The sequence below is a fragment of the Crassostrea angulata genome, chromosome 10 (genome assembly GCF_025612915.1).
Source record: "Crassostrea angulata isolate pt1a10 chromosome 10, ASM2561291v2, whole genome shotgun sequence".
NCBI classification, from domain to species: Eukaryota; Metazoa; Mollusca; class Bivalvia; order Ostreida; family Ostreidae; genus Magallana; species Magallana angulata.
The window spans coordinates 42,418,674-42,477,629 of NC_069120.1; the positions used below are offsets into that span (position 1 = coordinate 42,418,674).

Here is a 58,956-nt window from a genome sequence, read left to right on the forward strand (position 1 = left end):
TGTCTATGAGTTCACGGGCCTAATATCTTGTACTTTATAGAGTGTCGATGAGTTCACGGGCTTCATATCTTGTACAATATAGAGTGTCGATGAGTTCAAGGGCCTCATATCTTGTACTTTATAGAGAGTCGATGAGTTCACGGACTTCATATCTTGTATAATATAGGGTGTCAATGAGTTCACGGGCCTCATATCTTGTACTATATAGGGTGGGGATGAGTTCACGGGCCTCATATCTGGTACAATATAGGGTGTCGATGAGATCACGGGCCTCATATCTTGTACTATATAGAGTGTCGATGAGTTCACGGGCCTCATATCTAGTATAATCTAGAGTGTCGATGAGTTCACGGGCTTCATATCTTGTATAATATAGAGTGTCGATGAGTTCAAGGGCCTCATATCTTGTACTTTATAGAGAGTCGATGAGTTCACGGACTTCATATCTTGTATAATATAGATTGTCAATGAGTTCACGGGCCTCATATCTTGTACTATATAGGGTGGGGATGAGTTCACGGGCCTCATATCTGGTACAATATAGGGTGTCGATGAGATCACGGGCCTCATATCTTGTACTATATAGAGTGTCGATGAGTTCACGGGCCTCATATCTAGTATAATCTAGAGTGTCTATGAGTTCACGGGCCTAATTTCTTGTACTTTATAGAGTGTCGATGAGTTCACGGGCTTCATATCTTGTACAATATAGAGTGTCGATGAGTTCAAGGGCCTCATATCTTGTACTTTATAGAGAGTCGATGAGTTCACGGACTTCATATCTTGTATAATATAGGGTGTCAATGAGTTCACGGGCCTCATATCTTGTACTATATAGGGTGGGGATGAGGTCACGGGCCTCATATCTGGTACAATATAGGGTGTCGATGAGATCACGGGCCTCATATCTTGTACTATATAGAGTGTCGATGAGTTCACGGGCCTCATATCTAGTATAATCTAGAGTGTCGATGAGTTCACGGGCTTCATATCTTGTATAATATAGAGTGTCGATGAGTTCAAGGGCCTCATATCTTGTACTTTATAGAGAGTCGATGAGTTCACGGACTTCATATCTTGTATAATATAAATTGTCAATGAGTTCACGGGCCTCATATCTTGTACTATATAGGGTGGGGATGAGTTCACGGGCCTCATATCTGGTACAATATAGGGTGTCGATGAGATCACGGGCCTCATATCTTGTACTATATAGAGTGTCGATGAGTTCACGGGCCTCATATCTAGTATAATCTAGAGTGTCTATGAGTTCACGGGCCTAATTTCTTGTACTTTATAGAGTGTCGATGAGTTCACGGGCTTCATATCTTGTATAATATAAAGTGTCGATGAGTTCACAGGCTTCATATCTTGTAGAATACAGAGTGTTGATGAGTCACGGGCCTCATATGTAGTATAATATAGAGTGTTACTGAGTTCACCGGCCTCATATCTGGTATAATATAGAGTGTCGATGAGTTCACGTGCCTCATATCTTGTACTTTATGGAGTGTCGATGAGTTCACGGGCCTCATATCTTGTATAATATAGGGTGTCGCTGAGTTCACGGACTTCATATCTTGTGACATATAGAATGTCAATGAGTTCACGGGCCTCATATCTTGTACTATATAGGGTGGGGATGAGTTCACGGGCCTCATATCTGGTACAATATAGGGTGTTGATGAGATCACGGGCCTCATATCTTGTACTATATTGTGCTGTCCTGGAGACAGTAGTATAACCTTTATTGTGTAAGGTAAAAAGCTGAAAGAATACAAAAAACAATTACAGCAATGTGACAATAGAGTAGAAATAAAATGAATTATGACAGGAACAGTGTTCCATACTTTTTTTTTTAGAACAAATAGGGGAGGTTTGTAAATAATACAAATTTCCTAACAAATTTCTCGCTAAATTACTTATAGATATTAGTTAAATCACTTACAAAATATAGAAGACAGAATTATGAGTAAATCTTTCCTAAATTGCAATAATTAAAAGTTGACTGTCAACCACATGTAGTACATGTGTATAAAACATCGAACAGTTATTTTGCAGAAATTAGAAATCATGCATAAAAAAGGTTGCATCAGAAGATAGCCTACATTCATATCTAATCATTTACACAATGCATAAGACAAATAAACATTTAACTTACACTGTGGTAGGCCACAATTGCCTCGAACTACAAACAACGATCAGCAAACATGGCTGACGAGACTTTCCTAACAAGGGCAATAACTCCAACAAATGAAAAGAAAGATAACTCTTAAAAAACAAAGGCAACACACTCCCCGCCTGATGTTACAAACATCACTATGCAATAATTCAAATCAACTGAGTTTCAAATATACAAACAGCACAAAGTTAATGCAAAACAGTTCATTCATTTTGGATCAAAACGACCAGTTCGGTTACAGGTCGGACAAACGTTGTGGAGTGTCCGTCGCGATACACTACACAAATTTCTGCTTTGCGTACTCGTCCATCAGTGCTCGGGAACACTCTGACGACTCTTCCAAGGGGCCACGAGTTACGGGTCACCGAATTGTCTTTTAGCAAGATCACATCTCCAATGACCAAGTTCCGCTTTTCTTGTTTCCATTTCCTGTAATTTTGCAATGTCTGAAGGTACTGGGTTCTCCATCTTTTCCAAAAGGTGTCAGCCAAATGTTGCACTCTCCTCCACTGGGAACGTAAGAGGTCCTTACCATCGGTGGGTATATAATCAACTGTATTGTCTGGTTTATGAGTCAGGATTAACGAAGGACTCAAAGGAAGAGGATCCTCAGGATCGGTCGACACCGGTACCAACGGACGACTGTTCACGATGGCCGATGCTTCTGCAAGAAACGTGGTAAGTATTTCATGCGTCAAACTTCCTGGTGGTATTTCCAACAGCATGGAATCAAGGACGCGCCTGGTCACTCCAATGAGGCGTTCCCATACACCTCCAAAATGAGAGGAGTGAGGTGGATTGAATAGCCATACAACTCCACTTTTGTACAGATACTCTTTCACGGGTCCATCCTCAACATTTACCGCGTTGATGTGAAGATCATCCGTGGCGCCAACGAAATTTGTCCCCCTGTCAGAGCGTATCTGCTTGACTTTACCTCTGATGGCAACAAAGCGTTTGAAGGCATTAATAAATGATGACGAGGACATCTCCTCAACGACCTCAATATGTATTCCTCTGCTAACCATGCATGTAAAGAGAATGGCCCATCTTTTGGCATTAGCAGCCCCACCTCTTGTCTTCCTGGTTACTACTTCCCAGGGGCCAAACGTATCTAGGCCGACATACGTGAATGGTGGACCTGGCTCGAGACGGTCAGGGGGTAAATTTGCCATCTTCTGATATGCAAACTTTACACGCAGTTTTCTACATTTCACGCAATTGTAGATAATGGACGATATCAAGCGTTTGCTGCCTGTAATCCAGTAGCCAGCATTCCTAATGGTTCCAGCGGTAATGTGTCTCCCCTGGTGTTGTGCTAAATCATGGAAATGTCTGGTAAGGAGTGTGGCTATGTGATGCTTTCCTGGGATCACAATAGGATTTATCTCAGCTTGTGGCAATATGTTACTCCTATTCAAACGTCCTCCCACTCTGAGAATGTCATCTGAGTCAAGGAAAACTCCTAAACACAACAAGGAGCTCGTGCAAGGTAAGGCTTTGCCTTGCTTTAGATAGTAAATTTCCTCTCTATAAGCCTCTTGTTGAACGGTCTTGATGATCAGTTTTTCTGATTCTTGATATGCTTCAACGGTTCTCGATTTTGTGCAATAATGCCAACCCTTGCACTCGTTGTGGCCACAAAATGATCTGATGATGTGTTGAAGGAATGCAAATGTCCGTATGAGTATCGTCCAGTTTGAAAACTTGGAGAATCTGTGGGATCCTAGCAATTGCACAGATGAGATGGTTTTCATGCAGATAATGGGTCTGATTTCCTTATCACTCTCAGGATTCACAATGTCAAAGTCTTGCTCTTTGCCTTTGCCTTGTTTAAGCAGGTAAGTGGGACCTTTCAGCCAAGAGCTGTCCTTTAATTGATGAGTCGGCAGCGGCCTAGTGGCTGCATCGGCCGGGTTGTCTTCAGTTGGTACAAAGGCCCATTGCTCTGGCTTTGTAAATTTCCGAATGTACGATATGCGGTTGGCTACATAGGTATAAAACCTACGAGTAGTGTTAAATATGTATCCCAACACTACTTTGCTATCTGAGTAAAATTTGAAGTCTTGGATTGGTAGAGACAAGTGGTCTGCAATAGAGCATGCAATTTCTACTGCTAGCACAGCAGCACACATCTCCAGTCTCGGAATTGAATGTCCATGAGTAGGAGCAAGTTTTGCCTTTCCTAACACAAATCCGAGATGGCTTTCATTATCTGAGGAGGTTATCTTCATATAACCAACTGCCGCAATGGCGAGTTCTGAAGCGTCGCAAAATACATGGATGGATTTGTCCTTACACAGTTGCAGGGACTCAGGTGAGTAGTTCCGTGAGATGTGTAGGTTCTCTAAGTGAGATAAAGAGTCTCTCCACTGTGTCCAAGTATTTAGCTGGTCTAAGGGTAATGGATCATCCCAGTGTATGGTGCCAAGAACCAGGTTCCTCAGAATGCTTTTTCCTTCTATGATGACGGGCGCTGCGAATCCTAGGGGATCGAATATACTGTTTATGCATGACAGTACGCCTCTTCTGGTGAACGGTTTGTCTTGCATCATAACCTCAAAGAAGAAGGCGTCAGTTTCCAAGTTCCAGTTGAGGCCCAAACTGCGTTGACTTGGAAGCAGGTCAATTCCGAATTCTAAGTCCTTCATATCCTTTGCAAGATCTTCTGGGGGGAAGGCGCTTAAGACCTCTGACTGATTTGATGCAATCTTGTGCAATCGCAAGCCGCCTTCTGACATCAAAGCTTTCTGCGTCCTCTTCATGAGATCAATTGCCTCTGATGGGGCAGGTACAGAGACAAGACCATCGTCTACATAGAAATTGTTCACAACAAAGTCTGTCACATCTTTACCGAATGTAGACTCTGCCATCAGTGCAGCTCTACGGAGTCCGTACGTGGCAACTGCCGGGGAGGGTCGGTTGCCAAAAACATGTACCGTCATACGATACTCTGTCAGAGGCTGATCTGGGTCATTATCTCGAAACCAGAAAAATCGCAAAAAGTTGCGATGGTCCTCCCGCACTTTGAAGCAATAAAACATCTGTTGTATGTCGCCCATAATAGCAACAGCTTCTTGACGAAATCTCATCAAAACTCCTAACAGGCTGTTGGTGAGATCAGGGCCAGTAAGAAGGACGTCATTGAGAGATATTCCACCATACTTAGCAGAGGAGTCGAAAACTGCTCTCAGCTGGTTTGGTTTCTTTGGATGATATATACCAAATATAGGCAAGTACCAGCATTCATCCGTCTGTGTCAGAGGTGGCGCAATCTCTGCATGGCGATTCTTTATCAGTCCATCCATGAAGGTAAGGAAGTGTTCCTTCTTCACTGCATCCCTCCGTAGACTAGCTTCTAGTGCTTTGGCTCTTTTTAGAGCACTGTCCCTGTTGTTTGGCAGTTTACTATGTGGCTGTCGAAATGGGAGTGGAGCTGTCCAATGCCCATTCTCGCTCTTTTGAAATTCCTGGTCCATTATCTTGAGAAATGTCAAGTCGTCCACAGACATACCTGGTTTCTCATCATCTTGTGTTCTTTGGAAAACATTCCTACCAAAATCTTCATTGTCATACAATGATGGGGGTTTTCCAGTTTCCATGCCATACGTCACATAGTTCAGGTTTTCTCGTATCTTGAACTCATTCGTACATGGTGGAAGTAAGGATACACGGCCCGATCCCAGTAAATGAGTCTTGTAGGTTGTAACCTGTGTAGGTGCATGAGTCTTGCCAAGGCATGTCTCACCAATTATGGTCCACCCCAGATGTAGTTTCTGTCCATAGGGTTGATTGCCTTGTCCAATACGCTGATCAAGTACATGGTGCGCTTCTATCAAATCTCTTCCAAGTAGTAACAAGATGTCAGCATCCGGATCTAGTGGAGGTATTAGCTTTGCTATGTCGGCCAGATGACTGTAATGTAAAGCCACTTCCGGTGTAGGGATCTCATCCCGTGCACAAGGAACCTGCTGACATTCGATGAGGGCTGGAAGGTTCAGGACACATCCACCGCCATATGCCTCCGCAACAAATCCTTCTGCCTTCCTTCCAAAGGTCTGTATAGTGCCTCCACAAGATGAAAGTGTATAGGTTATTGCTTCACTTCCACATTCGAAATAGGTAAAGAATCTGGGGCTTGCAAGTGAGCGGTTTGATTGATCGTCTATGACCGCATACATATTGACTGCTAACTGAGGTTCTCCTTGAGGATACACACGCACGAGCACAGTTTTGGAGCAAGACTTGCCTCCAAACTGCTTTCTGCAAATCTGCGTACATGCAGAGTTGACATCTAATGAATTCTGCGACTCCCCGCCATAGTGTCTCCTACTCTGAGTCTCCACATGAAGTGCTGTTGGATGGGTTGAACTGTCACAATCCTCACACTTGACTGCTGCTCGACAATCACGCATCTTGTGGGAACGAGAGTCACAGCAATGGAAACATATATTATTCTCTTTTAAGAACTTCCTTCTCTCTTCTAATGACTTCTGCTTGAACCCCTTGCACTTGTTCAATGTATGAAAGGTGTTGTGTAAGGGGCACTTCCGGTCTGAGGAATTTTCTCTTCTGGGTTGTGCAACCTCTGTTTTCCTTGAAGAAACATTCAACACTCTGTCTCGCTGGTTTCTCACTTGTCTGTCTCCTCTCGTGTCAACACCATAGGAAAATGATGGGTTGTTCTTAATCCTTGACTGCTCACGAATAAATTCTGCGAACACCTTAAACGGTGGGAATGGTACATCATTCACTGCCATATGCTTCACGGCTACCGAAGTCCATTTTCCTTGCAAATCGTTAGGTAGTTTCTTGACTATCGGAGTGATACCAGTCGAGCAATCGAAATATGACAGAAGCCAAGAGTATCGCGTGTCCTCCTTTGCAGCCTCAATTTCATCCAAAATGTCGGACAGATCATAAAGACGATTAACATCCTTGTTGGTTAGCATCGGAAAGGAATCTCAGGCTTGTCATTAAAGTTTGTCAAACGAGATAACAATAAGTCTTTCTTTAACAAGTATCTTGTGAAGTCCGATGTAACAGAAGTTGATGGTGTTTCAGTCTCTGGAGACACATGTGGATGTTGGGTCTTCGCCACTCGTGGTTCAAATGGAGGAGCTCGAACATTCAATGAAGGTTCTTGAAATGTAGGCTCCGGCTGATTTGAACCTGAAGCTGGTGAAATGTTTTCCACATAAGCCGTCGTACGGTCTTCTGTAGCTTCCTGTTCTAAGCTTCTAAGGGCTGACTTCATGGAATCACCATCCTCTCCTTCTTCTAATACACTGGCTTCTGTTTCCAGTTCTAACGTTTCTTTTTTCAAGTTCAGCAAAGTCATTTCAGTGTTTATGTAAGCACTTTCCTTTTCTGTGATTGCGTGTTGTAGGGTCAGCTCCGCCTGCTTTCGTTCTAACTTTGCCTGCTCTTCAGCGAACTTAAGTGAGGCTTTGAGAGCCTTTGCTTTCGCTCTCTTTTTGGTTGCGATTGAACTCAAACTGTTTCTGGAGGATGTAGATGTTGTCGAGACGTGAGACACACTGTCTTTGATCTGTTGATCCTGTATAGACAGAGCAAGTTTCCTCATGGCTGAATCTATGGATATCCGATAGCCCCTCAATGTTGCACTGAACCGCTCCATTTCTTTGTTACTTTGATCCGAATGACATCTGTTTAAAAAATCTAAATAACTAGTGCTCAAAGATTCTACTTCTGCCACATGTCTTTTTGTCTCTTCATGCAGATTCAACAGATCTTCCACTCGAGATGATTTACTATCTTCTATTTCCTTAATTGTGTCCTGAATGGCACACCATACCTTCTTTATTTTCTTGAGATGTGTATTACAAGATGCTTCAAATTGTTCTACACCCTTTTTGGTCATGAAAATGCTTCGTTTCAAATCTCCTGAAGCTGCCTGCTCTATCTCCTTCTCCGCAGAATTGGGTTCCGTGGTAGTACTCATGGTTATGACTTATGATGAAGGCGTCTTGGCCAGTTGTAGTCTTTTTACTGTGCTGTCCTGGAGACAGTAGTATAACCTTTATTGTGTAAGGTAAAAAGCTGAAAGAATACAAAAAACAATTACAGCAATGTGACAATAGAGTAGAAATAAAATGAATTATGACAGGAACACTGTTCCATACTTTTTTTTAAGAACAAATAGGGGAGGTTTGTAAATAATACAAATTTCCTAACAAATTTCTCGCTAAATTACTTATAGATATTAGTTAAATCACTTACAAAATATAGAAGACAGAATTATGAGTAAATCTTTCCTAAATTGCAATAATTAAAAGTTGACTGTCAACCACGTGTAGTACATGTGTATAAAACATCGAACAGTTATTTTGCAGAAATTAGAAATCATGCATAAAAAAGGTTGCATCAGAAGATAGCCTACATTCATATCTAATCATTTACACAATGCATAAGACAAATAAACATTTAACTTACACTGTGGTAGGCCACAATTGCCTCGAACTACAAACAACGATCAGCAAACATGGCTGACGAGACTTTCCTAACAAGGGCAATAACTCCAACAAATGAAAAGAAAGATAACTCTTAAAAAACAAAGGCAACACATATATAGAGTGTCGATGAGTTCACGGGCCTCATATCTAGTATAATTTAGAGTGTCTATGAGTTCACGGGCCTAATATCTTGTACTTTATAGAGTGTCGATGAGTTCACGGGCTTCATATCTTGTACAATATAGAGTGTCGATGAGTTCAAGGGCCTCATATCTTGTACTTTATAGAGAGTCGATGAGTTCACGGACTTCATATCTTGTATAATATAGATTGTCAATGAGTTCACGGGCCTCATATCTTGTACTATATAGGGTGGGGATGAGTTCACGGGCCTCATATCTGGTACAATATAGGGTGTCGATGAGATCACGGGCCTCATATCTTGTACTTTATAGAGTGTCGATGAGTTCACGGGCCTCATATCTAGTATAATCTAGAGTGTCGATGAGTTCACGGGCTTCATATCTTGTATAATATAGAGTGTCGATGAGTTCAAGGGCCTCATATCTTGTACTTTATAGAGAGTCGATGAGTTCACGGACTTCATATCTTGTATAATATAGATTGTCAATGAGTTCACGGGCCTCATATCTTGTACTATATAGGGTGGGGATGAGTTCACGGGCCTCATATCTGGTACAATATAGGGTGTCGATGAGATCACGGGCCTCATATCTTGTACTATATAGAGTGTCGATGAGTTCACGGGCCTAATTTCTTGTACTTTATAGAGTGTCGATGAGTTCACGGGCTTCATATCTTGTATAATATAGAGTGTCGATGAGTTCACAGGCTTCATATCTTGTAGAATACAGAGTGTTGATGAGTCACGGGCCTCATATGTAGTATAATATAGAGTGTTACTGAGTTCACCGGCCTCATATCTGGTATAATATAGAGTGTCGATGAGTTCACGTGCCTCATATCTTGTACTTTATGGAGTGTCGATGAGTTCACGGGCCTCATATCTTGTATAATATAGGGTGTCGATGAGTTCACGGGCCTCATATCTTGTACTTTATAGAGTGTCGATGAGTTCACGAGCCTCATATCTGGCATAATATAGAGTGTCGATGAGATCACGAGCCTCATATCTAGTATAATATAGAGTTTCAATAAGTTCCCAGGCCTTATATCTTGTACTATATAGAGTGTTACTAAGTACACGGGCCTCATATCTAGTACAATATAGAGTGTCGATGAGTTCATGGGCCTTATATCTTGTACAATATAGAGTGTTGATGAGTTCACGGACCTCATATGTAGTATAATATAGAGTGTTACTGAGGTCACCGGCCTCATATCTGGCATAATATAGTTTGTCGATGAGTTCACGAGCCTCATATCTAGTATAATATAGCGTGTGGATGAGTTCACGGGCCTCATATCTTGTACTATATAGAGTGTCGATGAGTTCACGGGCCTCATATCTAGTATTATATAGAGTGTTGATGAGTTCACGGGCCTCATATTTTGTACTATATAGGGTGTCAATAAGTTTATGGGCCTAGTATCTAGTTTAATATAGAGTGTAACTGAGTTCAAGGGCCTCATAGTCATATCTTATATAGAGTGTCGATGAGTTCACGGGCCTCATATCTTGTACTATATAGAGTGTCGATGAGTTCACGGGCCTCATATTTCGTATTTTATAGTCACTTGATACAAGTACTTTTTACAGTTTTAAAGTCAGGGGCAAACTTAATTTTATACTTTCATTTATAATATAAACAAGAAGCTACATAAACACATAATTTTTACGGAAAGAATGTTAGTTTAAAACATTCATATAAGAAATACACAAAAACGGCTTACGTATTCAAAACGTGTGTTTACAATCGAGTTCACGGGCTTTCTGCTATTGAGGTCACGGGCTTATAGACTCTCCCGTGTTGAAGTGCAACGAAAGATAACTCTTCCTTCCCAGACCCCGATTTTAGATGAATTTAATTTACATTTTCTTTCAGTTTGTTTATTTCCCGACTTGGCTGAAATACATGACTGGCCTTAATTCAGTTCCGATTTTCCGTACTTGTAATCCACGAATGCATGACAGTTAATAGATTTCTAAGCACGTGCACTTCAAATCACAAGGAGAATTCGCATCAGCTGAGTTCAAACAAATGTTCCCACACCTTCAAATACCCGCTGGCGACCAGAGTTTGACCTGGCCTGTTGATTTCTTAGTCGACGCTATCCGGCCACATTGTTTACAAGCGGCACTGATTTTTATTAATAAACTGGTGAACAAATACTGCCCTCCCAACCAATCGCTAAGCCCCTATCTATTCTAAAGGTTCCTCAGCGTCGGGTATCAATTTTAGATGGACAGAAGAACGCTTCATCTCTTCTTTCTATCATCATCCAAATTCACTACACAACTCAACAAATTTTACCTTCCATCAGATAGCAAGCGAAATAGCGCATTGGCAACACTCTCGCCTAGGAATCTAAGGGTACTCGGATCGATACCACTGTGCGGAACCAATTTTTTTTTTCCTTTTTTTGGCGTAAATTGATTTTTCTCTAATTACTCAATAATTATCAACATTTTCGGGAATTTTTTTTTTAATCATTTTGGAAGGTGGAAAGGCCTCTAATTGTTCCGTGAACAATTAGTCTACTAGTTTATTATTGTTGTATTTACCGAAAAGTATGCTACTTTTATAAAAAACAAAAGAGACATTATATTTTGTTAAGAATAGTTCTTCAATTCTATACCATATATCCTTAACTTCAGGGCATTCTGTGAATAAATGTTCTATTGTTTCAATGTTTAATTTACAGAAGTTACAAAGAGGAGAGTCTTAAAGCTTAATTTTATAGAGATAATTATTTGTAGGAACAATTCTATGCAATATTTGATATTGCATCCGTTGGAGTTTAGATTCAAGAGTAACTTTAAATGGAAGTTCAAAAATATTTCAAAAATATCAAATTCATTCATATCATTTCCTTTTTCTCTCCAATTTATTACAGAGGTAATTTGCTTTTTCTTTTCTCTAGTAAGTAAATTGTACATATCTTTACATCTTTTTTGTAAAACGCTTTTAGGGGCATTGGTATATATGGCTGAATCTTTTGCTTTACTTGCGTCATAATACATGTCCCTATATATTAAAAAATTGCATTCCTCAATCCTACATATTCTACATAATTAGTTTTTACATTTAAGTTAGTAATCGATTCAAAAGTTACGAAATTACAATTTGGATCAAAAAGGTTAATAATACAAATCGTTGTTTTAGAAATACAGATGCCTTGTTTATTTTAATTTTTGGATTATACTATATATGTTCAGATGGAATAAATTCTTTTATAGTTATCTGGCAATCAGTTGTTTCGGTCCAGTTGTGGAGTAATTCTTTCCAGAAACAATTTTGTATCCCTGACTGCAGTCTTGAATGATTGTATTTTTTTTAAATTTTGTGTATATCTGACCCCCAGAGATAACTGAATAAAGCTTTATCAGACTTTTGTATTAATTCATGGTTAGGGTTTGGTAAGGTTAAAATCAAATGATTCATTTTGGGTAAAATTAGAGTTTTTATAACAACACTTCTTCCAATTGGAGTGAATTTTGTTGATTTCCATTGTTTAATTGTTTGTTAATTTCCAAAAATTTACTTTCATAGTTAAGTTCTGGCATTTGAAATAAGTTAACTGAAAATTTAATTCCTAGCAGATCAAAAGTTGTATTATTCCAGATCAGTTTCCATCTCGAATTATAAAAAAAACTTTTGAGAATTTTTTTCTGCCTATCCAGACCATTTTTGTTTTCGTAAAGTTAATTCTTAGACCTGAAATACAATACTCGCAAAAATATCTAATTCTATAAGAATCCCATTTAAAGATTCTGGTTATCTAGTTTTGACAAGAGATGTATCATCTGCATATTGAGAGATTTTATATTTTTCTCCATCTATTGTTATTTCCTTAATACACTGTATCTTTGTTATTTCTTATTACAATTTCAAATATTTCAGCACATAATAAATTTAAATAGGGTGAAATTGTGTCACCCTGCCAACAGCCTCTTTGAGGTTTAAAATATTTTGAAGAGAATCTATTTTGTAAGACACATAAATTTATATCTTTACAAAATGTTTAACCCCAATCTTTGATAGGTTGACCAAAATTGAATATGTCAAGTGTCTGATAAATAAAATCCCATGATATCAAATCAAAAGCTTGTTTAAAATCATCATTAGCAGACCAGGTATGGAATTTCGTTCTGTATAGTTCATAATGACATATATAATCTAATGTTTTCACATATAAATCTCCCTTTTATAAAACCTGTTTAATTTACTTATTAATATGTCTAGAATTTTTTTAAAGCGTTCTGCAATACAACCTGAAGCTATTTCATATATGACATTAAGAGGACTAATAAGGCGCCAATTTTTCAATTTTTTTTTTAGGTTTTCCATTTTGTGGTATGCAAGTTATAATCCCTAATTGCATTAATTCCTTATAATTATTAACTGCTCTTGTAATAAGAGAGCTTATATATGTCCAGAAACTTGTTCAAAAACTTAAAAAATGCACATGTAAATCCATCAGGACCAGGAGTTTTGTCATTTTCATTTAAAAAAAAAAAAAAGAATTTCAGACTTGGATAATAGGCCTTCAATACTTTTAAACTCTGTATCGCTCAACTTTGGAAATTCAATTTTCTTTAATTTTGTAATATTTTCCTTTTTGTATAAGTTTTCATAAAACTTTTGTTTCATCTAAGATTTTAACTGGTCAGATACTTGTTCATCATCCTTAACCACTTGAGATATTTGCATACTTATGTAATTTCTTGCTGCAAGTGAAGTGAAATATTTAGAGGGTTTCTCTCCATCTTTTATCCATTTAATCTTTGCCCTAATACATTGAGCCTGCATCTTTTTCTTTCTAAAAGCCTCAAGCTCTGTTTGTTTATCGGTTAGCTCTTCTGTGGAATAATCTATTAAGTTTTGTTCTATATTTGATAATGTAGGGATTGAAAAAAGTTCAATGTCGTTGTCCGAGCAGTATGAGTTATGTACGCTTTTAAAAAATTCATTATCTTTTAAGTGTTTTTCAGTTTACTTTCTATAATACGATACATGTACTTTATATGCGTTTATTTACAAACACGGACATACTAGCAACTATCGAAAGACTCGCGTAACGCAATTTCAAAGGTCGTTTTATGCATCATTTTTTACATTGCATTTAAATCATTAACATAATATCCATTAGAAAATAAGGAATGTTATATTTTACTTCATTCCCGTATAGAATCAAGATTACGATGATTAAATTCTCACATGCCGTGTCGTCAAAATCGGGTATCTATTTTTATTATATCTCATTCAGTTTAGAACTTAGCGACAAACCAAATCTTCAAAGATCCGTAAGATTATAATTATCCTCGTCACTGTCTTTCGAAAATCAAGCTTCTTATGGAAACCTTGCAATATTCTTTTTCCTAGTGAAATCACTGAGTAAATGTGTGGTTTTCAGGTATTTCAGGTGCCAACCTTTTTAAACTTATCTCCTTTCAGTATTTACAGCTATATCCGTTGTAGGAGGGTACGCACCTGATGCCGGGATGGCAAGGGGACGGAAAACGCAACCCCATTTTTTTCTATTCTCTAAATCTTTCTCCGGCATTTTTGACATACAATTTGGTCAATGCACACGCTCTTTCCGAAGAATGTACTGCACTTACATTGCAAAACGTCCCCTTAAATAGTACCATTTCTCAAAGTTGTTTTTGAAAGGCAAACGCAGCAGTTTGTGCTGGGCATTATTATTTTTGTCGGTTTTTATTTTGCAAAATTCGTCCCCAGGGCTGGGTTCTCCTGAAAGTTTCTATATAAATTTACTCCTTTGAAAAAAACCCCTATCAAATATTTAAAAATATTTAGGAGCAGGTCGGTGATGTTGTCCGGAAAATCCATCTTCCCTGAAGGCCAATTTTTTGTGTTATTTGCAATAGACCCTTTGCAGGCAATGCTTTTGCTGAAGATGCATGTCATGTATCAGTGATAATAAATTTTGATATTTGGTAACTCATTACGGTTTTGCTGATTACCTTATTATTTTTATCTACAGGCCATTTTTCTATGAGGGGTGGGGTATTCTTTTGCATACTACTGGTGGTGCAGATTATGCCACAGCATTTGACATTGCCTCATGGCGCCTTTTAGGCTTACCAGTTGTAAGACTGGACTTGGTTATACTGTACAAGTGCTTATTTTGACGGTATGTTGTTAATTGTGAACATCTTTTCCCATGCAGGGTTCATATATTTGCATTTTTATGGATGCTTGACAAGGCTGTATATTGATTACTCGACTCACTTATTAAGCGGCCATGGTCCGTTCAGCCAATTTAAAGAATACAGTCTGACAGCTTTCTTCTTACTTTAAATACAGGATATATTGGCACTCCCTAATTGTAGCTTTCATCTTTGTTAACATTTTCTACTCAGCCTGGTACTTAATGTGTTAGAGGACTATTGATATCCAAATAAGCAATCAATGATTAAAAGCCGTGGACTTCATGCTACAAGGAATATACATCACATGTTTAAGCCTATTCTTTCTTGCATGTGTGAATCTTTCAACACTAACTACAGCTAACAAGAAGTCATACAGTATCGTCGCCATATTATTTGCGACCTGCTTGTTACAAAAGTGTACACCAAAACTCGAATATAAAAAATACGAATATAGCAAACTTACTAAGGAACTTTTATGTATTTCCCGACAAAATTCTATTATAAACCTATAGAAAATTACTGTATATAACGAACACGGTAATAGCGAATTTACCACTATAACGAAGTAATTTTAAGACCCACGCTGCAAAAATTTTGAGGTATTTTATCATCAAGTAATAAACATTTTCCATTACAAATTCATTGAAAATATATGAACTTTTAAGATGAATAACAATATAAAATACTGAAATTCATTTTTTTCACAGAAAATGAAAAGGGAAATTGAAAAGAAAGCCTATTTTGACATTTTTTGTAGGTTGTGGTGATATGCGTCAGCGGTTTATATATATTTATATATTCATATTCATATATATATGGTCGCTACCTTCATAACCCGCATAAATAATCAAAGAAAGCATTTTATTGCTTATCTTCACATCTTATTATTATTTTTTTTTTACAAATTAATAAAATGTATTCAAAATTGCTATTGATAATTGTACTGTCAGATTTCTGCTGATTTATGAAACTATTTCAAGGTGTAGTGAACCACAATAAGCTTAAACTTGCTAAATATTTCCAAAGTATATATATCAAATGATTGTGCTTATTTTATCACTCACTAAGAGTTGACAAATGACAACCATAAAAAATTTTTAACTTCGATTTATTCAGAAATAAACTTTTTAATGATCGTATTTCAATTTTGACCAGAATTAAAAAATAACTACAAAATCCGTACAAAGGTCTCTACCAGAAAAAGTTGTATGTTAATTTTAAAAAAATGAAAAATGACAATAACAAACTGTTAAAAAACTCAAAAATCCATATAAAAATTCAAAGCAAATCAAACACGAACCTCTTAAAAGATAGAGGTGGGATCAGGTGCCTTGGAGGAATAAGCATTCCCTGCTAATTAATTTGATTGGAAAATATTCTTATAATACCGCTATGATTTTAAAAATGATGATTATCTAATTAAAGTTTATTTTGTTGCACAGTCAGTGGCGAAATACTAAGAAATACTAAGCATACAAGTCTTACTATTCACAATATATTAGGACATTTATCAAAACTGAGGGAAAAGTATCCCAATTAAAATAATACGTTTTGCCAACTTGCATTTAGAAATTGATGTTTATCATTTTTATTATTATTGATTTCTATATCAAATCACTCTATTGATATAGTACGCAATGACTCCACCAGCGTAAATATTCATTGTTTTCACGTACATGGGCAAATATGTATATCGCAAATGCAAAATATTTATGTGGCGAGCTACAAAAACGTATCCGGTGCCTTCCACATAATTATGTAAGACAGGTGTGGCTGCCAAATATATCATAGGATAGCCATTTTGCTATTTTAAGACAGTGGCAAGATAATTGATTTGGAATTCGGCATTTGCCAGACCCTTTTTTTTATATTACACCTATCAGGATTGTAGTTGTAATTTAACTTTTCGTGTTTTCAATGCATCTATATACAAAAAGCTTATTGATTCTATAGAATAACAATAATTATTTAATTAAAGTATCTATAAAAACATTAATTTAGAAGAATAAGACACGGGACCTAACTTTCGATGACCTGATCGGCTTGGTTGCGGGATGGAAATGGGTTACCAGGGGCGTTATAATTCTTATATACATTTTACAATTTAAAAAAAATGTTAAGAAAATCTCAATAAAAAGCGCAATAATACAAAGCAAGAAAAAATCATCGGATTCAAAACTGCACAAATGAAAAAAATATCAGATCAAAACCGACATATGTGGTGTGGTTTCGTTTCTCACAAAAAAGTCTATCTTTAGACCGCATTTACTTTGAAAATTCAAATGACATAGGTGTCAACATTTCTCACTGATTCACATCTTTGATGAAAATAACTATTAAGTATCTTAATTGTCGATGGTGAAATGTCCGTATTTGATATTAAGTGAACTTTTCAATTCCGAGCAAATCGTTTTGCAAAATCCACTAATGTCCGTACGAGCATAGAAATGTGATTTTTCAAAATCATCACATCAGCTGCAAGCAAAAGCGAAAAAACAAAGACTATGATGACGACGCCAAACGACCCAATGGACCGAGAGGATGGCCGGTTGTCCTTGACACTTATCTTCTTTCTCAGAGTCGACGACAGCTGCTCCTTGTTGACGATCAGTTCTTTCTTCATCTTTTCGATGATTTTAGAGAGTTCCGAACTTGTGTAATTCTTCTGGACATGTACCATATTACATGGACACGTACAATCAGCTGTCAACAGAGAGTTTGTCATCATAACGTTAATGTATTAAAACTAGATGTTTAATTGATCCTCACTCGCTACACAAAGATTTGTGTAGCAAAAGAGTAAGAAAGCGGACCTTGATTCCAATGTTCAATTAGGTTGGCCGAAAGTTCAGACACGTAGCATGGAAGGGGGGTTTTCTCAGATATTTTTTTCTGAATCTACACATAATAAATTGAATTAAATGGAAATTACCCCTCTTCCCTCACTTTGTTTTTTTGGGGGTGGCCATACAAGTATAAAAAATTGAAGTGAAATTTGAAGAGGTGTAAAATTGAAGTACTAAGTACATTAGTCATGAAGTCAAAAACATATTAGTTACACTTTATTTTGTTAGTATGTGTGTGTGTGTGTGTGTGAAAGGACTGTATGAATGTGAATACCCATTTATCTTACAAAGCACAAGTGATGGCTGATGGTATTCAAATCGAGCTGTCAAGGGTTATCAACTCTTTCAAAACGAAAAGATGTTCTTAATTTTTAGAAAACAAAAAAACTATTCTATACTCTGACTGCAAGATGAACATTTTGTTTTAGATAGTGAACAATATGTTAAAGCACAGTGGTGTTACACGTGTTTATTTTAAAATTCCTTTACTTCAAATTCAAGAGGAGTATGCATTCTTTTTATTAACTAGACTTTGACCCGTGCGTGCACGGGTTGACATTGTATATTATGTCGGGCATTTACGAAATAGATATGATACATCAAATTTGCACACCATGTTGACATTCAGAACTCTCGGAATTTTTCATATTTAACGCACTGAGTTAGAACTATCTCCCGTATTTTCTTTTATGAACAAAATATATAGCAAATGTTTAATGAAAATTTACACGTATTTGCATTATTTTTAATGAGTTTATCCATGCAAATGTGATATTGTGGAAACATAAACTAAAGAGCATCCCGTGATTTAGCGTGAATGTAATGCGCATGCACAAGATTTTAAAATCCCAAAAATTCAGACGATTTCCGGATTTTTTAAAGGAATTTTCTTTGACTATTAATTAGCGAAGTCTGACTGAGAAAAGTTAAAAACAAATTGGTAATCTTCAAGTACCAATGATGTTAATAATATGTCAAACGAAAGACAGTAGTCTTTCGATTTCTCGGTATTAAAGCTAAAAAATTCGATTCTATTATTTTAATTTAGTAGTGTATATAATTTTAAATTTAAGATTCTCAGAGAAAAAAAAAATAATGAAGGAAGCATGATTGCTTTGAATCTTGTTATTGAGGAAAATAAAAATGACTCTCATTAATGTTTATGAACCGAACACTGATACTCCTAGTTTTAATGAAAAAGTCCGAGAGACTTTTCTTGAATTTAATGATAACTACTTTTTTCTCTGTGGGGATTTGAACATTGCACTTAATACTTCAATTGATACTTACAACTATTTACATGTTAATAATCCCAAAGTAAGGGATAAAGTGCTTGAAATTATGACAGATTTACAAAACTAATGATTGACTACTACAGAATCTTGTATCTAGAAAATAAAATTTATACTTCATACTAAAAAACCCTTGATTCTAGCGCGCCTTGACTACATACTAATTTCTGAGAGTTTATCAAATGTTGTTAACAGATTTTCATAAAGCGAGGCTATAAATCAGATCACTCAGCTGTGATTTCGGAAATAAAATTGAATTCTTTTTTCTAAAAGGGCATGGTCTTTGGAAGTTTAATACATGTAATGACATGATGAATTACATGTAGAAAAAAGTAAAACAAACTACAACTAGTAAAGGAAACTTTCCTTAAAATAATCTGTATCATTCTGATAACAATGATGATAGAACATTTCTTGAAGTTCTTATAGAAATAAGGGGAATAACTATCTCTTATGCATTTTTAAAAAAGGAAAGAGAAAAACAAGAAAAATTATTATAAGAAGAAATAGAACAGGTGGAATCGGAACATCTGTTTAATACATCCATCCTTGAGGAGAAAAGGTTATCTTACGAGAACATAAGAAAAACAAAAATGCAAAAAAGGTCAAATAATAAGGTCACGTACAAGATGGGTGGAAGAAGGGGAGAAACCCACCAAATTCTTTTGTAACTTAGAATCTCGTCACTTAGTAATAAAACAATAAAAAGGGTTGATGTCGGGAGCGATGCAATGACCGTAAATTCCTTATTAAACGCGAGGAATACTATCTGCGTAAAATGGCGAGAAGCATCCTTCGTGGATTTCAAAATCACGCTTTTATTTTCTGAGAGTTGAAAACTATTAGAAATAAGGAGAACCGTTCGCTGGTTTATATTCTCGCGATTTGATACAAACTAGCAGGATCGCAGAATTATGTACTCGCGTAATACAAATGTAGAAGGAATTTACAGTATATATGATCCATTTGAAATACTCAATCAAATAAAATCCTTCTATGAGACTTTGTACACTAATTATGATAAGGATCTGATTGATATTGATTTAAATGATATTATAGATATTACTTATGTAAAGACTTCTGAAGATCATACTTTTAAACTACTTGAAAAAAAAATCAGAAAGTGAAATTCTTGACGTGTTAAAAAACATGAAAAATAATAAGTCTCTTAGAAGCGACAGCTTTACTGCTGAGTTTTTCAAATATATTTTTGGAATGACCTAAAGTGTTTTATTTTACAAGAAATCGACTGTATATTCACCAAAAACAGTTTCCTATTACCCAAAGACTTGGTATGATATCTTGTTTACCCAAAGGGGATAAACCTCGGTAGTTTCTAAAAGGTTGGAGGCCAGTTACTTTCTCTAATGATTTTTTTATAAGTTAATATAGTTAATTCTTATATAAAGATTGATAACAACAGTGTTTTCTACAAAAAACGGTATCAAAATGGTGTTAACTATGTTTTTGATTTTTTATCAAATGACGGTAACTTTTTATCGAAAAACATGTTTCATCAAAAGTTCAATATTTCAAGAATATGTATAATGCAGTACAATAGCATCATTACTGCTATTTATATTTTTTTGGAAATGTATGTCATTGAACAAAAATGTTGTGGAAAGTAGACGTGGTCCATATCTACCTTTTTATTTTGAAAATATTTTATTAAATGAGAAATGTACAAAAGTGATTTATAATTGTATAAACAAAACAATATTGTTCCCACTTCAGTATACAAATGGAATGAAGAGCTGTCTCCACATGTACTTGATAATATATGTTTACAAGATGTGTTTTAAGTTTGTTTTAAAATTATTATGGATTTCTCATTACAATGTTTACAATATAGAATCCTTCATAGGATTCTTCCTGTATGTTACTACCTTAAAAAAATTAAGATTAAAACCGATGAATGTTGTAGATTTTGTGGCACTGAAATAGAAACTATACTGCATATGTTTTTATGTGTGAAAAAATATTATTTCTGTGGAGAAATTTTAGCTTGCATATATACTCAGTACACAACGACCTCTAATAGAGTCAGCTTTAAAGTAACCAATAGTATTTTAGGTGAGACACCATTATATGTAAATAACAAGGTAATGCATTTTATTATATTATGTTGCAATCAGTATATTTTTACATGCTTGTTGCAAAGTAGAATTCCAAATTTGTGTGGCCTCTATGTCATTTAAGAGTGAAATATTACATTGAAAGGTTTGTAGCAATTCATAATTTAAAAAATTCAATATTTGATAACCAGTGGTCGTTCTGCAAAAATATTTTTTAACAAGACTAGTAGTGTAATATTTCATATATTTTTTAAGTATCAGGAGCAGTAATTGATTAATAATTTATCTAATCTTTCATTTACCTGTGTAAATCTAAAAGCATATTAATTTACTGATGTGAAATTGTGTACACGTGAAAGGGTGGTGAAAGGGAAAAAAATCATTGTAAAACCTGGATCTATCTTAAAATTGTTTATGAAAATACAATGATTAAATGTTAATAATAAAAAAATAGTACATTAGTACAACCTCCTTCCGCACGAATTAGAACTTTGAAGGCCGAGGAATTGTTTTTTTCGGGATGCGTTTTTTTTTCACAAGTCAAGAATTCAAATGAATCTGTAACCCCCTCCCCCCACCCGCACACGCACTTTCAAAACGATGCTACGTGCCTAAAAGTAATTGTGGTTTTGAATATTTATTTTAAAAAGTCGTCAGCAAAGCGTAAATATTCTATAAAAACCAACCTTCCAACTAACCTTTTTTGCAATCGTTATGGGACTTTTTACCAAGTGCTCTTGTTGTGTAATTATCCGGGCACTGCGTGCAGTTGATGTGGATCCCAGTGACGTTTTTGTAAAATCCGAGAGGACAGGGTTCACATTTTTGGCTTGTACGATTGATTTGATACCCTTCGCTGCACGGCACTTAAAAGAAAAATCAAATAACAATCAATTAAATTACTGATAACACTAATATGTAATCCGTTACCATTTCCAAAATAAAATAAATACAGAGTACTGAACTATTCTATACAATTGAAATACTTTGATAAACCAAGTCGGTTCTTCTAAGATGAAGAATGAAGAATCCATTTTTGTTTTCAACTATAAAACGTGGTGAAGTAGTATCACAGAGCGACGTAAGTACAATGACAGCAATGGATGCAACAACAAGAACTTAAGTTTTTTTATTGATAGGCTTTTTTGGTCATTTTAGTATTCATTCATTTTAATGCAAACCTGGGTAATCCTAAGATAAGCTACATGTATCACTAAAACTCAATTGTATTATAGGACTCTTAGAAACCTTAATTTGATAATTACATGTATATAAAAAATCGAAGATCGTGTGGAAATTATACAGAAGAAGGAATCTACTGGGCTTCGATCGTCCAAAGATTGCTAAAAATACAAACAAACAAAGATTTAAACAATGGTGTAGCGGAATTGTGTGTTAATCAAAATCATTTTAAAGAAACGTTAGCAAATTTAGCCTATTTGCAGTCCACCCAATATACACCAATTAGAACGATTCTCTTTAAGGATATTGAAATCCACTCTCTTATTGCTAGCGCTCGAGAGCGCTAGCAACTACGTTAGTCCTTTTCACTTGAATACGCATCCTCGACTCCATTGTAGGGGATTCTGGGAATACTGTACTACTGTAGATAAACTGTACCATTTGAATTTCGTTTTGTCATCTTCACGTGAAGTTTTGTGTTTTATCGTTAAAGATGACACGAATTCATAAAAGCATTTGGTCGCCATATTAGTTTCGATCTCTCCTCTACTGCCACTGGGGTATATATACCGGTTGAGGAATTTACGGTCGATTGCTTTCCGATCAAGGCATTCAACTTGCACGGACTTCCAAATGCATGAACTACATATTGTAGCAAAATGTTTGTAGTAAAGAATAAAGAAAACAACAATCAATGAAATACAAAGTATGTCTATTCTTTGAAAGGATTTCCCAGGTTTACTTTATTATTTTGCACAGACAGTGCTGCTTTACGAAAGCACATCGAACACGTGTGTCGTTCATACAGAGTGAATAACGTCTGCATCTTTTTGAAAACCCCGGTGGCACTTCATCTAACACTGTAGATAATTGATAATCATTGTAAATCCAAGAAAATAACAACCTAACTGTAGTGGCACGAGTGTGTAGTGGTACGAGTTATCTATTAATTTGTTGTGTTAGAGAGTTATCGTTCTTGTGCGAAAGCGCGCACTTTGCGAAGTTTGCAGCAAACATTAATGAGCATATTTTATGTCTTTGGAGTCAGTCAGGCACTTTGATGTAAGTGTTTCACGATTCTTCATTGTCAAAGTAATATTTTTCATACTAATGCTTAATAGTTAAACTGTGTTGAAAGGATCAAACAACTGGTCATTTCGAATTTCCTCAGCCATGTTTTGGTATAATGTTTGTGTCACGGTAGATTATAGTATTAAACTGTACTTCATATTATTGAATGAGTGTGTATGTAAACGAATGAGTGCTTATTAGTGTTATTTGTTCATTTTAGCTTTTACGGCGATCTTAAGGCGATCTGATGGTGATCTTATGCTAATCAAGTCCGTTAACTGACTGCCTGAATTTGACTGGTCAATACGGGGGGCAGAACAGTATAAGATCAAGACACTAACGACTGAATTTAAGATGCACAGTCTCGAAGACTTTGAAGACGAGAGGTCAGGAAACCCTTCAGTTGGGAAGAGGACGCTGGTCATCACAGAAAAAGGAAATGAAACTCACACTTTGCAAGTAATGAAGTTTGAAAAGAAATTAAAAGAACTGAAACATACAATAGAAGAGGAAACATTGATATTTCAAGAACTGCAAGACTACAGTGACACAATTATTCTACACCAGTGTAAAAGGAGAACCGAATCAGCTCTATCGAAATTCTCTCTATTATCAAAGGAGTTCATAGATTACCTGTAAAGAACAAACACTCAGGAGTCGCTTACACAAGCATCAACGGAGCGCTTTCTTAGAGACACTGTAGTTACAAAAACTGAAATTCTGTTGGAACACATTCAGGAAGCAATTGCAAGGACAAACCAACTTCATCCTCCTACACCTGAAATTTCAGACCTAGCCATCTCACAATTGCCAATAGAAACCAAACATCGTGTAATACCAAAAATCGAACCTCAGTCAAAGATGTCAGATTCTAAAGGGCATGTAATAGAGACGTTCAAAGTGAAATCACCAAGATCAACAGCGAATTCTCGGCACTCGAAACTCTCTGGTTTCAGCTCCTTGTCATCATCAATATTAATGCAACAGAGGGCAAAGGCCGAAGCTGCCAGGGCTAAACTTAAATTTGCGAAGCAAGAAGCCAATTTGCAGAGGGAGCTCTTTGTTCTAGCAGCCCAGAAGGAAGCGGCAGTGGCAGAAGGTGTGTTTAACGCCATGCTGGAAGATGAAGAAGAATCCGCCTCTGAAGATTTAAGTGAAATTCATCAAGAAAGGACAATGAGCTATGTTAACGAGCAGAATCCAGCACTTCGTACGAGTGAACTTACTCCTAGCCAAAGGTCGCCTGCCTTACCTCAGCCAAACCATCTTGGATCACTTGAACCTCAGCAAGGCCAAGTTAATCAAATGGAGCCTCTACAAGGCCAGTTTACTTTGACTGAACCAACTTCAGGTCAAATTGACATTTCGGCTTCGTCCGGTCAAAGGATAACGGATCATAAATCTACACCCGTGAATCCTTATGCGACCCCCTTCGTGCCAAGAACTTTAGCGTCTAGACTTGTTAACCAACCTACTCAGAGCCAGGATGAAAACCATGGGACGACCAGCGAGTTAATAAAGTTCTTGTTGAAAAAGGACTTGCTCATGTCGAGATTCTCAAATTTCTCAAAGTCCTGAAACTTATTCTCTCTGGAAAACCTCTTTCAGAGCTGTCACATCAGAGTTAGATGTAAGTCCACTGGAAGAGTCTGACCTGCTTGTTAAGTGGCTAGGACCCGAGTCATCCAAATTTGCACAGAGCATCAGGACGTCAAATATAGGAAATCCTTCAAGAGCATTAGCGAAGATATGGGAGAGACTAGAAGAGAGATACGGGGCTGCTGAGATGGTGGAGGCTTCATTGAAGACTAAGATTGGCAATTTCCCTAAGATAACGGTGAAAGACAGCAAGAAGTTATATGACTTGTATGACATACTAATGGAAATAGAAGCGGTGAAACAAAATCCAAAGTACACTCAACTTCTGAGTTACTATGACTCATCCGCAGGCATCATTCCCATAATGCACAAATTACCTACTCATCTACAGGGAAAATGGTGCGACAGAGCTACGAGGTATAAGAGAGCACACGATGTAGGATTTCCACCTTTCAATGTGTTTTGTGATTTCGTCAAGGACATGAGTTTGATGTTGAACGATCCGGGTCTAACATACTCTGTAGAGAGTTCCACCACATCAAGACCAAGCAGACCTCTCGCTGATACCCACAAGCAGCCTACAGTGTATACCCGCAAAACAGAAGTGCTGGGAGATCCAAAACAAGGGAAACTAGACAAATGTCCCATCCATCACTCCAACCATTCCCTAAACAAATGTAGGGAATTCTTAAAGAAGCCATTTAAAGACAGAAAGAAGTTTATTCGTGATAACCACATCTGCTTCAAATGTTGTCTGACTTCAACTCATAAGGCTGGAGACTGTCAGGCTGTTGTTTGCTGTGGGGACTGTGGAAGTCAACGTCATTCAACAGCACTTCATATGGTTGAAAGCAGTCAGGGTAGTCAAGTGAAGAGTGCATCGTTCAGGGAGTCATCCAATGCGACACCTGGGAAGGAGCATGGCGGGGAGTCCACCAAGGACCTTGTCTCTAAATACACTCAACTGTGCGGTCATAACTTCAGTGGACGTTCGTGCGCAAAGACTGTGCCAGTGAAAGTTTTTCCCGAGGGACAGCCCAGCAAAGCAGTGAAGGTATACGCCATATTAGATGACCAAAGTAACAAGACACTTGGTACATCAGCTCTTCTCGATGCGCTAGATGTCGCGGATGAGAAATTTGAATACACTCTGTCTTCCTGCTCTGGAAAGGTCAGGTTGTTTGCAAGAAGAGCCAACAATCTCTGTATTCAACCTTGTAATGGCGGGGAGACGTTTGATCTGCCACCGGTCATTGAGTGTGACAACATGCCCAATGATTGAGCAGAAATTCCGACCCCAGAAATTGTGAGATATCACCAACACCTACGTCATGTTGCATGCCATATACCAGAGTTGGATCAATCAGCAGAAATAAGCCTCCTTGTCGGTAGAGATTTGCCTGAGGTCCACCACGTGAAAAGTCAGGCAATTGGTCCTAAGCAAACGTCGTTTGCGCAGGAACTCACTTTAGGGTGGGTAATAATTGGTGAAGTATGCCTAGGACAATTTCATTCAAGAACTATCCAAGTGTCTAAGACGTATCTGTCCAAGGATAGAAGACGGACTATCCTACAGCCGTGTGAAAACATACTTAGTATCAAGGAAATTCACAGTGAGCTATCCAAAGAACATTTTAGTACAAATAACAGCATATTTGTCAAGACCAAAGATGATGACGAGATTGGCCTATCTGCAGATGATAGAAAATTCCTTGAAATCATGGACATGTCCTTTGAAAAAGACAGGAATGGCCACTGGACAGCACCTTTACCATTCAAAGAGCAACGGCCCATCCTACCCAACAACAAAGTCTTAGCCTTGAAACGAGCCTATTCTTTAGATGTTAGCCTGAGGAAGAATCCCACCAAACGAGACCACATGGTAACCTTCATGAAAGGCATCATAGATCGAGGAGCAGCAGAGGTCGCTCCACCAATTCCAGAAGACAAAGAGTGCTGGTACCTGCCACTTTTTGGAGTGTATCACCCCAAGAAACCCGATAAGATTCGAGGTGTTTTTGACTCTTCAGTTGTGTACCAAGGAAAGTCACTCAACAGTGTCTTGTTAACAGGTCCGAACCTTACGAACAGCCTTCTTGGAGTCTTACTTCGTTTCTGCAGAGATCAAATAGCAGTAATAGCTGATATAGAACAGATGTTCTATTCGTTCTATGTAAAGGAAGAGCACCAAGACTTCCTGAGATTTTTATGGTATCGCAACAACAACCCAGAGGATGAGCTCATAGAATACCGCATGCGAGTGCATGTGTTCGGCAATACCCCATCACCTGCTGTAGCTACGTATGGACTACGTGAGGCAGTTAAGAATGGAGACAAGGACGTCAGGGAATTTGTTTAACGAAACTTCTATGTTGACGACGGACTGATTTCCGTTTCAACCGCTGATGAAGCTATTGAATTGGTGAAGAAAACACAGCAAGAATTGAAGGAGCAAGGTAGCATTAGATTACACAAGATAGCATCTAACAATGTGGCAGTTATGAATGCGTTTCCCAGTCAAGACTTGGAGAAAAGCTTGACTCAAGTCAGCATTGGATCTGAAGATTTACCAGCACAGCAAGGTCTTGGTCTGTCATGGAACCTTAACTCAGACACCTTTACCTTCAACAATCAACTAGGGGATAAACCATTCACCCAAAGAGGACTCCTTTCTACCTGAAACAGTTTATTCGACCCAATGGGTTTCATAGCACCCTTAGTCATAACGGGAAGAATTTTGGCTAGGAACATTTGCAGTACAGATACCACCTGGGATGATGATTTACCCAATACTTACCGACCTGATTGGGACAGCTGGAGACACTCTCTGAACAGCCTCAGCCACTTTAGCATTCCACGGATGTTCATGCTTGATTCTTTCAGCAAGGCTGATAAACCTGAGATACATGTCTATTCAGATGCCTCTGAAAAAGCAATAGCAGCAGTCGCCTTTGTTAAGGATCCTGAAACTGGAAAATATGGCTTTATCTTGGGCAAGGCAAAGCTTGCACCTCTACTGGGATATACAATACCGCGTCTGGAATTATGCGCCGCAGTCCTGGCTACGGAAATAGGGGACATCATCACCCAGAATTTAGATATTCCAATGGAAAACATGAACTATTTCACGGACAGCAAAGTAGTTCTTGGGTACTTGAACAATAATACCAGACGTTTCTATACCTATGTGAGCAATAGAGTTGCAATCATTCATGGACGCTCTCGACCTGAACAGTGGAAGTATATCTCAACTTCTCGGAACCCTGCTGATGTTGGAACTCGAGGCGTCTCTTGTATTGAAGAACTGGTAGGAGGTAATTGGATTCAAGGACCTCCCCATAGTGAAGCTGATGACGACCATGCAAAGCCAGATAGTTACCAGCTATTTGACCCAGACAATGATTGTGAAGTACGACCCTGCATCAAAACATCAAAGACTGTCACAGAGGAGTTACCTAGACAGATTACATCCAAGTTCGAAAAATTCTCCAGCTGGCAGAGGTTGATAAAGGCCATCATGGTGTTAAAGAGAGCAAGGAGGACCTTCAAGGAAAAGATTGTGATTCTACAAGGAGAAATGTTGAAGCAGACAAGAGAGTTTATCATTACAGCAATCCAGAGAGAGGCCTACCCACTAGAAATACAGCGCCTACCAGAACATAAACCACTGCCCAAAGGAAGTCCACTGATACGGCTGAATCCATATTTAGATAAGTCCGGGCTATTGCGAGTGGGTGGACGTCTCAACCGAAGTGACCTACTAGAGGAGATGAAGAATCCTGTTCTCCTTCCAAAGAAATCTTATGCGTCTAAACTCCTGGTCTCACATCATCATGAAGAAGTAAAACACCAGGGGAGATTGATTACAGAGGCTGCAATCAGAAGTGAGGGCTACTAGATCACAGGAGCCAAACGACTGGTTTCCTCAGTTATCAATCAGTGTGTTACATGTAGACGACGACGCGGAAAGGTCCAGGAACAGATAATGGGCAACTTACCTAATGAACGCACCTCCATGGGCCCACCATTTTCCATTGTCGGTGTTGACACATTTGGACCATGGGAAGTAGTAGCCCGCAGGACGAGAGGTGGCCTTGCACAAAGTAAAAGATGGGCAATCTTGTTCACCTGCATGGCCAAACGGGGCGTGCACATCGAGCTCGTTGAGGAAATGAGCAGCTCTGCGTTTATAAACGCTTTACGACGTTTTGTTTGTATACGAGGATCAGTAAAAGAATTTTGTTCCGATCGTGCAACCAACTTTGTCGGAGCTCTGGACGCCCTCAGAATAGATAGCGTGTGTGAGGAGCAAGGAACAGTCCAGGACTTTCTCCACAAGTCAGGAACAATCTGGAAGTTTAACCCTCCCCATGCTTCCCACATGGGAGGCTCTTGGGAAAGGATGATCGACATGGCCCGCCAGATCCTAGACACGATGCTTTTTCAGCACAAAGGTCAACTTACCCATGTAGTCCTTCACACATTCATGTATGAAGTGTCTGCAATCATCAACTCTCGATAAGTAACTCCAATATGAACAGATCCTGATGATCCAATTATCATCAGTCCTGCGATGCTGTTAACCCAGATGACTGGCTTTGACTCTATTCCTGATTTGAACGGTGACATGAAGAACATGTACAAGACGGGGTGGGAACGTGTTTGTATGTTGTCCAACATATTCTGGAAACGATGGAAAGGAGAATATCTGAGCGGTCTCCAAACTCGCAGGAAATGGAACCAACAACGAGAGAATCTGAAAACGGGAGATGTGGTTCTTGTGTGTGATTCCTCAACCTGTCGAACTCAGTGGCCTTTGGGTTTGATCCTGCGGATCTTTCCTTCCAAGGATAATGACAAGGTTCGTACGGTAGAAGTTCGTATGGTCAAGGATGGAAAACCAACATCCCTTGTGCGTCCGATCTCCCAGCTTGTCAGCTTAGTGAATTAAATGTGAGATTCTAGTCATTGAAGAACGAATCTAGTCAGCTCTCATTTGTTCGTTTGTTTACATTTGTACCTAGTCTGAATTATGATAATCTACATTATATTGTTATCAATTCGTAACTTAGTCCAGTAGACTTTATCATCGTTCGTTAGGCTTGTTTAGTTGCACAGGTAATTTGCTGTATACGGTAATATACTTTTATATTAATTTTGGTTGAGCGATTGGTTTAGTTAAAAAGGTGTGTTGGTGGAGATATTTGACAATATCTGGCGAGGAGTGTAGTAGCACGAGTGTGTAGTTGTACGAGTTATCTATTAATTTGTTGTGATAGAGAGTTATCGTTCTTGAGCGAAAGCGCGCACTTTGCAAAGTTTGCAGCAAACATTAATGAGCATATTTTATGTCTTTGGAGTCAGTCAGGCACCTTGATGTATGTGTTTCACGATTCTTCATTGTCAAAGTGATATTTTTCATACAAATGCTTAATAGTTAAACTGTGTTTAAAGGATCAAACAACTGGTCATTTCGAATTTCCTCAGCCATGTTGTGGTATAATGTTTGTGTCACGGTAGATTATAGTATTAAACTGTACTTCACATTATTGAATGAGTGTGTATGTAAACGAATGAGTGCTTATTAGTGTTATTTGTTCATTTTAGCTTTTACGGCGATCTTAAGGCGATCTGATGGTGATCTTATGCTAAAAAGTCCGTTAACTGACTGCCTGAGTTTGACTGGTCAATACGGGGGGCAGAACACTAACATCGTTTCCATCCGTTCCTACAATGAAGCGCATTGAAGTGGTAAAAGTTTGAATGGAATGTTCTAAACTTTGTATCGAGCGTCAATTGTTACATAAGACACGCCCATTTCTTTTGAAACGAGGAATGTGCAATTCAATGTTTTGAAGTGTACCCCGTTTAATACTATAAAGATGATTTCATAAACAATATAAAGACATACATGTAATTATATATTATTAAATATCGGGATGTAGCTTTTGTCAACATTGCCAGGGTCCAGGGGTAAAACAAGAAATCTCACCATTTGTACACGCACCGGATCAGTTTTATGTCGATTTTAATACCCATTTTTTTTTTCAAAATGAAAATGTTCTTAGATTTATTTGCTTTTCAAATATCAAACAAAACCCAGTTAAACATGCCAAAATGTTCTAAGATTCTAGTTAATTCGGTAACCAATAGGGAATGGCAAAAACTGGTGCATTGTGAAGTTCAATGGGGAGTATTAACCCCCAAGGACATTCAAAGTGCGGGTTAAAACCGTCTTAAAGTATGGAAACGGTACGTCCAAGAAAGTACATATACATTGTAAAGAATGCTATTTTCCTCGTTTCAAAAGAAATGGGCGTGACTTATGTAACAATTGACATTCAATACAAAGTTGAATTAGAGAAAACATCCCCCCTAATACAAAGTTTAGAACATTCCATTAAAACAAAAAATTTTACCACTTCAATGCGCTTCATTGTACAAAAACGCTCCGTTTCTAAAATCCATGCGATCATTGACATTGCTGGATCTGCAACAGCGTGTGGTTTGCGCATGTGCGATGTTATAGTATACACAGGAAAACGGTCCACAATTATCGAGGAATTTTATAAGTATTAGCGCCTGGATATATCTTGCCAGTGCAGTTGTTGTCATTTTATTTTTCTTCAAAATGCGTTTCTACACGTCTTTTCGTCCAAGGTAACGTCGTTCGGGTGTATGAAATTCCTGAATGCGATGAAGCATGAATAGTGCTCTCAGCTTTATATAGGGGGTGTGTAGCGATGAGCAGAACAATAAAAATCGACAACTAATATGGCGGTAGTCGGAGATAAAAGGAAATTAATGCGTATTTATGAATTCATGTTCGCTTTAATGTCAAAAAGTAACTGTAGCTTCGTTCTTTTAATGCAAAGTTCTTCAATAGTATAATAAATAACATGAAGCTAGCTTTATCTTAAATTCCTTCAAGCTCGGAAGAAACTTTGGATATGTTTTCCGAGTTTGCCGGAAAGGCCCGAGAAGATACGATTGCTACAAAACAGTACCAATGGTTCCTGAAAAATTTCACCTCGAAATTGAAATTACAGTAGGTACATAATGATTAAGGCACAGCCGATGAGCTATGCCATTGCCGATGTGTAGCCCACTCTAGATTCACAATTTAAATAGAGACTCCACTCAGGCACAATTCCAGTACACCACTGTGCCTTCCTATTGTTAATTAATTGATTCAGAAATTTAAACCAATGTTTTAGAAATCTACTTCTGTGTTCTATGATTGCTACAGCGCTAGCTCACCAATCTTTTTAAAAGATAAGCTTGTGAAGATTTTGCATTGTTTTTTGTACGAATAAGTATCCCATTATCAAAATGCTAATTTTGATAATTACAGACACAATATTTCTTAGAATAAATCTATGTAAACCACATGTCTTTTTAAACAGAAAAACATGGGTTGACCTAGTTGAATATCCACACGGACGGCAATTAAGCATATTAGGAAGCAGGCCCCTCCTCCAAACTGATAACACTGCAGAGTGAATCTATCAGTAGATGGCTGCATACCAGAAGCACATGCTGATCAGTTTAATGGTCATTTAATAATGAAATTGTGTACATAGTTCCTTTCCCTGATTTTCATCTTTAAGTAATGAGCATCTAAACATGCATGTACTTCTAAATTGATCACTGCCAATACAGGCATCCCTTTTGTTGTTTTGTTTTTTTTTTGTATCTAGAGCTTTGTTAAAACATCTATCATAGTAAGCATCATTTCTTCACATACATGTAATTATTTAGAAAATACTTTAGACTTAAAAAAAACCCCCGAGAAATTCACTGGTCAGAATAACTCTTATCAATAACAGTGTAGGTTAGGTGCAAGAGGCTAATGCACTAATAGTCCTGACTCAGTGGAGAATCCCTCTCGCCAAATGTCAATAAATCAGCCTCCAAATCTGTAAATGTGAAAGAGGTCCCAGGGAGGAAAAACTATATTTACCTGATGATTTTGCATGTGGGCCTGAACTTTGATTATCAGAAATATTTGAAAAAAATATTCACATACAATTTATTAAATCAGATGTTAAGGTTACAAACTGTAGTTCACTGTTGTAGATTACAAGCTCAAGTTTCCTTTTGGTTTACCTCTGCCCTAATAAAATTCCCTCCAAAACATTCTTGTAATCCAAACTATGGCGGAAAAGATCAAACAGGGTGAATTGGAAGGAAGAGAAATTGTAAAGTTTTTCAACTCATAAATTTGGGTGTAGAAGAATTATCGACTAGTGATCTAATTAAGATAGTGCAAAATGTTGGTGAGACAGATGAAGACTGGTGATTTACAGGGGAGTTTGTTGAACCTAAATTCTGCACGATTCTGTCACAACAGCAATAACTTAGGAATGTTCCCATTGTTTATGCAGACCCATTAGAAGCTGTCCGATATGGTGGTAATCAAATTTTGGAAAGAAATAAGACTTCATTGAAGGGATAAAATTTTGACAATATGGTTTTACAGAGCTGTATTCTAGACCCAAAAAACATCTGTGGGAAAGTTGGATTTTTCACTAGAATAATGATATCAGCATCAGTGGCATCAGTGCATAGGATTGCTTTTAAAATTTCTCAATTAATGTGATGACCATTATGTTTATAATTTAAAACTGCTAGAACCTGTGACCTGGGAGGCACCATGCGTATGGATATGGATATGGGAACTTGATACTATCAGTGTGAAGCTGCAGGACTGACTCTTCGTTGTTACACAAGTGTGTGTTCTTATTCTTTATTTATGATTACCAGTGATGATAGAGTAATAAATCAATTAAGAAGGATTACTTAGTGTTATTTAGTTTTTAGGTAAGACAAGCTGTCCCGCCATTTACTGTGCGTCTCTAGCAATCGGCATTTCCGGTAGGAATGTAAACAAAAAGCCGATTTCTCATCTGTCAATCAAATCTAACGAAATTTGAATTTCTGGATCACTTCAAAATTTTGAATATGAATTTCTAAAGTAGTAATGCATCAATAATAATTATTTTACTATCTAGAGATGCCTTTCAGTTTACTTTAGTTGCATTACAAAATTTAATTTTAAGTTTTTGCTGATTAAAGTATAAATTCAGAAATTTCTTCTCTGAAGTGAAAGGTGGCAAGAAAATTGAAATTTCCTCCATTTTCTTCATTGGCTGCTATTTATACCCCAGACCCGGTCTTTAAAAGAAGACACGCATAAAATTTAAAAACAAATCGAGAATTTTTATGTAAGCTAACTTTTAATTAATATTTCAAAGTAGCTTAGTTAATGACAGTATATAACTTTAAAGAAGTTACATTTTAAAATGAAATAAAAATCAAAGTACTGAAGTACTGACGGGAGTTGATTTTATCGATTATCGTTTATTTTAAAATCAACTTATCTTGCATGGCAATTAGTTTCTAGTCTGTATTTGAATTACGCACTTTTTTATAATATGATTTTTAGACTTTCGAATTCCCGACAAGAATTTCTAGAAACCCCATATGAATCATGTTGTGTAATATTTAAAGATAGATTTCAAACTATGTATTTATAATCGAAGCAGTTCTAAAAATTGTATGGATCCAAGCACTATTGATATCTAACTCTAGTCTCGTTCAACCAGACGCTCGACTGTCTCCGTTAATCTCCGACAAGCAAGAGGAGATTTACGGAGACAGCCGAGCGTTTGGTTGAACGAGGCTATATTAAATTCTGGCGTAAGAATACATTAGACTATAAAAATCTCTAAATTGTTTGTATTATATAAAATCTGACTATTTACCAAGTGTTTATTGATAAGTTTCCTTGAAAAACAATGCTTCAGCATACATAACATCGATTTTTTCTATTATTTTCAAGAACTAAGTCTTATCAGCGGTGATGATTTGTGCTTAGGTCCAAACACTGTTTCACTTTCGGTTTGCCAGAGTAACTGCATAGGAGAGTTGATTAAAATCAACTCCCAAAAAACTATGATGATAATAAGCTTACTGATACAGGCCTTGGATCCCACTGAGATTGTGGTAGATTGTCCCTTACAATGCGAACAATTCCACCTTAACATCTCATCCAGAGAAACATCCTGACTTGATGTATTTTTGTATGTTTTCATTTCACATGGCAGACAGGTGTTGTTTTGGAATAGATACTGTCCAGAATCACAATGCTCTAAAACAACATAAGTACAGTTAAACAGGCAGATGAAAAACTGATATATAAGCATATGCATTAATGTTTTTTCTTTTATTTCTATAAAAGGAATACGCAAAAAATTATCATGAAAACAGCTTATTATATGGAACGTTTAGTACTGTAATGTAGTTGTCTTTACTGATATTGGTGATGAAAAAGTGTAAAAGTGTTGATATTTTTTTAATTGTGTCGTTCATTTTAGGTGGAAAAATTGAATATATGTACTCATAGATGAAGACATTTTGCCGATAAAGTATTGTAATTCAACACGTGTGATAATGTCCGAAAACTATCAATGAATTTTACCTGATAAGTAATGAATTTGAAGAAATTAATCAAATACATACTATCATTTCCAGTACCCCCCCCCTAACAAAAATGAGAGTACTAATGTGGTGGACACGCTTTGGCGGATCATATCAGTGAAAGTTTGCTATAAAATATATAATTGCATTGAAATAATATTGAATACTTAATTAAGATAATGTATAGAGTTAATATTTTTAACGGGAACTCATTGAGAGTATAGAAATAGGGATTCGACAAATGTTCTATAAATAAAATGAGCCAATTTATTTCTTGAATGCGCGAATTTAGTTTTGATGGATTTTCTTTCCAGAACGAGGTAACCAAGAACGCTGGTTGACAATTTAACATCAAACGTCATCGGAAAGTGCCGAGTTTATTATATCTGGCGGATACCTTGAATCGGACAACTTTGTTTAGAATGTACAAATACATATGCATTTTAGGATTATATACATTTATTATACTCAGTACTCTGACAGATTGATAATATATATTATATATTAATTTGTTTACCATAAACAGATTGTGTAGTCTACGGCCATATGAATAAAAGATGTTCGCATGAAACAGGGATGTTGCATTTGGAGGGGGTTTTTGGAGGGGGCCCGCCCTTCCCCATTTTATTTTTATCTGAAATTTTTATTAGGGACAGCGTTTAAAGTCATTGTTAAATTTGACCTACAAAACAAAATTTAGAAACTATACACCCTCCCGTTTTGAAATTAGGGAAAAAAGCCCTTAAGCATGTATATGTGATTAAGGAGTTATAATCAACACAATAGACAATGCAAAAAATGAAAATATTTACAGATGCAACAATTTTTATGCATTGGATTGTGTTATCAAAAAAAGGGCTGACACCATTATCTCTCCTTTGTCCCCTTAATTACTAGAGTTACATGTAACTCGCCATTGAACATATAAATTAAAGCGTGAGCCTCAAAATCTTTCTTTCACTTTCTGTTGCAAAAAGACAGGTTGGTTAAGTTAGTATTAAACGTTTTTCTTTGATAAGCACGTGCTGCAAATTATCGACCCTACCCTTCCCTCCCTTTGGTATGGTATTTGCTGTTTTTTCTCTGTTTTATTTTTCAAAATCCCTCTGAAGATCTGTCTTCCGGTACGGCTGTTGTATGCTACATGTGTACAATTATCATCTGATTGGCGTGAACTAGCAGAAATGGTCATTTGTTGAATTTTAAATTTTGGGACATGCCCTTTGTCGTGTATGGCGGCATATTACCCTTAAACAGCCTTACCCATTTATCGCCAGATTTGGAATAAAATTGATAAAATTAAATATGTTTTACTATTTGTGTTTTGTTACGCACTTTTCTAAGATAATAAGCTGCATACGGAACAAATAGTTTTAAAAGACGTAAGAGTTTGTAATCTTCCAGTCATCTGCAACAAAAAGAATTTAAACCAGATACATGTATAATTATTTTTCTCTGCCCGCTCTACGAAATACCAAACCAATCAGCGGATGAAGAGGGGGTCAAAAGGTCTAAATCCTCATCCCCTAGAAATTCAAATTTCTTTAATTACATAGTTAACTTACAGATTAGCCTTGCCCCCCCCCCCCCCCCCCCGCTTGAAAAAATCTGGATCCGTGCATGCAGCGAGTTTCTTTTTTATTTAATTTTGAAAAATGAACTCAGAAATAAAACCAAGAAAAAAATCGAACACAGGATATCAAAAGTGGTACAAAAATATTTGAACAAAACAATTTGGGTCAACATACAAAGCCCTTTGAATGAGTAAAGTGTTATTTTCCATGCTTCCCGCGGAATATTATCTAGAACGTACTAAAATTATGCAAGTGCGCGATTATAATCAGCCGATGGTTATTGAAAACAGTGAGCAAAATTATTATTGGTATGAAGTGAAGAAGTCACATTTGAAAAGAAATGAGGAAATGACTTGAAACATATTAACTTATCTATGACTTAAGTTTTTTTAAATTACATCAATGCAATTTCAGTCACTGTTGAAGACAGTGCACAGATGTATAGACTGACAGTATTGCTGAAATTTGTTTATTTAGCGTAGATGCAACAAAGATTAACAAAGATTATTGATAAAAATATTCTTAATATCATTTCACTAGTTTGAATTAGAAGTATTTTATTACCAATCCCGCGCAAACGTGGAAATTAACGCTATTCGTTTTGTTTAGAGTTGTTAACACAATTTGCTCATGGTTCACAAATTAATGTATAAGGTGTACTACCTATATATCTGTAGTAGTATAAAATGTCTGTAATTTTAAAGCGCTAGTATTTATATATTTATTTGCATTTCCTCATCCAAAATGCTAGATCTAAGGTATTTGCCCGATGATTAACCCGCCCTACATTTTCCGTCTTGACGCTACTTCATCAACTCGCGATCTTTGCGTCCTTCGTTCTGGAAAGTTCAAGCCATCAAAACTAAAATCGCGCTACTGAAAAACAATTTGGCTCATTTTATTTACTCAACATTTGTCATATCTTAATTTCTATGTATACCCTAATGAATTCCCGGTAAAAACATTCACTCTTTACGTAATCATTCCATATTACATTTTATTGAAAGCATATATTTTGATGATTTGGATCCGCCAAAGCGTGCCCACCACCTTACTCTCAATTTTGCTATTTTGGGCTGGTTTATCGAAAATGAAAGTACGTTTTTAGTTTATTTCTTAATTACTTATCAGATAAAATTCATTAATACTAGCAGTTTTCGGACAACAAATCGCACGCGAAAATATACTTAAGGTTATAAGCAGTTACTCCGGTGCAGGCATTTCGTAGTTTATTTGCAAACATCTTAATTCAAAAGCATATAATGAATAAAGATTCATTCTTTGAGTATTGAGTAATTTTGGTCGGGGCGTGATCAAATCCAATAAAGCCCAAGGGCTTTATGATAGATTTGATCACGCCTCGACCGAAATTATCACCTCGTAATATTCAAAGAATGATTCCTTATTACTTATTTTTATATAATTTTAGACCATCGTACGATTAAATCTTTGAATATAAATAAGCAAACCCCGCCGGCGCCTCAATTTGGCGTCATTTGTATTATTGGTTATATAGTACAAAATCGATACGTAGTGTTATCACAGACAAAGACACTGGATAATGTAAATATAAAGATATAACACACCTATACAGTCGCTGATGTCAGTGGACTTTGTCGAATACGTTGTCAAATTCCCTGGACATCTCTTACATTCAAATCTTTCTGTTTTATTTAAACTGATGTCATTAGGCGACACATTTTTATAAAATCCAATTGAACAGGGTTCACACGTTTCTTTCATTGAATTTAGTTCCGTTCCCTCTTCACAAATGGCTTTTAAATGGAAAAGAAAATGATACATAATGAAAGAATAAAATTAATAAGGTAAAAATAGAAATAATTTGCATAAAACCTATTACAGTTATGACGAAAAATTATGGCAAAGTGTTTCATAGTAGGAAACAATAATGCGTAAACTGACTATGATCAAGGCAGAGGTGATCCTGACAGTAAAATTAAAACAGTATCTCATCCTCGAAATCCAAAGAGATGCATGGAAATTGAAACTCGTAATATAATTTAGAACAAAATCAAGACCTGAAAATCAATTAACCTACTTACGGACACAATCTTTTGAAGAGTTGCTTCTTGTGTCAAATGTTGTCTGATTTTTGGGACAGGACTGACAAAAAACGATCTTCGATGCCTTCTCACGGAATTTACCATAGTCACAACCCTTACACTCGAAAAGGGGAGATAATTCCTCACCTTCTTTACACCCTAAAATACATATGTTTAAAACATTTATTGAAATACTGTTATTGATTGTATATTATCTGCAAATTTTTAAGTAACACCCCAATCAAGTTATAATTTTAATATTTGTAGTTACATGTATGTAGCAATGTGACTTATAGTTTACAGAGTGTTTCTTTGAAAAGACAGTTCAAGATCAAAAATGTATTTGTTTCATCCCTTGAACATCAAAACATCCTAAACATGATAAAAATATACCATTAATCTTAATGTATCAGTGCATCTTGTAAACTTATAATTGCTATAACTAATAAAGTTCACTTGATAACATATTTATATTTTGGTTAATATGTTTATTTTGTAGGAAATTGAGAAAGTGTAAAATCCCCAGTCCTTAGACAAAACTTTACGTCATCCTGATGAAATGAACACTGCAGTTAGTTATCAATGATGAAACACATTTTTATAATAGTATTGGTAATTAAGCCAATGTTTTGTTTTATGGAACAAATATTATAAATATTTTGTAATGAACTCTGTTGCATTATTTAATAGTTTTCTTTCAGATCTTTTAGGCCAGAAATATACAATTTGATCTTGTTGAACCTTTACAGTCTTCATTCATGGTCCCGTCTAGATCAATGTCACTGATACTGTCATCTGAAAAATAAAAACCTGTATGGTTAGAAAGTCATATCAAGGACTGTTTCAAAATCAATATTTTGTTTTGATAGGGAGGAGGGGGTTAAACAAATCATATTTTTAAACTCTTTGAAGATTGGATGTAAATATGTAGATAAAGTGCCTTTTTGACTTTTTTTATGGGAAAACTCTTAATCCTTCTTATTTATCAACTATTAGCTGTAGTTTTTCATTGAAATAGAATTGTCCAAAATTTGTCGACCAAGTAAACCCATTCAAATCAATTACATTCTAAAAAAATGTTTACAACTGTTTAAAGAGCTTTTCATATCAAAACATGCTCATTTGAAAACCAAGTTGATTTTGATGAACGGTACCAGAGAGTGGAGCTTTCATGAGTAATTATATAAAACTATTATTGGTAGCGCATGCTGTTAATTGTTTCTAAGGCCGAATTATTTCCTTTATATTCAAACATATAACTACAGATTATAGTTCATACATTTAGAAGTCCATGCAACCTTAATGCCTCGGAAAGCATCCGACCACTAATTTGGCAACCAAATATTTTTAATGAATTAATGTCAGCTTTAAAATTCTAACCTTGTAATTCAAAAGGTTGATTTTTGAATTAATGTTGTTGGTATTCTGATGATTCGAATTTAAAACTGTAATAAAAGCGTTTTGTTTTCCTGGTTGCAACGTTTGACGAATTTTGTTTTGTTAACACGATAATAAATATAACAGTTTGTTATAAACAAATCTTAAAGGCATATCTAATTAAATATTCTTAAAAAAATAAAAATTTCTGTTCATGTATGTATTTGAATTCTGCTGCTGTTTGCAACTAACAATTAGAAAACAACAATTCATGAAATGTGGTGATAACAAACAGTGTTCAAAATCCAAAGTCCAAAGGAAAAATACAAACACTAAACAATAGAAGAGCAAACACGGACCTCTGCAAAAATGAAAAATAGCATCAGGTGCAATGCAGGAGCATCCTCTGCTGACTGGTCACACCCCACCGTGTGCTCTTTGTCATTTAATATAATGGAATTTGAGCTATACGTTTTACCTTCCCACAAAAACCCACAGTATTCTTCGTCCACCAGTCCATCTCCATCATTGTCTATACCGTCGCCGGGTATCTGTTCAGTCACTGTTGGCTATGGATAAATAGAATAATTGTATACATTGATTTAATTCCACTGCTCGCTTTAAAAACATATTTTAACAATTTAAAATAAAATTCAATAAAAGATATCACTTACAAATTCCCTCCGGTATAAACGTAAAGGTTGTGGTTGGTCGTAGTCGCTCAAGAAAATACATTCACTTTCAGAATCATTTGATGACGCCATGTTTCCATTTAATGCAAGATTCGTAGCAGGTATATATATAATATTATGATTGCTTGAGGAGGAAGAGGTTTCAATCAAAGCTAATACAAGGATAGGTTTGTTTGCCTTTATATACAGAAAAGATGTTGAGTCTTTCATCTGGTGTAATCGAAAGCTACCCCCTGTTTCGAGTAACATATGTTCAGTGTAATTATCTGGATTAATTTCGGATATTTCCAGAACCGTATTGTGGTCAAGCGAAACCATTACTATTTCTTTAGTCTGATTTTCATTTTTGCACATTTTATAATCGGTTCCGAAAGAAGGCAAAATATAATTTACCAGATATTTAGCATCAAAACTCTGAAAACACACAACTGAAATCACGTGACTGGCTACAATAAAGACGGGGCTTTTCTGCATTATCCAATCGACCTTAGTTGTTGTGAGACGTGGAATGTTTTCATGGTAAATGTTTAGCATTGGTAATGCAAACGATGTGTTGTCAAAAATTGTAACTACATCACACTGTATGTTATCATTCCCGTTTTCAGGTATGTTAGGCATGGTAAAAAAATACTGAGTCTGAAGAATATCAACTGGGGGAACAATGAAGCTGTTAGAACATGTTGTATTGAAATTGTAACAGCTACATATTAAAGATGCATCATTGCTATCTATAGTCGCTATGACAAATCGTCTGTCCGGTTCTGTTGCCAACGTCAAGTCAATAATATCTGGATCGATTATGAAACCATGATTGTTAACTTGTATAGTTGTCATATTCCAATCCATGATTCCATTTTTCATTGATTTGGAGTAAACTTTCACAGCTGTAGGTTGAGTACCGGACAAAATTTCAACCGAACATTTTACAGTCCATGTTTCATTTGTTGGTAAAATAAACATTGAACCAAAAGTATCTGGAAAACCTACAATATAAAAAAGTAACATCTTTATGAGGTATCAGGATAGTGCAGTGTAGAATTATTTGTCAGTGAAATGTTGTCCACAATGGTTACCTATATTTTATATTCGATAAGAACTATCATGTGATCAATAAATGTCACGTGATCAGCAATTTACCTATCCTGCGCAATCTTTGAAAATCACCTGTTAGTAAAAATTTCAGTTATCTGCTTTTATAATAAACGTAAGAAAATTATATATATTTTTAAGATGGAGAGGAATCGTAGCAACAGCAAACATAAATAGAGAAAAATACAAATGAAAAAAAAGATCTTACCTGACCCAAAGGGATACTTGCAATCTTTGTTGACTGAAGATAAAAGATTACTATTACATTCATGTTTATCTATATTGTTCGCTTTCAGTTTTGTTACTGATTTGACATTAACATTCTACATAGTAAGTAACTTGATGCAGATTGATACAAAAGCTTGAATAGTGACAAAAAAATGAAAAGAAACAAAAGTTTTTGGTGATGTCTCTAAATAATAACAAGCCCAAGAGGAGGCAAGGAAATTTGAACAAAATCAAAAGGCGATTCTATCTTATTTTTTTTTAGCAAACTTGCCAACATTTTATAAAGAATTCGTGTGAATTACCGATTACATGCAAGGCTAAATATGTTAAAGATAAAGATGGTAAGGTCCTCACAAAGCTAATTAACAAATAGAAAGGTCTAATGAACACTTCATCAGTGTCCCGAATAGGCCAGAACCAGATCAACTGGAAACCTTACCACCAGAAGAAGACCTCTACATAAAGGTTAACAATATAAAGAAACATGAAATCAAGAAAGTCTTAAAATCATTGAAGAATGGTAAAGCAGCAGGAATTGATGGTATACCATTTGAGGTGCTAATATATGTAGGAGAAAAGATAAGTGAATACTTGTATAAGCTATTAAATAAAATCTGGGAAGCTGAGAGAATACCAACAGAATGGAACGAAGAGCTACTTGTAAAACTGCCTAAAAAGGGAGACTTAATCTGCTGTGAAAATTGGTGAGGCATAACCTCACTGCCAGTAGTTAGTAAAATCCTCTGTAGAGTTATATAAAAACAGAATGAAAGATGCAGTGGATAAAGTTTTACGGGATAAACAAGCAGACTTCAGAAGCCATCTTTCCGTAAGTTCTAAGGTCGATACAACGACCTTGTCAGCAAATACAATCTTCTACTGGGTCGCATACTGACTGACGTTTTTCATACTAATTGTTAGACCATAATTTATCTCTTAATTGTCTCCGGATTTTTCAATTTTTTTTCCCATTTCCACAAAGAGCACACGGCGGGTGTGACCGGTCAGCAGAGAATGCTCACTCCTCTTAGGCACCTAATACTACCTCTATCTTTTAAGAGGTCCGTGTATCTCTGCTTTGAATTTGTATTTCGTTTTATCGATTTTTACGATGGTTGACAGTTGCTATTGTCATTTTTTATCCAAAAGAAGCTGTATTAATCAAATAGCAACTCTTAGAATAATTTTGGAACAATCTGTCGAATGGCAGTCATCATTGTACATATATTCAACAGTGTCAACAGAGATGGAATGTGGCAACTACTGAGACAGTATGGAATACCATCTAAGATAGTGAATATTATAAAGACCCTAAATGAAGAATTCTCAGTGCAAGTGATAAATGAGGCATCCCTCAACGATTCCTTCAAAGTAAATACCGGAATGAAACAAGGCTGCTTACTCTCGCTTACCCTCTTCTTGAGTATAGTGTATAGTGATAGACTGAATTACAAAGAAGGCATCCGACAAGCCAAGAGGAATACAGTGGACAATGGTCAGAAGATTAGAAGACCTATAATTCGCTGCCGACCTTGCCCTACTGTCCCACCAAATAAAAGACATCAGAGAAAAGACCAACAAACTAAGTGATATTGGAAAGAAGATAGGGCTCAATATAAACGGCAAGAAAACAAAAGTTATGAAAGTGAAGACAAGAAAAGGTGGACCAATCACAATCGAGGTGGAAGAACTCAAAGATGTAGAGAAATTCACTTCCCTAGGGTCCATTATGAGCAAGACTGGTGACTCAGATGACGATATTAAATCCAGAATAAGCAAAGCCCAACAAGCCTTTGCGATGCTCAAACCAGTCTGGAATTCCGCCACACTGAGGGAAAGCACAAAGATCAGGATATTTAACACCAATGTCAAGTCGGTGCTTCTATACGGATATGAAACCTGGAGACTAACAACAGGACTACAACAAAAAATCCAGGTTTTTACCAAGAAATGCCTACAACACATATGTAAAGTGACATGGCCAAGGAAATTATCTAATGAGCAACTACTGGAGCGTACAAGCCAACATTATTCCAGATAAAAAAAGAGCATGGCAATAGATTGGGCACACATGGAGGAAGCCCCAAAACAAAATTACCAAACAGGCATTAGATTGGAATCCACAAGGCCAGAGAACACAAGGGAGACCACTACACAGTTCGAAAAGGACAAGAATGAAAGAATTTGAAAATATTGGAAAGACCTGAAATGAGGCAAAAACGACATTCCATATTAGAGTGAGATGGAGAGCGACTGCAGTAGCCCTATGCTTCACTAGGAACGAAGACGACTTAGTAAGTAAGTAACCTTCATAACTTAAATAAACTGGTTAGAAATTGGATATTGAAAAAAGAGTTGTTAAAATAAAGTACACAAGAGAAAGCTTTATACATATGTTATCCAAATTTAACCACGAAAAGAGACTTAAATTGGACCAAATTTCCGATATGGAATTGTGGGAAACTGTTCCCAGATTCAATGAAAGCGTAAGTCTTAATGTGTCTGTTGCTGTTATCGTTAAAAGTTTGGTCATGAAATGATCTAAACAGAGAAATCACGGTAACAGTTTCGCTAGCAAACGGTCTCCTCTGCTCTCCATCAACGTCTAAACGCAACGTTTAAAATACGTACTTTGTGGAGTATGTTGAGTCTGTAGTGTGAACGTGTGGTAAAACGTTCGGTGCTTTTGACAAGTCGACACAAGTGCTCGATTTCAGAGCCTTCCCTACGAACGCATACTGTTTTTGCTTAATCAAAAAGCTCAAGTATTTTCAAGATCTATGTCTTGTATCTGCAATATTCACGACATTGTTTTATGACATGAATGCTTTCATGTCATTGACGACATTTTACTCATGGTATTCAAACAAACATTACAATTGTATTAATAAAAAAATTCTTGCTTTCTCTAGCATATTCAATGCTATATTTCAATTCGATTTAATTTCTTTTATGAGATCGATATCCACCAGTCGATATATTTTCATGCTGTTAATAATTTATTCCGCAGAGTGTATAAAACACGTTATTCATATAACGAGTTTTGGTTATAAAATCCGCCAAGGATTAATGGAAAGCGGAAAGGAACGAATACCCATGGCTAGCGAAGATGCTTTAGTGATAGCAAGTGAATTAATACAAAAGACAACCCCTCCCAAAATTGATTTTGCTGGGTGCATAATGATATTGAAACTTACCTCTACCATTTAAATTGGAGAAAGATAAAACTGTTTAAGAAAAAGAAAAAAAAATTAAACTGGATTGTTTTCTAAATAAACCAATTGCATAATATCACATACACAAAACATCGAAGGACATTTTCCTTTGTGTTGAGGTTGAACTTTGTTTTACACTTTCATAACAAAATATTATATCTTATCCAATAATAATTATATAATGGTAAAATATTTTAGGTGACGAAGTATCTTGATAAATTTGTACAGATATCTATATTATAATGTTTTGTCTATTATGCAAAGTTTAGCATGTCGATGAGCACATTTCGTTTTAATAATTAAGGCATGTTATAACAAATTGACTTTAAGAGTAAGACAAATTTTACTGTATAAAATATCATTTAATTCATATGCTTTACAAGATTAAGTTAAAGTAAAGTTAAAGGTGTATTACATGAAATGAGTATATCAAAGAGTTACGGTTATAAGATACATATGCATGATATAAGACAGGTTCAGGTATATGTTTGTTTACAGCCTTTTTAAATAGGCAATATAATATTAAATGGGATATGTATTTTTATACAGGCACATGTTTATCATAAAGGTACACATATGCAATACATTTGAAAGATATATATTTAAACTGTGGACTGTTATTTAGAAGACATGTACATTAAGGTACAAATATACCATACATAAATGGATATCATAACTGCATCACGGTATGTTAAGACATTTGTACTTACAGCATTCATCTTCATCGATATCCCCATCTAGATCATTGTCTTTGCCATCGCCGGGTTCCATTATAGGCCAATCTGGCTCTGACTTGAAACATTTAACAAAAATATCGTCATGTTATTGTAAAGTATCTCATTAAAAATTGTGTATGCTGACAATTTTGTTCTCTTCAAAAGAACAAACTAATTATCTCTTTCCCCATTTTTAACATTTCTGATTGGTTAAGTACTTAATAATTACAGTTTTTAAATAATTATTTTCGATAAAAAACAACACCTAATCCTGTAATAAACTTAACATTAGATAAAAGTATATTTTGGAATGACAGCAAATATCGCATAGGGGCGTAAAATAATAACATTTCAATAGATCTTTATGCTTATTATTCATTTATGCAAAGAGTTCTTTTATTTCAGTACATTTTTTTTTTTGGCTTTTAATTTTTATGTAACATTCTTTATCAATAGGTTGAAATAAATTTATCGTGTCGGGAAAAAATGTGACAATCAAATTACAACTTTAAAAGAATTATTATATTATATAATTCAATATATATTGGTATATTAGTTCTTTTTCAGATTAGAAAACATCACTCTATTTGTTTATCTATGTTGGAAAAAAATCAAATTTTAAGTTTTAATCTGCTTATTTCATGTGTATTAACAAAATTGGGTCCTTATTGAATTATCGGTTTGTTCCCGTTTTGCACACATTTGAAAATTAGGTATCGAAAAAATGTGGGCGAAACGGGAATTTGACCAGGTGAGATAATTGCTTAATTGCTATAGTCTATATCACAATTCCTGCGAGGGCAATTGACAATAAAATAAATAAAACATATCTACTCGCAATTGAAATTTACATGTATTTTATGTTACAATATAACTTGCATAAAAGCACATTTATATAATAATTGACATCCATATTAATGAGTTTGATTTCAAACATCAATTTGGTCATGAACAATTTCATTATTTGTTTAAACAAGAAAGATTGTTGCAAAAATGTTGAATATGTAGCGCCTTTGTTTAACTTACTGCCTATAGAAAGTACATGTACATGCTAAAAGTTTGGAGAGAAAATATCATATGTTAATATTTAATTATTGCTTTTGCTGACATAAATGGAAGAAATATGTCTAGTGAAAACGCCGCTAAATATTTTTAATTTATGTTGTGTTATATCTTGAATAATCGAAGAAAATAGACAAACTGTATGATGATAAATAGGCAATTTTATATGCATGCTTCAAAAACTGTAAAGATTATTTCACTAAACCTATCAAATGTAGACCTAATTCATGCATTTTCAACCTTTTTCAGTTTGAGATATTAAAATAATATTTTTGTTTGATTTTTTATGTATTTAACCTCTGATTTGTAAAACTAGAAAGTGACCAGCCATATACTAAAGCGGCGATGTCATAAGAACTACTGTCAAGGTCGCTACTTCGAAGATTGAAATATTTTGTGATAAAGATCTGTTTTCTTTCATAATATTCTTTCTGTTGATACCAAACAATTAATTATAAACATGCGTTTTACATAATTTGCAACCTAATTGTAAAAAGATGCACGGAGTACCCCATATGACTGTCTATGTAGTTTTCCCCTTCATCATATAATTATCCATTGAATCAGCTTCCAATTGGCTTTGAACCAGCAATTTTTCCCAATTCATCTGGTTTTATATTTAAGGTAAATGGACAAAAAATGTAAAAGTCAATTCATCTAATCTAATCATTATTTTTTTTATCAGACTTTTTAAATATATCATTATCTTTATTTTATCATATTTTATTTAGACATAAAACACAACAAAATATCTGTATTCTTCTTGTTTTATCGTTAAGGCACTGATAAAACACAGGTAAAAATCCAGGTAAAATCTTTGACTGAAAGCAGACTATAATTGCTATCACAACACAAATCACACCTATTGTTCCATACCCAATTATCAAATGTGTGCAAAACGGGAACACACCGAATTATCCTACATAGAAAATAACAAACGTTTTGAAAGTAATTAAGTCTCAATTAGTCACGCGATCCTATTTCCGACTATTCAACAACTCTTGAGGCAACAAGATATTCCGGACAATAAAGAACACAAGGAAGTTTATTGAAAAGAGAGGAACAAGATGAACATCAGACTTTGAAATATCTGTACTCAAAGTGGTATTAATATTTTAATTAATAATACGACGGATATGCCCGACTACATCGGCTACATTCAAAATGATCACATCACGAATAGGTATAAATAGTAGAAATTCTTAAAAGAAATTCTGCAAACCAAAAATTTGCACTTTTTCTTTCTTTATTTATACATTTTTATTGTTTCGAAAATTGAGAAAGTAAAAAATACAAATAAAGAAAATAGTTTACTTACATGACTCGGATCTGTAAATCCACAGTTAGTCGCGACAATTTGTCCTGATGATATTGTCTTTGAAGTCACGCATCCATGTAAGGTTTGTGAAAGATTCTTTGGTGATATAGAAGTGTAATAATGAAACCTTGAAAAGATTGGCAGTTTATTTTCACTGGATCTCAATGCATCGTTTTCCATGGTACCAAATGCATACATAATATTTACCATATCAAAAATGTCATCTTTGTTTATTTCGTATTTCATAGGTATAGCATTTATCATGACCCAATTGTTTTTGTTTTTAATATACTGTGTTACTGACACGGGAAGTGAAGATTTGATTGTTACTGGATCTGTACCATTGATCCTTCTTTGAATGCTGCCATATTTTTTCGGGATGATGACGTAATCGAACCCGAGGATATGGACGGATGTGTTGTCGTAGGCAGTCAATACTAAAATTATATTGTCGTGCAAAATGTCATCGGTAGGGGACGACACAATATAAAAACTGCCCCATAACTCCACTGGTAAAAGTTGATCGATCATGACATAACTTTCAATCAAAGATGCACTGTAAACTATAATTTTGTTAGTAGAGTTTATATGTACTCCAGCAACCTGACAGTTGTTTTCGAGATCAATGCTTTCGAAAGCATCCAAACGTAACTCATATGATTCGTTTCGACAAGATCTGACTGAAAATGGGTTTCTCCTGGGATATTCAACATGGACATCAACCGATGTATTTGTCGGGTTTCCTATTCCCAAAAAATGGTGTGTGCTATTAGGGCTTATTAAATACAAAACTGGAACTACATATTTTGTTCCTAAAATACTGTATGGATATGCACGATGTCGAGATTTGTCGTATTTCAAATACACATCATTAGTTCCATATACACGATAAATTGTGTTGCTTTGAAATTGCAGTTGCGAACTGGTGTGTTTAGTGCAGGTTACATTACTACAAACACAAACTTCATTTTTCTCCATACGGACAGAATACTGTATTTGACTGCCCGTGATGTTCTTCATGAAGAAAAAAGAGCAATAGGAGCCATCTAAAAAATTACAAGAACTCTATAAGTTTCCGTTTCGACAGATGGCATGAACTAGTTAACAGAATTTTTCCAAACGAATTTCATGAGACAAAGTACCGTTATATTCGTCAGGACAAGGGTGACCTGAACATAATGATGCAATGAAAAGTATCATCACCAACATCTGCAAAAGTTTTGCATAAATATAAAAAAATTACAAAGAATTTGCTACATTTTTAAACAATATTCAAATACACAAATTTAATTCACATTAGACAATAAGAATAACAATGTTTGATATAAACAATATCCTATCTTCAAGCATATGATTATTTATATAACTCCTTCATACGACTAGAGGAGATAGTGATTTCTGCAGTTTTGGTCAATGTATTTGTAAGTCTTTTTTGTAAAACGACATTTCGACAGACTTAGTTTTATTTTTATACTTGTCGGAGAGGCACACAAAGTTACCAATAATAAAAGTCAAATTGTCTGTAAGTTATAGCCAATCTTGTGTCTAATTATAATAATGTAAAGATTAAACTTTTTTGGACTTCAACAATCAGTAACAGACAGTCAATATGCAAATAACTAATGTCACTGGAATAATTTATCTCAATATAATATTGATTTTTTTCTTAAGCATTTGATTAGTCGATTGTTTTCAAGTGATCGTGCTAAACATTTTTATAAAAATCTTTCTCTGAAAATGTATTAAAGATAGAACAAAACATTTATATATCTCACCAGACCTAAACTTGTATAGCTTAGCGTAGAAGAATAGATTTAGAAGTCTTATTTTCATAAAATCGAAACATCTCCATAATGTGACTAGATACTAGTAATACAAGCAAAAAAGTATTGAGGATAATAAGCAAAAAAATTTCAGATTTGATACCACAATCACAAAATCTAGATTAGTGTATAAAGCCATGTATCTTCCAAAAGAGGGCTCTTTAAGAATATCGAGCGAACAAAACTTTGTGCAAATACATATTGCTTTCTCAAACCGTTTGATCGTTTGCCTTTGTCTGCATTTTCTAAAAACTTGATATCAATGAACTATTTCTTACTCTGTACTAGCTCACTGATTTAATTGATGACTTCCAAGCAAACTGACCTAAGAAATAAAGAGCGTTTCAAATAAATTTAATGCGTTATACACATGTTTTGTTTAGGTTTGGTCGCGGGTATAACACTGGCGGTAAATTAAAATTTTAAAAGTGAAATTTTAACAGGATAAGCTAGGATGATTATTAATATTAAACCCACTTTTTTAAAGCATTTGTATTCTTTTTTCTTTGCATGTGCTAAGCTGTGTAAAAACAATATGAGCTGTATTTATTAGGATTTTATTTGCTACAAAAACCTGCTAGTTTGATCAGTCTGCATGTAACAAACTTTTATGATAAATAAGATTTGTAAAAATCATTCATTTTTGTCAGCAGAAAGATTTTTTTTCTTAGGAATATATAGCAGATCGATTTGTAAAAATCATTCATTTTTGTCAGCAGAAAGATTTTTTTTCTTAGGAATATATAGCAGATCGATTTTTGGGAGTTGATTTTTAATCAACTCTCCTATGCAGTCACGCGGACAAACCGAAAGTGAAAAAGTGTTTGGACCCAATCACTTAATCAACACCGCTAAAAAGAAATAGTACTTTAAAATAATCAATAATCGATAAATTCGACGAAATGTATTCGTTTGTCTTATTTCCCTTTAGAATATGTATCTGAAAAGCTTGAAAATATTCAGAATTTGAAATGATACGATTAAATTCGAAAGTTTTAGTAGTTGTATATATTCCTACGAAATCAGGTCAATCCAGAGGAAGTCTCGTTCAACCAGACGCTCGGCTGTCTCCGTAAATTTCCGACGAGCAGGGTTTACGGAGACAGCCGAGCGTTCTGGTTGAACAAGACTAATAGAGGCACCGAGCGCTTCCCGGGTAATGGAATTCGGCAAAATTCGGCTGATTCCGTAACGTTAACCTACATAAAAATCGGCCGAAAGATAAAATATTCGTATTTATAAAAATGGTTAATAATTAAAATAAAATGAGTAATTTCGGCAAAAAAAAGTTACTGTGTATAGCGTTGATTTTTAGAATGACAATAGTTTTGGAACTATTTTCATTCGACACATATTTGTACGCCCCACGCTTTATTTTCCCGCCAAGCTTCGAAGACAAGACGATTCTCGGACTCAGATTTGTCAACGTATCGTTCGAGGTTTCTCAACGGAAAGGTTTGTGTTTTATGTTTGTTTTAAATGCATATGAAACTGATTGTCTTAAAGTTATTTCGTTATATTTCTTACATGAAAAATGAAGTTTGTAACAGTCAACAATTAGCCTAAGCCTTTCTAAAGACACAGTCGCCACTGTTATTGTAATATACCATTTAGCTACAGCTACAGGCATAAGAACTAAAATAAAGAGTTATATTTTAGATATAATATTGTGCTGTTGACGAGGAAATCTTTATGTTGATTGAGGCTTCGCATACGAGTGATAGTCTAGAGTGTGTGTTTTAATGCTTGAAGTGATGATATGTGAATTGCTTTGTTTTTCTCGTGGTGATTATAGAGTTTCATTGGGGTAGATAATCCAGAAATTCAGTCATGGGAAACCTGTTTTAAATCATAAGCAGATATTTATGTTTACCAGTTTTTACAAGTGTATTCATTATTTAGAATTTGGGTGTACATAAATTATCCACATTTCACTCGTCATAGAAAATGGTAAAATAGAAATGCACAGATGTATGTATATCTTGGACATTTGATAATAAATGAACTGCAAGTGTTGTATGTCAGGGAGATGAACTTTCAAGAAATGAACAATCAAGAGATGAATGAACAAGAAATATGAACATTGACACAAGAAATATGCTCTTACCATGCTCAAGATAAATCTCAATTGAAGGCAAAGTAGTTTTGAATTAATATCTTGTGCAAGAAAAGTAACAAAGTGTGGTTATTAACATGTTTTAGGAACTGAGGTGTTGAAAGTGACCATATATTAATCTTAATGGATGTATAGAGACGTGATAATTAATGTCGGGATATTCTCTATTGAGATCTGATTTTCATTAACTTGCACTGACTGATGGTTGATTCCTGTAGATTAATAAAGTGCAGCATATTTATGAGTTCAGAAGACCATTAATTTATTTCAAAATTATCTTTGTTTGATCAAGATTATTTATTCAAGTTAAAGTTATACTCCTGTGAAAAGAACTGAGGGGTTCACATTGCACTGATATTTCCCCTTAACATTGCACTGATATTTCCCCTTAACATTGCACTGATATTTCCCCTTAAGATATATAACAGTTGGGGTTGTATAAAACAAAAATTCAGATAACTGCTGTTAACTTGGACATAAAGAATATGCATGGAAAGGCAATATTAATATTTTCCTTGTCGTGTGACTTTGCGACTGCTGTGGAATAGTTTGTGGACCTCTGGTTGTTAAACCAATTCAAAGTCGAAAAATAGCTTAGCTTAAGAAAAAAAATTCATGTTGTGTTAAGAAATAGTTGACAGAAATTGGAATTTAAATAAGTGTTAGAGAAATAATTAGAAATGAAAAGAAGTTGTAACTTTTCAGATTCAGATAATGAAAGCCTACCAAAAAGGTCAAACTTAGAAGCTGTTCAATATTCCGAATTAGGATTAACAGATGTTCAAGAACATGGTGTAGAAAGATATGAAGTTGTTGAGTCATCAGATACTTCGCTTGCTCATAATGTCATTTTTGAAAGAAGTGTTTTTGGCAGTTTTCACCAGGGTTCTGATAATTTTTCAGAGACAAGTAGGGGCCGGCAATGTGTTGCAAATGCATTGATAAGCATTCTGTACAGAGTTGCAAGTAAAAACACAGTTTTCTTTTGGGATAAAGAAGTAATTGATTACCTTTTAGTTGAAGGAGATTCTCTTTATAGGCAAGTGAGGAAATACTGTTCACATTCATATTTGAATCCCGAGGACATTCCTCGAAAAGTGTGTTTTTATTCATGCCTAACAAATTGCTCCATTTCAACAACATTTGCGGGAGATATCGTAAACACATCTTCAAATGAATTTCCCTTTGTTTCATTGGAAACAGCATTAAATCTCTGTTTGAATGAAGCACCTCATGCTTGTATATTTCTTTGTAAGGGCGTTGCTTTAGCAATTCATTATTCTGATACTTTTTTCCACGTTTTCGACTCCCATGCTAGAAACATGCAAGGACAAACTGATAGTGATGGAAATGCTGCCATTTTTACTGTCAAATCGTTACAGGAGTTGCAAAATCTTCTGAGATTTTGGTTTTGGAATAAGAATTCAACACAGTTTGAAGTTTACAAATTCAAGGTGCATATATTGAAGGACAAAAAAGCATTCAAGAGAAATGGCCCGATAGTATGTTTGTCTCATAAAAAACTCACCCGTTCAAACAAACTTGTTTGTAACACTTGTGGTACAACAGATATTCTGTCACAAGTCAATGATCATTGTGTATCCACAGAAAGTTTGTCAGAAGTTAATGATTGCAGTAGTTCAGCAGAAATTTTGCTCCAAGTTAACGATTATAGTGCATCCATTGGTATCTCATCTCAACCTAATGGTTGTGGTAGTTCAACAGAAATTTCATCAGAAATTAGTGGTCCTGGTCAACCAGTGGAACAATCAATAATTGTTGATTTCCATAAATCTGTACAAGAAGGACCTATTTATGTATGCCAATGCTGTAAACAAACTTGGTTCAAAGAAAGTGTTTCGAAGGCTGTAAACATACCTGATGGCATCCTTCAGCAGTGCCAGGTAAGGAAAGCTGATATAGTTTGTCGTACATGTAAATTGTATTTAAAAACTAATAGAATACCCCCATGTTCAGTTGCTAATGGTATGGCTTTTCCATCAAAACCGAAGGAACTTGAACTGACTGAACTTGAAGAACGACTTGTTTCTCCAAGAATTCCATTTATGCAGCTCAGAGAAAAACCTAGAGGAGGACAGTTAAGCATTAATGGAAATGTTGTTAATGTCCCAGCAGATGTCACTTCAACAGTTAAAAAATTGCCCAGGATGATGTCAGAAAATGAAACTATTGCATTAAATTTCAAGCGCAGCTTAAGCTTCAAGCATTCTGTGGCCAGTGAAAGAATAAGGCCAAACAAAGTCTTTGTTGCAGCAAAGTGGCTAGTTGAAAATAGTGCTTTGTATAAAAGTGAAGGAATTGAGGTAAATCAGAGTTGGGTTCATTCATTGAATTCTGAGGAAAGCAATATTACAGAAACAAGCTCTCTAGGAAATATTGATTTAAACACAAGTGTTAATAATTCGGCAGGAGAGTCAAGTCTTCGAAAAAGTCAAAATGAGATAGATTCATGGACTGAAGACCCTGATCTTGATGACAGGCCCAGTGGAAATACTGATACCGTTTTGCAGAGTGTTGATTTTCGTGAGTTTAATGAAGTGTTGAATGTTGCACCTGGTGAACACAACAATCCTTTAAGTATGTTTCAGGATATTTTCTCTGAGTTTCTGGCATTTCCTACTATATATTGTGGAGAAGCTAGGCCAGACAACAAGTCTCGTAAAGTACCTTTGCATTACAGTACCATCTGCAAATGTGAATTGAGGAATGTTGACAGAAGATGTGCAAAGTGCATTCCAAATATCTTTTACAAAGCAAAGAAATTACAAATAAAACAAATCCAAGACAAAGTCTCGCTAGCAATTAGAAAATGTAAACTGCAAGGGAAGAAATTCACAGTAGCAGAGGTGTTGGATTCCATTACGGTAGACAAAATGGTTCATTTAAATGAAGGATATCATGTGCTGCGCAACCTTCGAGGTTCCCCGCCTTATTGGGAAAAAGCAAAAAAAGATGTTTTTGCTATGATGAGACAGTTGGGCATTCCCACTTGGTTCTGCTCTTTTTCAGCTGCAGAAACGAAATGGATTCCTCTCTTAAAAACACTGGGCAAACTCATTGACAATGTGACATATACAGAAGATGACATAAATAACCTTTCTTGGGATGAAAAATGTAGGCTTATAAAGTCAGACCCAGTAACTTGTTCAAGGTACTTTGATTACAGGTTCCAGAGATTTCTTCATGGAGTTTTGTTGCACAAAACACATCCTGTTGGGGAAGTTGTTGACTATTTTTTTCGTGTGGAATTCCAACAACGTGGCTCTCCTCATGTTCATATGCTCTTGTGGGTGAAGAATGCACCAAATGTATCTTCTGATTCTTACGAAAAAATTTCGCAGTTTGTTGATAGATATGTCTCTTGTTCAAAAAGTGGTGCAGATCCAGTTTTGGTTAATTACCAGACTCACAGGCATGCCAAGACGTGTATGAAAAAAAACAAACCTATTTGTCGCTTCAATTTCCCAATTCCTCCTATGCCTAAAACCGTTACCTTGTCCCCTTTAGAAGATGAAGCTGTATTGCCAGAAGCAAAAGCAAATTACCAAAAGGTTTGCATGCTACTTAATTCAGATGAAATCAAAAATACTGATATGGACTTCAAAGAATTTTTATCAAAATTAGAAATGGACTTTGAGACATATACATTGGCCATTAGATCATCACTGACACAAAGTAAACTTTTTTTAAAGAGACAGCCATATGAAATTAGAATCAATTCTTATAATTGTACCTTGTTGAAAAGTTGGCTTGCAAATATGGATATACAGTTTATCCTAGACCCATATGCATGTGCAACATATATTGTTTCCTATATCTCTAAGGGTCAGCGAGGGATGTCAAACTTGTTGAATAAAGCATGTGAGGAAGCTCGAAGAGAGGATTCAGACATAAGGCAGCAAGTAAGGCACATAGGGAATCAGTTTTTGTCCCATGTGGAAATTGGAGCTCAAGAGGCAGCTTATCTTGTGTTACAAATGCCTTTTCGCAGAACTTCCAGGTCTTTTGTATTCATCAACACAAGTCCTCCAGATGAACGAGTCATAATGTTAAAGCCTAAACATGTACTGGAAGACATGAAGGAAGTCAGCACTGACATTGAATCAAGCAACATTGTGAAACTCTATCAACAGCGACCAAAAAGTATTGAAAAGTTGTGTCTAGCAGACTTTGTATCTAAATTTTCTGTAAGATACAAAAAAAGGGAATCAAATCCTAATTTGATAAGTACAGATGATCTGCCAGAAACAGAATATATAGAAGATACATCAGATGATGTTGAGGATGATTCTGTGGACTTTGAATTACAAAAAAGTTACATGTTTAGAAATGGAACAGAAATAGTTCAAAGGAAAAAACAATGTATTTTAAGATGGGTGCACTTTGATGTAGAAACAGAACCTGAAAAATTTTACAGAGAACTACTGATGTTGTTCACACACTGGAGGAATGAAGTTAAGGACTTGAAAGGAAACTGTCTGTCTTTTGAAACTATGTATTTAAACAAAAAAGATGAAATAGATAGCAAAAGGGGAGAATATGAACCAAGTCGTGTTGTTGTTAACACTATAGAGGAGGCAATCCTGATGGGCAGTTCATTGGAAAATGAGTGTCTTGATTTTGTTGCACCTGAAAATGAGCATAATGAGCTTATTGACAGAGATAACGGTGATAGGCTTTGTCAAAAGTATGGGTGCTTCAACCCTGATCAAAATATGCCAAATTATGATATAGGGATAGACCTTGGCATAGCAAGAAAGCAGCTTGAAAATGAACAAATCACTCAGTGGGGAGAAATAAATGATGATGATTACAGACAATTATTGAGAAATTTGAACAAGCAACAAAAAGAGTTTTTATACCATATTTTGCATTGGGTGAAAACAAAACCAGATCCACTCTATGTGTTTTTGACAGGAGGTGCAGGTGTGGGGAAAAGTGTTGTGACAAGGGCTCTCTACCAATGTTTACTGAAATATTTTTCTCATCAATTACAAAACTCACCAGATAACTTGCATGTCTTACTTTGTGCACCAACAGGAAAGGCTGCTCACAACATAAATGGTGCAACCATACACTCATCATTTTGCTTACCAGTTGGGCAAGGTTTCAAATATAAGCCCTTAGACATGCAGCAGTTGAACATTCTTAGGTCTAAATACATGCACCTTAAAGTTATCTTCATTGATGAAATATCAATGGTTGGGCATGGCATGTTTAATTTTATTAATTTAAGATTGCAAGAGATAAAAGGTTGCAAAAAGCTCTTTGGTGGAGTAAGCATTATAGCAGTCGGTGACCTTTTCCAGCTTAAGCCTGTAATGGATGGTTGGATTTTCTCACAACCATGCCAAAACTATGGACCTTTAGCGACAAACTTATGGAGAGACAATTTTCAGATGTTCGAGTTAACAGAAATAATGCGACAAAAAGATGATAAAGAATTTGCTGAGATTTTGAACAGATTGAGAGAAGGAAAGCATACCACAGATGATCTTGCAAAATTAAAAGGTGCTTTGACTACTAATGACAGCAAACTTTCCAACATTCCTCATCTTTTTGCAACAAGGAAGGAAGTCTTTGGTTTTAATGAAAAAATCTTTTCACAGTCCTCATCCGAGATGAAGGTCGTTATTAAAGCTATAGATTGGGTAATTGGGTGTCCTAATGAAGCATTGCATCCAAGGATATTGTGCAAAGTTCCTGATGACAATTCGAAGACAATGGGTCTAGTATCTGATTTGCAATTGGTTATTGATGTGCCTGCAGAAATTACCAACAATGTTAATGTACAAGATGGTGTAACAAATGGATCACCTTGTATTGTTAAGAAATTTGACTATCTTGTTCAGGACTCTGAAAGAGTAAGCATTGTTTGGGTGGACTTTCTTGAGGAATCAACAGGACAAAAAATCCGCACCGAACATTTCAGGCTTTATCATAATGGGATAGAAAGATCTTGGACCCCTATTTTGGAAATAACAAGGATATTCAAAATTCAAATAAATGGAGTATATCAAGTGAAAAGGCGCCAGTTCCCATTGCAACTTGCTGCGGCCAAAACAATACATAAGTCTCAAGGGTCAACCATGCAGAATGCAGTTATCCATTTTGGAAATCGGAAAATTGATCATA

General features: G+C 35.7%; 2 protein-coding genes across 2 annotated transcripts; both read right to left on the reverse strand.

The window, feature by feature from the left end:
* Positions 1 to 2,385: 2,385 nt before the first annotated feature.
* Positions 2,386 to 6,942, reverse strand: LOC128165977 (uncharacterized). Its single transcript, XM_052830904.1, has one exon. The coding sequence runs from the start codon at positions 6,940 to 6,942 to the stop codon at positions 2,386 to 2,388; it is 4,557 nt and encodes a 1,518-aa protein (XP_052686864.1).
* Positions 6,943 to 15,921: 8,979 nt separating this feature from the next.
* LOC128164529 (uncharacterized) lies at positions 15,922 to 49,896 on the reverse strand. The gene is made up of 12 exons (XM_052828436.1): positions 48,862 to 49,896; positions 46,476 to 46,557; positions 45,748 to 45,777; positions 42,531 to 42,563; positions 41,216 to 42,216; positions 41,020 to 41,110; positions 39,906 to 39,959; positions 39,165 to 39,323; positions 38,688 to 38,876; positions 35,022 to 35,198; positions 21,892 to 22,059; positions 15,922 to 17,683 (listed from the first exon to the last, which is right to left on the reverse strand). Exons 1-12 carry the CDS (start codon positions 49,879 to 49,881, stop codon positions 17,373 to 17,375), a joined length of 3,315 nt encoding a protein of 1,104 aa, XP_052684396.1. The 5' UTR covers positions 49,882 to 49,896; the 3' UTR covers positions 15,922 to 17,372.
* Between the last annotated feature and the right edge of the window lie 9,060 nt (positions 49,897 to 58,956).

What these genes read in the sequence shown, in the direction of transcription:
- LOC128164529 (XM_052828436.1), bottom strand. Translation starts at nt 49,881, where the DNA reads ATGAAGAACATCACGGGCAGTCAAATACAGTATTCTGTCCGTATGGAG. An exon ending in CAAGTATCCCTTTGGGTCAG is followed by an intron (nt 42,217 to 42,530) that starts GTAAGATCTTTT and finishes TTTATATTGTAG; the next exon opens with GTTTTCCAGATACTTTTGGT. An exon ending in GGGATCCAAGGCCTGTATCA is followed by an intron (nt 22,060 to 35,021) that starts GTAAGCTTATTA and finishes TTTTCTTTTAAG; the next exon opens with TGCCGTGCAGCGAAGGGTAT.
- LOC128165977 (XM_052830904.1), bottom strand. Translation starts at nt 6,942, where the DNA reads ATGGCAGTGAATGATGTACCATTCCCACCGTTTAAGGTGTTCGCAGAA.